The sequence below is a fragment of the Dasypus novemcinctus genome, chromosome 4 (genome assembly GCF_030445035.2).
Source record: "Dasypus novemcinctus isolate mDasNov1 chromosome 4, mDasNov1.1.hap2, whole genome shotgun sequence".
In the NCBI taxonomy this organism is placed as follows: domain Eukaryota; kingdom Metazoa; phylum Chordata; class Mammalia; order Cingulata; family Dasypodidae; genus Dasypus; species Dasypus novemcinctus.
Genome location: NC_080676.1, coordinates 145,583,882 through 145,655,970, shown reverse-complemented (window position 1 = coordinate 145,655,970; position 72,089 = coordinate 145,583,882). Strand labels below are relative to the sequence as shown.

At 37.4% G+C, this 72,089-nt stretch overlaps 1 long non-coding RNA gene across 1 annotated transcript; it reads left to right on the top strand.

Moving 5' to 3' along the window:
• Window positions 1-13,640: 13,640 nt before the first annotated feature.
• LOC111766623 (uncharacterized) lies at window positions 13,641-29,744 on the top strand. Its single transcript, XR_002798613.3, has 2 exons — window positions 13,641-13,738; window positions 27,137-29,744. It is a non-coding gene; the product is annotated as an uncharacterized lncRNA (long non-coding RNA).
• Window positions 29,745-72,089: the final 42,345 nt, after the last annotated feature.

Below are 72,089 nucleotides of genomic sequence, written 5' to 3'. Positions count from 1 at the left end.
TATTTAAAAGTACTTTGTTTTCGAAATTAAATAGAATTTAAGGTCTAACAGATTCAGCATAAAATTAAGAATATGAAAATTTTTTCTTTTTTTTTTTAATAGCTGCTTTGGCTTTTTAACTAAGGGGACTTTTCAATAAGGCCATGAGGACCTGCACACAGAGGCCAACTGATGATGGCTATAATGACACCGTCATTATATAACAAAGCTAACAAAAAAACTAATTTAAGGCATTATTTTCTTCCCTTGAAAATAAGCAAGTGTGATTTTCCTCTGTGTTTAAAACCTGGAGATTAATAAATCTTTCATAAATAGATATGGATATGGAAAGGAAAAGCCCAAGTAGCAAGACCATCAAGACAGTATCATATAGATGAATTCAAGAAAGCTTTGTTTCTAATGTCCATAATATATTTTTTCAACCTATTTTGAGTGTCTCAAAACAGAAATACTAGAAATACCAGAAAAAATGTGAAAGATTTTCTAGTCGAAAGAAGGAATTTCAACCAACCTGTACTAGAATTTTGCAATAGTTGTACAAACTAAATACATGCTCTACTACCAAATCCAAAATTGATGACCCATCCAAAGGCATAAAAGTGCTTTGATGGTGAAAGCAAATACTCAGAACAATTTGACTTCTTTTTTTTCCAAAGTGAGCCTCCACCCTAAATTTCCAACTGTAATACTTAATTTGGCAATGAGGCAGCAGCATAAAAATGCATTTTGTTCATGAATTGTACCTTTTTCCTGTTCTTTATGACATTTATGAATGCCAAATATAAATGACTGCCCATGGATCAAGAAATAAAGGTGTCTTTCCATTCCAGTAGCACACATTTTATTAATAAAGATTTGACCCAATAGACAGTGTGAAGAAAAAAATTTAACTGGTTTCTGGAAACAAATAGCTTAACCCATCTGAGGTGAATTATCTATTTCAAAGTTCCAGTTCCTTTTAGCTTCGCAGGAGGTGACTTGCCAAAAAAGATAAGTCATTTTGTGGAAGAAATAATTTGCGTCAGGTGGAAAAAGAGCAAAGTTGGGGTTTCCAACAGGCTTGGGAACTCAGTTGTTGGATGGGTCCTACTAGTCCAACACTGAAGTCAAATTATAGGTATAGAGCTATTGTCATATACTTACTATTTCAAGGTTCTTCTGATTTTAAAAGGGTTATTTAAAATGTGGCATCATAAAACCCGTGACTTCACAAAACTTATATCGACACAACATGTCACACAACATACATGCTCTGACCTTTCCAGAGATGATTGCATATGGAAGGGAGACAGTCTGTTCAGAATTATTTATTGGTATGGTGAGTAAAAAAAATAATTATCTCATTTGTTCTCATTCTAGGAATAATTTCTTCCCAAGTAGCTACTCTTGTTCCAGGAAAACTGAAGCTCCAATTTCCACATGGAGGTGGGGCGTTTTCCGAATATTGTGTTAATGACTGCTATTATTCTACTGGTATGCAGTGTTCTCCCTATGTGTATTTTTAACTTCAATTTAGATTCTCATCTCTAGATTTAATGTTTGCTCTAAGACCTTCACTTTGGGCATTGTTCTTCAAGCTGTTGAGATTTGCTGTAGGTGGCATTAGGTATAATTATGTTCTTACTTCTACTTCTCTTTCTCATTCCTGATCTCCTGGCTTCAGTTCTACAACACTACCAGATTTTTTTTACCATGCCCAGACATAATTCTATCTGGGACTTCAAATTCAGGTTTTGGAATAGTTAGAGAAACAAAGGTATAGTTTCTCTTTATTGGGATTGTTACCACTTTCCTCCATGAGATCTTCCTGGACTGGAAATTTTAAAAACTATGACAGTCCATCTAAAATGATCCAAAAGTCTCCTTCCCATGCCAACAGGTCTAAACAGATCTAAGACAGCAAACGTGATTTTATGTGTGCTTGAATATACTCTGATCTGCTGTGCTCATAATTTCAAGAGTATGAGCAAGTTTTGACACAATAGCTAGAGAACAGTATGCAAACAAATGTAAGTGAGAATGGAAAGTGGATTGGAATAGTAACATTATTCTCACAACTTGAGATGGCTGTCGATGATGGTTTAAGAAGACAGTTCTACTACACTTAGCATTATTACCTTTTTTCTGGTAATCCTAGCTTGACAGCCTAAACCAAATTTACCCCTTATTTCAGATAAATTAGAGAATGCTGAGGGTCTGTGGGAAATTTGTATGAGGCTAATGAGAGCTTCCAAAGAATAAAAAATCATCTAAAGAGAAAAGTCAAGGCATATGCAACTGATCCAAGAAAAATGTCCCAAGAATCGAAGAGAGGGTAAATGTGAATATGGCAGGCTCTCGGTTACTAGTATGCACCCCCTGGCCAAACCTTACGCAACTTTGCTTGAGCTCCATGGGAGTGGACCAAACTAGGAATGGAAAGAACTGTTTCAAACAAAATTCTGTGGGAAATTGAGAGTACAGTGAAAGATTGCATGACCCATAGTGCTCTGGGGTGGAGGAAAGGTAAACACACTGCTTCTGTGTATGCCTTCAGCATATGGATCCTAGGAAAATAAATTGAGTTACCATTAGCTCATTTTGAGTTTGGGTGCTGTGGGACACCTTCTGCAGAGAGTGGCTCTTCCATGGGACAATCTCGCCAATAGCAGCAGCCCTAGGGGTTGGTAGGAGAGAGTGAAGTTAACAGTGGCCAATGGCACCTTCAGAAAGTTTGGGACACCTTGGGATCTGGTTATTGTGAAGCAAGGGCAAGAAAAGAGAAAAATGGCCACTGCATGGTGTATTTCAGAGCTGAGTTTGTGAGTCCTCACAAGATAACTTCTAGGGACTTCTGGAAATATTTAGGAGGGATGATGAAGACTCCTATAGGCCCTGAAATAGCATGTGGGAGAGGAGTCAGAGAAATATTCGGGGAGACTTATTGTGACTCAGATTTTTGCCCTTAAACCTGTGTGGTCTGAGGAAACACATGTTAGACCCATAAACGACACTGTTCTATTTGTTGGTTAGAAGCATATGTGGCAGGCATTGTGAGTTGGCTCATTCAACCTCTGTTCCAAGAAACATAAGATCCTAAAATTCACGTTCTCACTTGCTGCTAGGAGTTGGCCATGTAAAACAGTTTAGGCAAAGAAGAATCACAGAATTATTCTCAAATTGGAATGGCAAAGCCTTCTGAGAAAAAAGCTTTGGCTCTTTTCACTTGCCCTCTTCTTTCTGACTGGAATGAGGATGTGATGGTTGGATATACCTAGTTATTTTGTGACTATCAAGACAAACACAGTACAAGATAGGTGAAGGAGCCTGGTTCCTTGACAGCATCCTTGACATATATGATAACCCTGGACTCTCAGTTTCTGGACTTTCTGGTATTTGCTTGGTATTTTGTTAATTTGTAACTAGTGGATTCTGAATTAATACATTTGAAACATCTGCTACCACTCCAAATAACCAGCTCCTATGTTCCATACATGCTACAAAACTAACTTTCCCGATTTTCAATTCGTCACAGAACAACATAGAAAAGAGATGGCAACATCTGTTGAATCATCCTGTTGGAATGGAACAAAGATCAAATGCTCACTGGTGTCCCCTGAAGGGAAAGTATGAATTTGAAAGCCACACCAACATGTTTGCATTTATACTTTTTATTTCTTTCCATTTTCATTGCAGGACAGTAAAAATGGGTTTAAAAACATTCTAAAAGATTAACCAAAATGGCACTTGACAAATGTTAGTTTCCATCCCTTATTCAAGTTATAAACAAAAACAAAGGAATCATAGAATGGCTTTTGTGATATTAAGTTAGAATCACAATAAAGGAAATCGTTTAGTACCCTAGTTGTAAGTTCATGTCACCGTTACTTTGTACTTACATGTTTTCTCTACTATATTATTAATCAACACTTTTCATTCAAATGTACGTATAAATATATGTAATTATCTGCATAAAAATCTATGGGAGTCAAGCACAGAGCGTAAGCTAAATTAGGGGCCGCTGATCTGCAATTTGGACTAATAGTCCACATCCAAGCTTCAACTGAAGCTTTTCGTGAGTACATAATTATCTGCAAATGGGAAAGTTTTTGTTTTTAGCTTGGCCCCACTTGCCTCCGCAGACCTAATATGTGTGAATGGGGATGGCAGTTTTCAGATGTGGAGAAAACACAATTTATTGCGATCCTTGTTTTTCAATTTTAGTAAAATCATACAATATCCATTCAGGGAAGATAAAAGAAAGAAAGGGAGAGGTGGAAGGAAAGGGGAGAGAATGTCCAAGAAGAAATGATCCCTAACTCTTCAGCGGAAAGAGTGTCTGCACCTTGTGTGAGCCGAACACTCTGATTAGGATAATAGATTCCAGATGGCCACTCGACCAAGATTCCTTTCATAAGGAAAGTTCTGGGTGGGGTGGCTTATTGTGATCAATGGAATAAACTGCAGCTGGATGAACTTTGGACTACCTTTGAGAATTTCTAGATTAATGATGATTACACAGATTCTGACAAATTTCCCAGGCATTTTTCTAAGATGGCTGGTAAAAAAAATAAAGTGTTTCAGGGGGCTAGACTTTTTTAATAGGAAGCAAGAGCAGCCCCTTAGAGAGATCACTGGGCATCCAGGAGGGTGTGAAATCACAGGGTTCAGTGGCAGTGCTGAATTTTAGTGGGTAGACCCTAATCTAGCTATGAAGGTTGTTTATAGCCAACTCTAAATATGACTATTGAGGCACACTCTGTACCAACTGACAAATATTTTTAATATCACCCCTGCTTGTTGGCTTTTGATTAGCCCAAGTTCTACTAATTAGATTCCCTTGCAGATTAAAGATGAGTTGAATCAATATACCAAAGACACCTAAGATGGCTTGGGAATAGGAAATGAGTGTTGTCCATCAAATACTGACAGAGCACTCACTGTGCATATAGTTCTGTAGTCATGCTTTGGTATACTGCAAATAATAACTCCCATTTGTTTTATTCAAGAGCTCAGGCTCTCTAGTACCAGAACTGCATGCAAAAATTGTTTCCCTGAGTGATTTTGAGTCAGTTCATTTCATTTGGTACTTATCAAGTCCTTCCTATTTATCTGATACTGAATCAGGCAGTAGAGTTGAATGAATTAGCTGGGTCATGACTGAGTTCATTAATTCTTTTAGATTATTACATTTTGGAATACTCAGCAGCAATTTGCTTAACTGAATAGATATCTGATGCCTATTTCCCAGGAGCTTAGCTTCCTACCAAAAGGAAGGAAGCCAAGAGGTTATAAGCACAATTTTCCACCTCTGGGTCTGTGAAGAGACTTTCTAGTACCATCAAAGATCCACAGAGTTACTCTTATTTTGGTCACTCTGGATGAAAGGGAACCAAACCATTAATAGTGTAGTAGATGCCATTGGTGATATTAAAGAAAAACATGTACTTTAAAAATAGGGGGGTGGGGAACCTCAGAAATGATATTTATACATGAAAAAGTATTTGGCTAGAATATACCTCTTCCAAAATCATCATTGCTCTTTGCATTTCTGTGTTGTGTTTTCTTATCAGGGTGTCTTTGCTAGGTTGGGTAAAAAGACTTGTGGGGAAAAAACAAACCAGTAAGATGTGACAAGGCAGAGAAGGAAATGACAGAAAGGTCTCACAGTATTACTAAAAAAACTTCTAAAATACTATTCCAAGGGTACAGAGCTACAGATGAGTAAAGGCAGATGCACGATACTTTCTGTGGCTGCTAGGCTCAACTGCACCCTATCAAATTAAGAAATGTTAAGTGGTTCCAGAAGAAAATAAAATTTCTTCTAATCCACAAAGCAATTTAGGGCAGGTTATGCTCAAACTGGAAGGGGGATGGAAAGAAGTGGGATAAGGAGGGAAGAAGAGAATAAAGGAAGAAGGAGTATGGGAAATGGGGAAGGACTGAGAAAAAAGTTTCTTGATTATGTCACAGTTAACATAACTATTGATTTTTATAAATATTCTAAAACTTCTTGAATTCTACAATTAGAATGGTGCAATGCCAAATACAGAAATGTACAAGATATTCTTCTGTTGAACTTATTCAATGGATTTAAACATGAAAAATCATGTTAATAATATTAAAGATTATAATCCAAATCATAATATCAAAACTCTCATTACATTGCCCATTATATATTTCACAATATTTCATTTTCTACAATGCAGTGATGTCCCCTCAAGAAGAATCTTCACACTTATCATCTGCATACTTACAACCCCTCATCTGGTTTCCTATAAAATTATGCCTTCAATCCATTGGAACCCTTGATGGGATATTCATAGCTCTCAAGATCTGACTCATTGGTAATTAATTCAATTTTTCAGTTTTCAATCTAATGGTTAGTATGGTAAGTATGGCCTATTGGAAAAAATAAAAGAGAGAGAGAGAGAGAGAAATGACTCAAGCCATTAAAAAGCTATGGTATATTTTTACGGAAGGTAAATTCTTTTTATCTCCTATGTAGTTCTGACACTTAATCTGTGTTCTGTATCCTGTGTTAACAGATGAATTCCTATTGGAAATATTGATACTCTAATTTAGAAAATTCTGCTAATTGACAAGCAAATAAAATGAAATAGAAAAACTTGTGATGTGGATTATCTGTAAGAAGTGCAAGGCAAAATGAGACAAAATGCTCTTGAGATCTTGGTGAAATCATCATACAACAAAAGTCTCTATGAATCCACTACACTAAAAGTATGGGTATGAAAAGAACAACAAAACAAAACACTTTTAAATATTTTTATCCAGCAACTTAAAAAGGTGAGCTTGAAGATATCTTAAGCTATCATTTGAAATGCATTCCTTTGTCTCACCCATTTAAATAAGCCCAAACTCCCACTAAAATCTATGAATTTGAATATGTTACGATTTCTGCCCTTTAACTATTAGGGACAATGGACACAAATAATAAAGACCATAGCTGAGGGTAAATTTCTCCATATATATGAGATTTACAGATTAAGAGTTCATGAATTTGCTTGACTTAAGCAAGCCATCATCTACTTCTTGAATTTTGCTAACCAGCATGAAATCGGCAGCATATAACCAGAAAATAAAGACAGATGTGTGGGAAGGAAAAGCCCTTTCATGGTTCTCATAAAATCTTTCAAGTTGCAGGCTGATGGTATTTTCTCCTTAAAAGGTATCAGAATGTACAACTACAAAGATTTGCGTCGTGGGCAGTTGTGTAATTCTATCAAAGCCTTTAAAAAAATCTTAGCCTGTCTCTTTTGATAATCTCTAGTTTGCCAGTGCATTCAGTCTCAATTGAGAATTTTTCCCCTTCTTTCAAATCAGGAGTTGAACAATGTAGGAAAAAAATAATTTAAAATTTGGGACTGTAACATTTTCTTTTCCAATGTTTTGTCACTGGGACTGAACATGTGAATGGTAATGAATCACTCAAGCTTTCCAATATGTCCTGAGGCTGAGGTAAGCCGGACACCAATTTAATCATGTAACTGCTTTTAATTTTAGGTAATTGCAACAGTGTTTCTCAGTAGTTTTCTCCTGAAGTGTCTCTCTCTGGCTTTTGCAGATGTTGTGCTGTTTGAAATTTGCTCAAATACAATCCTTCTTCAGGGATCTGACATTGAGGTCACTGACGAGAAAAAAAAAAAGAATTTGAACAGAGCGTGGGACTCAGACACTGTTTGTCTGGCCATTTCCACACATTTACTTTAAACGGATTATGAAAGTATATGATGTTGAGTAAACTCCTGATGTAGTATTTTGTCTTCCCAGTGTCCTGGAGCCTTTCTGGAAGGATTAAAATGAAAATAATGTCATGCATGATCATGTGATCCTGGGGACAGAGAAGAGTAGTAAGGAAAGATGATCCAGTGGGCATGAAGTTTTGTTTAAAAATGAATTCATCCATTATGGATATTTGATTACTAATAAAAATGCAGAATATAGCCATTCTTTTATTTTCATAACTTCCAAATACTGAACAATCATGGATATTCTACACATGAAAGAGACTATAAATCATGTTCATCCTCTTCCACTAGATCAATTTTAGGTAACCAAGCTCTCTGTGACAATTAATAGTCACTTAACTCTCCATTTTTTCCCCATTATAATTGTTCCTGATACCACCAGCAAAAACAGGTAGACTTTAAGACATGAAAGAACAGACGAAAACATGGTTTGCAAATTACGCCCAGGGAAAGGAGGTAGTTGTGGTTGGTGGTATGGGGTGGAAGGGGAAGAGCAATGAAGTAAAGCTTGAGACTGGGAGGGAGAGGAAAGAGAATTCTTTTAAGCAAGGTAACAAGGAACCAGACCAAAGTCTTAAATGGGCTCAGAGTACAACCTGTGTACAGTACGTATGAGTGCATCATGTACCCCTCTCCATGGAGAACACCACTACCTACCATGCACCTTTAGAATTCCCTAGGGTTAGTTATACAAGAACCCAGGAGAGGCCCTTATAGGGCAGTCAGCACCCTTCTTTGGGTTCTGATAGGGGAAGAGATTCCTGGAATGTGCGGCAGCACCTACCGTACAGGACAACTGAAACATCTAGAAAGGCGACTGCATGTTGGATTCTTGAGTTTTCCCTAGAATCAGAGGGAAGGAGGAAGGAGAAAGGTAAAGCAGCAGATCTGGAGAATCTGGACTGGAGACTCTCCTAAATGCTACTGGCCACTGAGCACAGGACATGCCACCGACATCAGGCATGGATTTGCAGGAACCAAGCATATGCTCAGAAAAATAGATTGCTTTCTTCTAACATGCTTCTTTGAAAAGCAGGCAGCAGAAGAGTGTGACTCTTTTTTTTTTCCCCAATGTAAGCAAAACAACATTTTATTATTATGTGTAAAAAAGATGAGTGTAACTCTTAATTCAATCTATGTCGAAAGATATCATTTTGTTTACTTTTCTTTTCAATTCTTTTTTTTTTTAAGGAGGCGGGGGCAGTTCCTTGCTTTAAATCCTGTCCTCATCACCTCCGTTTTCTGACACCTTCTTTTGTCACATGATTCATAGTATATAACTTGATATAAATAACTGATAGAGTAGGACTATCAAAAGGACAATTTTCCAGAGTCAGAAAAGCAAGGGATTCTCCAGAGCTGATCTTCCAGTCCTGCTATTGTCTCACTCTTTTTTTGTAAAGAGATTTATTTTTTTTCTTCCACTCTCCCTCCCCCTCCCCTTGCCCTACCCTGCTGTTTTTGCTGTCTGTGTCCATTCGCTGTGTGATCTTCTGCATCTATTTCTCTTTTTGTCTTCTCTTCTTGTCTTTCTCCTCTAGATTCATCAGGATTTGATCCTGAGGGCCTCTGATATGGAGAGAGGTCCCCTGTCAATTGTGCCACCTCAGTTCCTGGTCTCTTCTGTACTTCACCTTGGCTATCCCTTTGTCTCTCTTTTGTCATGTCATCATCTTGCTGCGTGACTCACTTGCACGGGCACTGGCTCACTGCACCAGCACTCACCTCACCACGTGGGCACTCAGCTCACCACATAGGCACTCGTGTGGGCACTGCCTCACCATGTGGGCACTCATGTTGGCATTCAATTTGCCACATGGACCTTGTGCAGGCACTCATCTCAATGCATGGGCACTTGGTTCACCAAGCGAGCACCGGGCTCGCCACATGGGCACTGGCTTGCCACACAGGCATGCTCTCTTTTCTTCTTTTTCACCAGGAGGCCCCAGGAATCAAATGTGGATCCTCCCATATGGTAGGCAGAGGCCTTATCACTTGAGACACATCTGCTTCCCCATTGTCTAGCTCTTAATCTTCCTTTGTCACATGGTATGGTGGCTTGAAGCTATATATACCCAAGAAAATCATGTACTTAAATCTACTCCATTCCTTTGGGTATAAATCCATTGTAAGTAGGATATTTTGATGAGGCTGTTCAGTTAAGGTGTGTTTCATCTCATTCAGAATGAATGAGGTCTTAACCCTATTAATGGAGTCCTTATAAACAGAATAAATACAGAGAGAGATAAAGGCACAGGAAGCAAGAAGGTGAAATGGAAACCAGAACAGAAGGGAGACACCAGGAGATGCTGCCATGTGGCAGAGGGACCAAGGATCACTGGCAGCCAGTCTTTGGGAAGAAGGCATCACCTTGATAAAGCCTTGATTTGAATATTTTCATGGCCTCAAAACTGTAAGCTACTAAATTCCCATTGTTTAAGTCAACCCATTTCATGGTATTTGTGTGGAGCAGCCTAGAAACTAAAACACAGAGCTACACTGTTAAGGAGAGGCAGTTGTGCTTCTTAACAGTTTAAGAACTGAGAGGACAGAAGAGTTATCATCTTGACAGTGAAGGAGTGTGACAGCAAGGCAGCAAATTAAGTGAGCCCAAGCAACACACACCATCCTTCACTCAACCCATGGAAAACTAAGAGTGCCAAATGTGAAACTGAGCAGGAAGGTCTTGGCATCCCAAACTGTCACCTGACCTGTTACCCTCATCCTTTGGTAGATAATCAGTCCCTTTGAGAATTGGATAAACAACTCTATGAAGTAGGTATTATTACTGTCCTCATTTTACAGATGAGCAAACTGAGGTTTAGAGAGGTTAAGTAACTTGCCCAGAGTGAGGTAGCTAGTAAAAGGTGAAGCGAGCTCTTGAGATCATGCTTATCTTAAAAGTCTATCTCTTTGCCATTATGCTAGGTTTGTTTGTTTTATAATTTCTACACATGGTCCTTCTCCTCAGCTAGACTGAAGCACTTGGAGGCATGACTTATGTTTTTGTGCCTCACACGGTGCCATTCGCCATTCATCCAATAGGTACTCAATAAATATTTATCTGAATTAAGGACTTTTCTGTTTGCCAAATTTTCTCTTAAATTGACATCTTTTCTCTAAATTTTCACAGTCTGACCTACTCCTTTCTCATCCCAGGTTTGCAATTGTCCAGTGGTCACTTCCGAACTTGAGTTGTTCCCTCTTCATTATTGAAGGGGAGCATGCTAAGTTATGGTGTAGTAACAAATCTCTGAATAAACAAAAATTTATTTCTCACATTAAAGAAAAAGGAACACCTTTCTCACCACCACCCCCTACCAACACACAGACACACAGACTTGCACAATTTTGCATGCAGTTGCCATGGAGTCCCAGACTTGTGGAGGCACCACAAACTCCCTGAGCTTTAGGGAAGCCTTCACAAAGCCTCTTCTGGGATGTTTATAATAGTTGGTTTGTTTGAGAAAGGATGATGTCATAGCTCATAGCTTGGAACACTTGTCAAAAATTGAGCTTTCCTTTCATGGAATGGTTTTTTCATGGTAAGCTCTTGATAAATATTTGTTGAGTGATTGAACAAACAAATAAGTGGATACGCAATACCTACCTCACATACATACTCTATATCAAAGGCAAAGTTTAAAATAATTCATTTCACCTTTTGGATAAAGATGTGGAACAGCCCTACATGGCTGCCAGCTTCATGAGGGCACAGCCTTGCTCACCACAGGACCTGCATTTTGACTACCTCCTCTTCCTCCTGTTGGTGAAGGAGGAATCCTACATCTTAAATAGTACATCTGACAATGAGCCAATGAAGTTGGTAGCGATTAATTAGTCACATTTACTCACAGCTCAGGGTAGGAGAAAGGACATACGACTCAGGGCCACCCAGAGATTGCACCTGGGAAGAGAATGAACCAGGAGAGGCTGTGAGAGGCAGACTTTGTAGTGACGAGAGGGTGGGTGCCCCTGGTACCTGCGGGTGAATGTGATTGACTTGTTGGCATAATTCCGTGGGCTGGCAAGGAATTGAAGCCTGTTACATTGAGGACTTGGTGAAGTGCAACCGGTCCAGCCCATGGGGAAACTTACCAGGTGGGGAGCTTTTTCTGCTGGGTGGGTGGGCATATCTGGGGAGAGCAGGAGGACTCATGGTTCAGTCTTTGGGGCTCTGTCTGGCCCAAATATGACAACAACCATGATGGTAATATTGTACCATAATTTCTGCCCTTATAATAAAGCCTGACCTAATACACTACTATGTTAAATGAAGGAATGCATGGATAGAAATACGTGGGAGAGTTAATGTTTTAAGAATATATTCACATTTTGCATTGGGATTTATCATCAGTAGTACCTCCCCCTGTGGATTGGCTGAATAATGCTCCCTCCATTCCAAAGATGTCCACTCCTTAATCCCTGGAAGCTGAATGTTACCTTACAAAGAAAAAGGGACTGCACAGATGTGGTTAAGGTTCCAGACCCTGAGATGGGCAGTCTATCCTCAATTATCTGGCTATACTCAACCTAATCACATGAGTACTAAAAAAGCAGATAACCTTTCTAACAATGGTCAAAGAGGGACGACAATGGGAGAAAGGTCAGGGGGAAGGAATGTTGCTGGCTTTGACGATGGAAGGAGGAGGCCATGAGCCAAGGAATGCGGGCAGCCTCTAGAAGCTACAAAAGGAAGGAAATGGATTCTCCTTAGATCTCCAGAAGGGAACAAAGCCTTGCCAACCCCATGACCTTAGTCCACTGAGAACTGGGTCAGACTCCAGCCCCACAGAACCGTAAGATAATAAATTGACATTGTTTTAAGTTGCTAAAGTTGTGGTCATTTCTTTTGGCAACAAAAGGAAACTAACACACTTTCCAGGAGTAGTAAGTTGTATTCACAGTAGTCACTTCCCATGAACTAGCTCAGACCTCCAAACACACTCTCAGGCAGGTGCTAATATTAACAACATTTAGCAGGGGAGCAAAGAGAAGATAGTTGCTCAAGGTCATTCAACCCTGACAACCTGATTCGAAAGTCACACACTTTGCCAGGAGACCATGCCACCAGTAGGATGATGGTAAAAACCTTTTAAATTTCCCTCTGGAACGTATGTGTGTGAATTTGTGTATTATCTGTGCAGCTGTGTATGTGTTTGTGGGTAGGTCTGTGTGTATGTGCTTGCCTGAGTCTGGCTCCGCTTACGGTTGGTGCTAAACACAAAAACTGACAACTTATGAAGCTCAAGGAAACGGCTGAAATGGTTTACGGATTCCAAGGCCACTAGGTCTCAAAATAGAATAGCATATTCCTTCTACTATTTCTGGCAGGCAGTGGAGAGAGCATATCTTGGTAGTAACTGGCCTACAAGAAAAAATAATAATAATCAAGAAAATTACCAGGCTTTTCAGGGTTTAAAATTTTTGCTCCCTGTAGGAATTTTTTTTTTTTTTCTGTTCTGTCATTTCCAGCTGAACATACTCCTGCATAATAAACTCGGGGAAAGACCCAAATCATTTATCCATTCTGACTTCCTGTCTTCAGACAAAATTTTTTCAAACCGCACTAAGCAGAATTAAGTCTGCTGTTTTAAAATATTTGAGAGGGGATGTCTTTATGTAACCTCTTTTTCTTCTTGCTGTTGATTTTTTTATATTTTATTTTAAAATTTTATTATTAGAGAAGTTGTGGGTTTACTGAACAATCATGCCTAAAATACAGGATTCTCATATACCATCTTATTTTCATTTATTTTTTATAAGGTATGGGGGCCAGGGATTGAACCTGAGACGTAGTAAGTGGGAAGCCAGTGCCCAACCACTGAGCCACATCAGCTCCCCTCAGTTGATTTTTTCATTTGTTTGCTTGTTATTTTTGTTTTTAGGAGGCACCTGGGAACCGAACCCAGGACCTCCCATATAGGAAAAAGGCACTCAACCACTTGAGCCACAACTGCTCCCACCACCCTATTATTATCACCATGCAGGTGAGGTATATATATAATTGATAGCACATGCTTATAATTGTACTGTTAACTATAGTCTATGGTTTACCCTAGGCTTCTGTGTTGGGAATTTTCATTTTTAACAGTATATCTAAGTGGGATTTCAAACATCAGTTTACAGTTGGAGTAGGTAAAATGCATAGAAACAAGACAGTGTAAAAAGATTCACACGTGAACTCTGGACAATGCCAAGATATGATCACTAGTGTTTGTTGTGCTTCTTTCTTGGAAAAGGACCTTTGCTTCCACTTGTGGAACCCTTTCCTGAACTGCTAGTATAATTTCAAGTTTCTAGTTCTGGCAAAAAGAAGGAAAGTACTGCCACTATCTTCTCCAAACCAGGGTAGCAATCTGCAAGTCTACATCAGGGTATCTTAGTGACTTTTTTCCTTCTTAAAATTTGGTACCTTTGTAAGGAAGGATTTAGGTCAAAGAAAAGAGATCTTTTTTTGTTAGCATGGAGGAAGAAATGCTGTCACTTTTAATTGTTACAACATGAAAGCATTGAATAGCCAATAGAAGAAGCATTTGCAATCATGATCGCATTTATTTGTGCAAACATCAAAATCGCTTTCCAACATAGATTCATGGCAATACTCTGAAACAAATGGAAGTATGTGCCACATTTATTTATATAGCAAAATGGCAAAATGTTCTCCAATCTTTTGCACATACATTACACACACATCAAATATAAACACTATGTCTATATTGAAATATATATATGAATATGTAGCAGATGATTGCATTAAGAAAGCAATTCCCTTTAGCATATCATTTGTGTGTGATTTATTTGCATGAAAAAAGCAACATATGTCTTTGTTCAGAAATTTTTAATCAGAAAAGTCACATATTTCTAAGATTTATAAATGATTTGATAAGTGATCCCTTGAAAAGTTAAATATCAATTTCAGGATATTGCTGACCATCTCACAGTTTCTGCTTGTTCTAAGTGTATTTTTTTCTCTTTAAAGTTTCTCAAAGAATATAAAACTGGCAATCTTAGAAACTGGTTATCTGAGTCCAATACGAGCTCTCTAATAGTTTTTTCTATACTCTTAAAAACAACTGGAGTCATCCTCAGCCTTGCTCTTACGTAAATAAGGCCGACTGGACAAGGTTTATAGCATCACAAAGAATGAATCACTGCTCTTTTTATTTATGTTCCCTTCCTAGCTATCTCTAGAGAAAGAACTTTTTTGGCAGTCTTCCCATTACTTTTTCAGAATCCCTGACCTCCGTGCCCGCCAACTGTGCACCCAGCACACACACACACGCACACACTTCACTACTTCTTTATACAATACACAGCTTTATTTCCTTCGAATACTGTGATAGCGTCTCAGTTATTATGCAACCTCCATGTCTTTTATGTCTCTTCCTGCATAAACAGTCAGCTTTTGGTGCAGTTGTTCTCTGGCCACTTTTTAAATAGTAAAAATGCATGCATGCATACATACATACATGTCAGCTTTAAAGAATCGAAGAAGGCACAACTCTTTTTCTGAGGAGGTAAAGTTTCCTTCACCTCCCAAAATCTTTGCCCAAAATCCCAAGGCCCATTGTGGTGGCTGAAAGAACAGTCAGAAGTCTTAGAACAAATTCTGCCCCTCTAATTTCTTAAATATAAAGAAAAGAAAAAAAATATATATATATATATATTTTTTCTGGCTTTAAATACCATTATCCTGTTGAGGATGCTCAAATTTTTAACTTCATCTTAGAACTCTCTTCTGAACTCCAGACTCATATTCAATTACTAATTAGAAACTTCCACTTGGATGTCTAAAAGCATTTCAAAATTAGCATTTCCGAGATTGAACTCATCTTCTTTTCCCATATACCACCACCTTTGAAAAATAAAAGAAAATTTAAGAAAGATTGCCTCTCTGGCAGTCTTCCCCATCTTAGGAAATGGCTCTTCATTTTTGCAAGTCCCAGTTCAACCTCTAAGAAGTCATCTTTCCTAGGTATTTTTTTTTTGTGCTCCACATCTGGTCATCAGCAAATACTATTGTCTCTACCTTCAAAATACTTCCAGTCCCCAGCACTTAATACCACTTCTACCGCTACCATCCTACTCTAAGCCACAACCATCTCTCACCAGGGTTATTAAAATCATCAGAAAACATGTCTCCCTTTGTCATGATGATGAATAAAGAAAACCAAAAATTCTGAGGGTTGGGCCTTGTATCACACCTACTCTGAGGGAATGGGAGAAAGAAGCAGTGGCAACAGAGGAGATAAAGAGGTAGTAGCTGAAAGGCAGGAGGAGACCATGAAAATGTGGTGTCCTAAAAAACAAGAAAGGGATTTCGACCTGGAAGTTTGAGTCTATATCACTGAGGTCAAGGGTAGTCAGAATATGAGGGAAAAGAAAAAATACCAGGAGAAAAGTCATATTTTCTTCCTAGACTTGTACCTGACTCTGATTCCTTAATACAGTTTTTACATTGATTGTTGAAACTTTCTCATGCTTTCCCTTTGACCCTAATCACTCCCCTTTCATTTGAGCCTCCAATCTTGGCAAGAATCATTAATCTATCTAGTGAAAATGTTCTTTCCCTTATATAATCACCAAATCTGCTCTGAATTAAAAAGTCACTGACAACCATATAGAACTAAATTTCAAAATACTGATTTTCCAAAACAGATTTCAATGTTATAGACTTAGCAGGCTTGCAAGAAATAATAGGGAAACAGAACTATAACTAGAGAGGAAATTTTGTTTCTTTCACTCTGGACAAAAGTGCCATGGGATCAGTGCCATAACAAGCCATATTGATAGGGCTGATGCAAAAGGAAAAATCAGTAATACTGATCTTTATTTAAATGTTTGATATTTTTATTCATCGTGGATTTCTTGCAATAATTTAGATTTTTAAAATATGCATTAAATATGATTTGTCTTTATTACTGAGTTTTTGATTCCCTTTAAATTTAACTTGGTGAGTGAGGCACTAATTGGAATTGCGCACATTTTATGGCAGAGGAGAAAATGACAAACATACACTCAAAACAGAGCTGGCAATACCCACAGTTCCACCTAAGTGAGATTATTCAATTCTCTTAAGCCCTTAGATAGCCATGCTTATTATTAAGTAATCCTGTTCACCCAGCCCATCACTGATTCATACAAGGTTGGACATCAATAGTAAACATTTAACAGGTGAACTATAGTCTTTGAGATGGTCTTAGACAAAATCCTCTGTCCAATCGGGGATAAATTGCATCAGAGAGATTCTTACACTCCAATATCTGAAATAAGAATGTACAGGGAGGGGAAGGAGCAAGACGGTGGCAGAGTAAGGAGCTCCAAGAGTCAACTCATCCTACAGGACCATTAGTAATCATCCAGATCTATCTAAAGCACCTGTTTGGGGGTCCAAGAGTCCAAAAGAGCATCCTGCAACATCATTTAAAGAATGGAAAGAGGAAACTACCCATTTTCAGAGAAGATTTGTGAGCAGAGCACTCCACACTGCAGAGGCTGGTGCCCATACTCCACTGGCAGCACAAGCTGCCTCAGGAGCTATTCTGTGGAAGGAGCTGGAACCTCCATTTCCCACAAAGTGGGAGGAAGAGATGGCACAATGCTGGTAGGGACTGGCTTCTTTCCACCCAGATCAGATTGCAGTCTTAGCCTAGACCCCAGTCCCATCTCCAGCAGGGAAGAAGCTGGGGAGACCTGCACCAGCCTCTCTGGGTAATTGCAGGCAATTTTACCTGGCACAGACTGAATAGTTGGACACCTGGGCCTCCATCCCTGTACCCCAATAAGATAGGGGAGGAGCTGTGTTTCCTCAGCCTCTCTGGGCAATGGCAGGCATTTTTAGCCCACACGAACTGGTTAGGAGGGGGCTGGTGTTTCTTCAGCTTCTTTGGAAAACTGCAGGTGCTTTCAGTCCACACAGACTGGATATATGGGCACCTGTAGCTCCATCCTGCCTCCCAATAGGATAAGAGGGGAGCAGTGTTTCCTCAGCCCATCGGAGCAACTGCAGGTACTTTAACCTGCACGAACTGGACTACTGGGTGTTTGTAACTACTCCCCCAACCCTAACAGCACAAGAGAGGAACGGTGTTTCCCTAGCTTCTCTGGGTAACTTCAGATCCTTTCAGCCCATACAGGCTGAATAGTTGGACATCTGTAGCTCTGTTCCTGTCCCCAAGTAGGATAGGAGGGAAGTTGTATTTCCTCCGCTTTTTTGGGCAATGGTGTGGACTTTTGGCCTGCACGGCCTGGACTGTTCAGTGTCTGTGGATCCACCCCCATACCTAGTAAGACTGGAGGGGGCTGGTGTTTGTCAAGTCTCTCTGGGCAATAGCAGGAAATTTTGGCCTACATGGACTGAACTGTTGGGTGCTAGTGCTTCCATTCCCACCTCGTAAAGGACAGAAGAGACAGTATTCCCTCAGTCCCTCAGGGCAACTGGAGGCACATTCAGCCAACACAGATTAGATTGTTGAGTACTCCAGAGGGTCCCTCCCCACCCCTGGTATAGAGGGCACAGTGCTACATCAGTCTACCTGGGCAACTGCAGTCATTTTAGATGCACACAGCATAGATTATTGCCCATACCTGCAGCTCCATCCCCACCCCAGGCAGGGAAGGAAGGGATGTGAAGCTTCATCAGTCTCTCCAGGCAACTACAGATGGTCTTGGCTTCCCAGATTTGGATTATTACACATGGCTGTGGCTTTGTCCCTACCCCTGGCAGAAGAGAAAGGTTGGAGAAGCTTCATCAGTTCCTGGAGTAACACAGGCATCTTCAGTCTCCACAGCTTACAGCCCAACTACATCCTCAGCTCTTGCTACACAACCAGCAATTGAGAAAGAGTAAGAAAGACCTAAACTAAAGAGAGAAACTGCACCCAAATAAATACATCTAGTAAGCCAGATGCCAAGGCACCAACAAAAATTACAATCCATACCCAGAAACAGTAAGTAATGACCTAGTTAAAAGAATAAGATAAACCTCCAGATGATATAAAGGAGTTTAGACAACTAATCATAGATGTTTCAGCAAATATCTTTAATAAATTCAATGAGATATCTGAAGAGATTAAGGATATTAAGAAGACACTGGGTGAGCACAAAGAAGAATGTGAAAGAATACATAGAAAAATAGATCTTATGGGAATGAAAGGTACAATAGGTAAAATAAAAATACACTGGAGGCATACAGCAGATTTGAGGAGGCAGAAAGAAGGATTGCTAAGCTTGAAGACATGACCTCTGAAAACAAACATACAGAAGAACAGATGAAGAAGAGAATGGAAAAAATTGAACAGGATCTCAGGGAACTAAATGACTGTAAGAGATGTGCAAATGTATGTGGCAGGGGAGTCCCAGAAGGAGAAGAGAAGAAAGAAGAGACTAAAGAAATATTTCAATAAATAACATTAGAAAATTTCTCAACTCTACTGAAGGACACAAATATCCATGTCCAAGAAGCACAGCATACTACCATCCAAATAAATCTGAACAGACCAATTCTGAGACACATACTACTTGGAACGTAGAATACCAAATACAGAGAGAATTTTGAGAGCAGCAATAGAAAAGTGATATATAACACATAAGGGATACCTAATAAAATTAATTGCGATTTCTTATCAAAAACCATGGAGGCAAGAAGGCAGTGGTATGATATATTTAAGAATCTGCAAGAGAAAACCTATCAGTCAAGAATCTTATGTCCAGCAAGACTGTCTTTCAAAAATGAGGGCAAGTTTAAAGTACTCACAGATAAACAAAAACTGAGAGAGTTTAAAACAAAGAGATTGGCTTTGCAGAAAATATTAAAGGGAGTGCTACATCATGAAAAGAAAAGACAGGAGAGAGAGGTCTGGAAGAGAATCTAGAAATAAAGGTTATATCAGTAAAAGTAATTAGAAGTGTAAAAAAAGTGGTGAAAATAAAATATGAATGCTGAAACGAAAAGGTCAAAATGGGTGAAATAACTGCCTTAATAGTAATAACATAGAATATTCATTGATTAAACTCCCTACTCCAAAAGAAAAAAACCAAACAAACAAAAAAACAGGCTGGTGGAATGGATAAGAAAATATGAGCCATCTAAATGCTTTCTATATGAGACTCACCTTATTCCCAAGGATACCAAAAGACTGAAAGCCAAAGGCTGGAAAAAGATATTCCACACATTCAGTAACTAAAACAAACAAATAAAAACACACACACACAAATTGTTGGAGTAGCGATGCTTATATTAGATGAAATAGACTTTGTAAGCAAAACTGCCCTTAGAAGCAAAGAAGGACATTATATGCTAATAAAAAGGGCACTTCACCAGGAAGAAATAACAATCATAAATGTATATGCATGTAACCAGCATGCTCCAAGATACATTAGGCAAATACTGGTAAAACTGAAGGGGAAATAGATATCTCTGCAATAATATTTGGAGACTTCAATACACCACTCTCAGCATTAGATAGAACATCTGGGCAGAGGGTCAATAAAGTAACAAAGTGCTTGAATAATATGATAAGTGAACTAAACCTAATAGACATATACTGAATACTGCACCCCAAAGCAGCAGGATATACATTCTTCTCAAGTGCTTATGGATCTTTCTCTAGGATAGACAATATGTTGGGTCACAAAGGATATCTCAATACATTCAACAAGATCAAAATTATACACAGCATTTTCTCTGATCACAATGGGATAAAGCTGGAAATCAACAAGAAGCAGAAAAAGGGAAAATTCACAAATATATAGAGATCAAACAATATACTCTTAAATAGTCAGTGTGTCAGAGAAGAAATTTTGTGATAAATCAATAATTATTTTGAGATGACTTAAAATGAGAGCACAACATATCAGAACCTAAGGGACGCAGTGAAGGGGGTGTTGAAAGGGAAATTTATAGTCATCAAGCTTACGTTAAAAAAAAAAAAAGAGCTAAAGTCAATGACCTAACTACACAGCTGGGGGGACTAGAAAAGAACAGGAAACTAATTCCAAAACAAGAAGAAGGAATGAGATAACAAATATCAGAACAGAAATAAATGGAATTGAGAACAAAAAAATAGACTTAAAACCAAAAGTTGGTTCTTCTGGAAGATTAATAAAATCAACAAACCCTTAGCTAGACTGACAAAAAGAAAAGAGAGCAAATGCAAATAGATACAAAATGAAGGCAGGGATATTACTACTGACTCCACAGAAATAAAAAAAGATCATAAAGGATACGACAAACAACTGCCAAAAAACTAAATAATGTAGATGAAATGGAAAAATTCCCAGGAATGTACCAACAACCTACACTGACCCTAGAAGAAACAGAAAACCTCAACAAACCAATCACAAATAAAGAAATTTAAATGGTTATCAAACAACTTCCCAAACTGAAAAACCTAGAACCAGATAGCTTGACAGGTGAGTTCTACCATGCATTCAAAGAAGATTTAATACCAATCTTACCCAAGCTCTTCCAAAAAACTGAGTAAGAAGGAAGACTGCCAAACTCATCCTATGGAGCCAATATCACCCTAATACCAAAGCCAGAAAAAATATTAAGAAAATTACAGACCTATTTCCCTAATGAATATGGATACAAAAATCAACAAAATACTTACTGAATCCAACAACGCATTAAAGGAATTATTTATCATGATCAAGTGGGTTTTATACCAGACATGTGAAGGTGGTTCAGTCCAAGAAAATCAGCATAATACATCACATTAATAAATCATATGATCCTATCAATTGATCAGAAAAGGCATTGAACAAAATACTGCATAGTTTCTTGATAAAAGTACTACAAAAGATAGGAATTAAAGGAAACTTTCTCAACATGATAAAGACCATGTATGAAAAATGCCCAGCTAATACTGTATTCAGTGGGGAAAGATGGAAAGTTTTCCCATTGATATCAGGAATAAGACAAGGATTGTTCAATGTAGTGCTAGCAGTTCTAGCTAGAGCAATCAGGCAAGAAAAATAAATAAAAGGAATCTAAATTGTAAAGAAAGAAGTAAAACTTTTGCTATTACAGATTATATGATCCTATGTCTAGAAAGTCCTGAAAAATCTACAGCAAAGCTGCTGCAGCTAAGAAACGATTTCAGTAAAGTGTCAGGATACAAGATCGACACGCAAAACTCAGCAGTATTTCTATATATTAGTATTGCAATCCCAATAAAAATTCCATCAGCATTTTCTAAATAAATGGAAAACACAATTATCAAATTTATTTGGAAGGGTAAGGGCCCCAAATAGCCAGAAACATCTTTAGAAGGAAAAGCAAAGTTGGAAGACCATAACTTCTAGACTTTAAATCATATTACCAAACTAGAGTGGTAAAAACAGCATGGTACTGGCATAAAGATAGACACATAGACCAATTGATGGTTCAGAAAAAAAGCCTCACATCTGTGGTCAAGTGATGTGTGTGTGTGTATGTGTGTGTGGAGTAAAAAGGCTATTTGCTGTTTATAAATTTGTAAGTTTATTTCTGATTTGCAAAGATTATTTCCCCTTCCCCATGTTTTTAGAATTTCCTGTATTCCCTGTATTTCCCCATTCAATCTTGGCTTCCACAACCAGAGATTCATGAAGACCTTCTTTTTCTTGCATCTGTAGTTGAATACTTAGCAGCAGACATTAACTCCCCCTGGCCTGTCAAAGACGCATTTTTTAGCATTTCGATGACAGATACAGGTCATTAAATATCCTGCCATAACCTACAGAATTAAGTGGAAGAGAGTGTAATGCTCTCTCTCATCCTTAGTGGCAATATTATTCCAAATGCGTTTATCATTTGCAATGAATATAACACTAATGAAAGAAGTGTTAATGTGGGGAAGGGTGGGAAGGAATTGTGGGGAGTGGGAACTATGGGAAACTCATATTCTTTTGTGTAACATTTTGCATAATCTAAGTATTTTTTTTTAATAAAAAATATATTTTAAAAAAAAGATGCATTGTCAAGTGATTTTTGACAAGCCTGCCAAACCCACCCAGGCTGGGGAAGTTCAGTCTATTCAATAAATGGTTTTGGGAGAACTGGATTTCCATATCGAAAAGAAAGAAAGAGGACCCTTATTCACAACTTATACAAAACTTAACTCAAAATGGATCAAAGACCTAAATATAAAAGCTAGAAGCATAAAACTCCTAGAAGAAAACATAGGAAAACATCTTTAAGACCTGGTGGTAGGTGCTGCGTTCTTAAACCTTACACCTAAAGCACCAGCAACAAAAGCAAACCTGGATAAAAGGGACCGCCTCAAACGTAATCACTTTTGTAATTCAAAGGACTTTGTCAAGAATGTGAAAAGGTAGCCCACTAACTCGGAGAAAATATTTGGAAGTCACATATCCGATAAGAGCAATTTCCATTCTATATAAAGGAATCAAACAACTCAACAATAAAAGTGCAAGCAATCCAATTAAAAATGCACAAAATATTTAAATAAACATTTGTCCAAAGAAGAAATACAATTGACCAAAAAGCACACGAAAAATGTTCCGTATCACTAGCTATTACGAAAATGCAAATCAAACTGACACCACATAGAATGGCCATTATTTTAAAAAAACAAAACAGAAAACAGTAAGCACTGGAGAGGATGTGGAGAAATAGGAACACTCTTTCACTGTTGCTGGGATTGTAAAATGGAGCAGCCTCTGTGGAAAATAGTTTGGAGCTTCCTCATGAAGCTAAATATAAAACAGCCATATGGTACAGTAATTCCTCTACTAAGAGTATATCCAAAAGAACTGAAAACTGTGACATGAACAGATATCTGCACACCGATGTTCATAGTGGCATTATTCACAATTGCTAAAAGATGGAAACAACCCAAGTGCCCATCAACCCATGAATGAATAAACAAAGTGTGATATATACATATGATGGAATACTATGCTATAGTAAGAAGAAATTAAATTGGGACACATGATAATGTGGATGAATCTTGAAGACCTTATGCTTAGTGAAATAAGCTGAACACAAAAGGACAAACAGTGCATGGTCTCACTAATATGAACAAAATACGAAGAACATAAGCATGGAATTAAAATGTAGAGTATAGGTTATTAGGAGATAAGAGTAAGGCTGAGAAGAACTACTGATGCTTAATGTATATAGAAGTTTTAATTAACTTGACTGTAAAAAATGTGGAAATGGACAGAGTTGATGTTAATCCATTATACTGTATAGCAGCTTGTTTATAAATGGGATGGTGGCTGAAAAGAGTAGTCTAGGGATGTAAATGTCAATTGAAAGAAAGCTAAGGAACAGTCTAGGGACTGAATAACACAGTGACTCCAGAGGTGGAAGAGAATTGTGGTTGATAGTACAATTGCAAGATGTCCTTCTGTGAACTAGAATGAATGTATGTCACTATTGCAGGGTGGAGGGACTGTTAAGAGGCATGGGAAAAATATAATTAATGTCACCTATGGACTATAGTTAACAGCAATACTGTAATATTCTTGCATCAATGCCAAAGATGTACTGTGCTAATAATAGGGAGATATGGAAAAAACATACCAATGTGCGGTAGGGGACCATAGTTAGTGATAATAGTCTGATGATATTATCTCATAATCTGTAAGAAATATTCCACCATGGTGTGGTGTGTTCGTGAAGGGATGTTGCATGGGAATTCTACACATGTGCAAGATTCTTTTGTAAGCTCATAATTTCTGTAATAAAAATAAATTTTAAAAAATAATGGATGGGTTGGGTATAAAATACACCAAATGTCTTTCATAATTTGTTACAAATGTTTTACAACAATGCGAGGTATCAATGATGAGGTAAGGTATGACAGCCCTGTAGATTGTTATGCATATTTGTTTTGTAAGTTCACAACTTCTACTATACACTTATTGTTTATGTATACTCATGTATGAATGATACACTTCAATAAAGTTTTTAAATGGATAAAAAAGAATGTACAGAGAATCATGCAATTAGCAGTGAGTTAGAGAGTATATGAATCCAAACAGTGGTCATTGCAAAGGAAACTCTAGTTCGTAGGTACAAATAAGCAGAAGCTTTGAGAAGAGCATAAAGTAGTTGGAGGAAAGAAGAGAAACAAAAAGACAAAAGAAGTGGACAAATCAAGCTGGTAGTGAAACAACAAAATGAAGATCCATGACCTCTGCTTCTGAGAACAATGGTATATCCCAATTTCGTAACTCATTCCAGTCTTTCAGGCTCATGTTATTATGGACTGCGTTACATTATCTTGAACCATCCATCATGAGTCTGTTTCAATATTCCTAATTAAAACTCCAAAAGCAGAGCAGTAGGGAAAATGAAGAAGAAGAAGGAAAAAAAGCAATGACCTGAGAGACCTTATATTAGAAGAGTCAGAAAAGAAAAAGATCAAGAGAGCCAATGAATGGTGAGTCTTGTTTATAAAGAAAGACACTTTCTCATCCACATTAGCAAGGAATATAAATCAAAATATAAGCCAAGGGCCATTTTGAGAGCAAGAAAGAAGGGCAGGAGAGAACTACAACGGATGAAATCAGGGTCATTTGCTGACATTAACGTTGGGGAGGAGGGAGAGTGAGAGGACCTTGGATAGACTTGAGCATATGCTGGACATATGTAAGAAATGAATACAATTATCACTTAGTTGCCCTACCTGTGTTTTATTGGTGGGTTTTCATTTTAAGGAATTAAATTTATCATGTCGATTTTCTGTGTTTTCAATATCATAAAATATCCTAAACTTCTTTAGTACCTTCATTTTTATGTATCCAAGTCTTCAACCTTTTCATCCTGCCAGACAACCCAAAACATAGGCATACTTTTCCTCTCTTTATTTTCTCTCCACCTCCCCTTTCCCATAGTCCAAACTGAGCATAGTACATTTAAACAAATCCTAAGCCAAGTTCTGCTGTCAGTGACTTACATGCCAAGTCCTCCCAGAGACACTCACGCTCAGTTCCAGTTGCATCAATGTTGATTTCAGTGGCAGTTGTGCGTAAGAATACGATGCAGGAACTGACCCTGAAAGTCGTGTGTAGCAGTAACTGACGGCCAAATTTGGCCCAAACTTAGAACATCTACTTTTAGCAGAGTGATTTGTTGATAATATCCTTCGCCAACTTGACTCCTAGAGCCAAGGCAACTCAGGTTAGGAACAATTATGTAAATCACGGCCGAATACAAATGTGAAAACAAAACATAAACATACGTAACTGCTCAGACCACAAGCGTTAGCAGTCAACATTCTGGGACGTGAGAAAATCAAGCTAATGAGCTACAAAAATGGATACGTGGTAGAAAAGAAAAGGATTTTCAGAGAAAATAAAAAGAAGGCAAAATAGAAGCTTTGGGGTTGATGGTTCAAAGCTGGAGATAAATTCAGATAGCCTGTATATTATCAAGCTTGCTATAAGGTAAATGAATATATTAGTAACTTAAGTTAGCACAATAGGAGACCAATAACTTTGAGGGTCAGCAAAGAACTTTTGTTTTGCTCATGCTGTTATTTCATTCTAAGGAAATAATCTAAGGACTCACCCTTTAAAAATAAAAGGTACAAAAATTACATTTGTAGGATATTGCCTGTCAAGAGATACCTTTATGTGAAATTATCTGTTAAATAGAATAATCCTTAAGGAAGTGGAGGCAAAATCTAAACAAACTGTGATATTAGAGTCTTTCAAATATAGAGACAAATCTAAATTCATAACCTTCAAGAAAGTCATACTTCCCTATAAAGATATCATTTCATTAATGCTATATTTTGTTCAGTGGTAGCAAGTATATCCTAAGGAATTTATTGTTCCACTCATTGTAGAAAAGTCAGTAGAACAGGCTATTATATTTTTTAAGATTGATTTTGCTATTTTTAGAGTAAACTAAGCAAGCACATACATCTCAAAAAGAAATCGTTTTCAGAAAACAATAGCACAACTCTGGATGTCTCATGTTTAATACAATAAAGACAAAAATAATATGATAGATATCCTCTAGTGACTGAAGTCTTTTATGGAATTTTAAAGCAGAAATACTAAAAACAATTTATATTATATTAATTTTACAATGCAGGCCTTTAAATGATCAAAACACTGGATATAGATAGGCGATATACTTAAAATATTTCATTGGGAAATTTGCCCTTTAAAAAATATGTATTTTGTTTTCTACTAACGTTTTATCCTGGTCCTGACCTTTAGTTTTATTTTTCTTTTCGAAATGTGAAATATTTTAATAACATGCTATGTCTAAATAAATCATAAGTATTTAGCTTCTCTTCAGTTTTTATTTATTAGGACTTCTGTAAACATACTGTAAATGATAATTTTATACATAATAAAATAGCTATCACTAAATATTTCAGCAAAAATTACTAAATTTATTTTGTGTTGGTCCACAGGGAAAGATTTGGACCAAAGAGGAACTTCAGTGCTCAGTCTAAGGAAAAGCCTTACCAATAAGTGCTGTTGCTTCATGAAGAAGTGAGGTTCCAGGAATGTTCCAGAAGAGATCTTGTGGCCATTGGCCAAAGATGCTGAAGAGGAGATTTCTGCAATAATTTGACTTCCAAAAGTTTCTTCCAACACTAAGATTCTTTTAATTTATAACCTCTGTATTCATTTTATTAGAATATTCTATAATGTGGAAAATATTAATGTGCATTTTAGCAATTGACAGGTCAGTTTGTTAGGACAGATAAATTACTACCAAAACCTCAATTATAATTATTTGGTTATGTATTTCATATCTATGAAATCAGCATAGAATGAATTGTGCTTATAAGAGGAAAATTATGTAAAATTAAGCTGAAAAATGAAGAAAATTTTGCAGAAATTTCAGATAGGACCAATAGTGGAAAACTTTTTTTTTTTTAGTTACCGGAGGGTGGGGGGATGGATTGAGCTCCAGCACTCAATTGCTAAAGCCATATCTACTCCCCAGAAAACACTTTTAAATTTTAAGTAAAGAGCACATTTGTGTTGGCAAATAAAGGAGACTGAGATGTGAAATGGATAAAGTCTGCAAAGAACTTCACATTCTTATAAAAGGAACTTGAAGACGTTGAGCCTATCCATTTTAAGCTTCCTACATATTGATGAAACTCTAAATTCAAATATTTATTGTTTTTAATATAAAGCAGAATCCTTTAGCTTTGTCTTCACAAGAAAAATTTCATGGTGTTATAAAAAATTAATTCACTCAGGTGTCTGAGCTATTGAATGGTTGTATTTGTACACATGAAATCATCCAAGTGGATAAATTTTTCTTTCTTTATGTGGACATTTTTTAAAAAATCTTATCTCAATGTATTCATTCTAATATCTCATAAGCCTTGCACCTGACCACACTGGTAAACTAGATTGACTGGGTTTAAGCTGCTCATTTTACAAATTAGGAAACTGGCATTTCCAAGGCTGAGGAATTTTTCCAAATACAGTTTTTTAACATAACAATCAAATATTCTGGTTGGTTGTAGAAAAATATCTTTGTGCAGACAAGGACAAAAGTTTAGGAAAGACATCTGAATCAATACTGTGAGTTAGAGCAGTCTGAGAAATACGGATACAACTCATAGTTTGCCAGGAAGTCTTGCCGAAGATTCCGTCCACCAACAGTTTGTCATCTGAAAGAATCATTGTTTCAAAGTATACCTCAAATGTGTCCCCACATGGTTGGGATTAAACAAGGGGAAGCAAGTATATTTCATAGCTGAGACATCTGGGTTCTGCAGTGGACTCTCCTAATGTAAGGCTATGTCTATAAAGTTGAGTTTATTTATGCTTGATTTCTGGTTGTTGAATTTCCTACCTGAGTGTTGGCAGATAAATTACTTTACAGAATCCTCTCAGGCAAAAATTCCTACTCCTAAATTACGATATTCTGAATGAAGAATGAGGGTAGGAAGAAAAGGACTGGCACAGGAAGAAGTCATGGAAAGCATAAGGTTGAAAATAGTCATCCTACGTGCAAAGGAAAATACCAGATGAAAAAAGAGACAAGTTAAGGACTCTTTCTCCTGATTTGTATCCCTCACAGTTCCAGTGCAGAAATGCACATTTATTAACTCATTGGAAATAGGTCCAAGGAGAGAGGGCCTTTGAAACAAGTAGAATTGGCAGGACACAATCTACCCCAAGGTAAGGATAAAGAAGAATAGAGGGAAAAAAAACCATTAGAGACAAATGCAGTAGGAAGATGATGTGATCTGGAGATCCCTAACCCAACCTCAATGTCCCTTTCTGGTTTCTTGCTGGTAACAGAGAAGTTTGGGCAAGATTTGGGAAAGGTTTTGGGAGCCAGAGTTCATTTCTTGAGGCACACACAATTCATTCTGCACTAATTAGTTCATACTCCATGGACTGTCAGTGTACTAAACTTTTCTTTGGTGGGAATGTACAGTTCTTCTTTGCTCTCACCTCCAAAGGGCCACTTTAACTTACAAAAAACTTTCTAAGACCAGAGCTTGTTGAGTAGACATTCAGATTACGGCCAACTCACCCAGAATTATCCTGGCTAAATCAAAATGTTTTCCCCCTACTCAGGTCTCCCACTACCAAACTCCTAGGACAAGACATGACAGCAGTAGTTAAGTAAAAATTTTTATCTCTTGATAAAATTCCATATTGAATAAATTTAAATTCATCTCTAAGTGAGGGTTTCTGTTCTTAAGTCTCCATGTCTCCATGATTCATTTTGGGATTTTTCTTAGGCATTTTTTTCTGACAGGGCCAATCTTACAGACTGCCTTGAAAAGGAAGTTTCCTGAGTGATGTTTTCTATAAATTCTCTTCAAAATTTTCCTACCAAGAAATTTCCCTAAGACAATGTTCCTATGAATAAAATCATACTCTGTCTGCCAAAAATCATCATTTTGGAAAAAAAAATAACATCTTAGCAACAATCTTTTGAGTCTTAGACTCTGAGAGAACATTCCAGAATATAGTCAATGTAACACAGTTAAGTGGTTTCCTTCTAGCTATGGAACATGATTAAAGTATTATATAATATTGTTTTGAGGATTATTTAAAAAGTCATTTGGGGAGGAATGGTTTTTTCTTTGAGTTTAAAATTGTTCAAAGGCAATCTAAATGTGTGTGTGTGCATATGTGGATCCTTTGGTATTTGGAATCTATCTAAGTATACTGGTTATTTTAAATTAAGCTTGAGTTTTTGAGTCAGACAGAACAGAATTCCAGTGCTGACCCTGCTACTCATTATCAGTATGTTTTTGATTAAGCTACTAAGCCTTTGTAAGTCTTAGCTTTTTCATCTGCAAAATGGTACCACTGAACAAGGTTATTTGATATATTTAAATTAATATGATAAATATATGAAGTTCTGTGTGTAGGAGTACTCAAACCTAAGCTAACTTTTTATTTATTTTAAAATGATTTACTTCAAACACAATCATTATAATACTTTTCTTAGGGCAATTTTAACAAATAATATTATGGGGAAAATGTGGTTAAGTTGAGATAAGGTTTTATTTCACCTTTTAACTTTATTGAGGTCTTAATTGAAAATAGACCAGTTTTGATTAAATATCATCTTTGTAATTGTGTGCCTTACTTTGGACATTAAATTATATAGTTATGATGTTTGTTAAAACAAAAATGAAAACCTTTATTTCAAAAAATATACCCCAAAATTTCAATCTAAAATGTTATACGTATATATTCATTTAAAGGAATGATGCTCCATTTTAAAGTCATACCATTAGGGAAGAAATTGTTGAATTAGCTTTAAACATCAGCCCAAATGAATGTGGGAAGAAGGTAATTAGAAAGAGCAGTTCTTTAGCTTATGAGAAAGAACAGTTAATGTTGTCGTGCTTGGGCTGAGACAAAGTTGGTCAGATTGTCCTGCCAAGGAAATGTCGTGGGGAGGAATTATATTGTCCGGGAAAGAGTCCTACAAGGAATGTTCCTTTAAAGTCCATGCTAAAATCTGCTATTTTTGGTATCAGGACTGCTCCACTAGAAAGATCTGTTACAACTGTGCCATTGTACCAATAAAAGTCATTAAGGTGTCCAACTGGTGACATGCTCTGGTTTGAGCATAGCTATCCTGAAAAATGTCAAGGAGAATGAATGAATTATTTCTAATTTGCATGTAATTAGTCTTCCCCAAACCCAGAATTTTGGATCTGTATTGGATGGTCTTGGAATTTTCCCTGAAGTAGTCTCCATCAGTCACCCAAGAAGCTCTGGATGAGCTCTTGGAAAGTTATGATCCTGGACTCCTAGAGATGGGATCAGTCCTGGAGTTGGCTGCTTTACAGTATACTGAGTCCAGTTGCATTTTATCCTATTGAGTGTGACAATGACTGCTGTTCATTAGTGGAATATAGACACTTTGAGTTTGGAGTTGATGAAGAGCCCTTTTGGATTGCCTAAACAGTAATATCTCAAATCCCTGAGAAGCAGCAGCTGTTTTATTTCTACACAAATGAAGAGTGTAGCAAATAAAGAGCCCAAACAGTGGGCCCAATGCATTAGCTTTGTGAGAGACACCATAGTGAACTGAGTTTGAGAGTTAACCTTTGGAAATGCCCAGAACCTTATCCACAGGTGGTTGGAAAAGAACTGTGATAGAAGTTCATTACAGAGGTGAGCAGCATGGATGGAGACAGGGCAAGTCATAAGCATCTCAAAACTTTCTAAGGCAAGGAAGAGAAGTTTGAGAAGTGTGGTAGATGGATTACATTCATGGCCCCAATTAATTACTACCTATGTCCTCTACAATGTTACTTTACAAACAACATCTCCCGCCCCCCATAACGAGATGGAGTTGTCCTCTCCTTTTGAATCTGGATGGTCTTGGGGCCCACTTCGGTCAGTAGGCTATGTCAAAAGTGACTTTGTGTCAGTTACTAGCCTAAACCTCAAGGTCCTTGTTAGCTTCTATTTGCCTTAGTTCTGGAACTTTGCCTTGGCAGATAAAAAGCCTGGGACAATATCCAAAATAGAATTTATATAGCAGGACTTTACATTGTAGTCTTATCTTTGGGAAGACCAGCTTTCATGGTGGACCTTTAATTGGCATCTGGAAACTTGGATTTTAGCAATGTTCCTACCACCCTAACTCATAAGAGTGGCTTATAAGGCCTAAACTGTTTATGCAGACAATATGGTTTATGTTGAACATCAATTTTGCTTCTGAGAATCTGGTATTTTGGTACATACCAGGTACAGAGTATTATATTATTATTATTGTTTTTTAAAGATTTATTTTATTTATTTCTCTACCCTTCCCCGCACCCACCCCAGTTGTCTGTTCTCTGTGTCTATTTGCTGCGTGTTCTTCTTTTTGTCCACTTCTGTTGTTGTCAGCGGCACGGAAATCTGTGTTTCTTTTTGTTGCATCATCTTGCTGTGTCAACCCTCTGTGTGTGGGGGGCCATTCTTGGGCATGCTGCACTTTCTTTCACGTTGGGCAGCTCTCCTTATGGGGCACAGTCTTTGCACGTGGGGCTCCCCTACATGGGGGGGCACCCTGCTTGGCAGGTCACTCCTTGCATGTATCGGCCCTGCACGTGGGCCAGATCCACACGGGTCAAGGAGGTCTGGGGTTTGAACTGTGGACCTCCCATGTGGTAGACAGATGCCCTAACCACTGGGCCAAGTCTGCTTCCCAGGGTATTATATTATGAGCAGCCCAATCAAAACTTGAGCACTGAGTTTCTGATGAACTCACCTTGATAGGTGACATTTAAGAGGTGTTATCACAATTTATTGGAGAAATTGTGTAAGTGTCTGACTCCACTGAGAGCAGTCTTAGAAGTTTGTGCCTTGTTTCCTTGAGAGTTAACTCTGTACAAATTTGGCTTTTACTGATTTTGCCCTGTATATTTTTACTATAATGAATAATAACCATGAGTACAACTATATGCTGAGTCCTATGGATCCTACTAGCAAACCAATGAACTTGGATAGTATTCTTTGGGAATCCCAACACTGATAGCCTGCTGAGGAACAAAAGATCACATGGAGCAGAGAAGATTTTCCCACCTGAGGTTATCCTAGACCAGCTCTATAAGTGAATCCTGGATGAATTCCCAGAGATGGGAATAATTCTGGTTAGTAGTCACAATTCTAGTATTAGTCAGTGAAGCCCAGCCAAGATCAGAAGACTGACCCTGTAAATTTGAGAGAAATAATAAATGGTGGTTGTTTTAAAACACTAAGTTTGGGGGTAAGTTGTTACTCAGCCACAGCTACATGATATAAGAAGCCAATGAATTTTTCAAAATGTAACTCAAAGCCCTCAGAACAAAGGTTAAAATGTGATTGGTAAGGGAAACAAAAGAGTTCTAGGTTTGACAAAAATCTAAATTTTTTTTGCACATTAGTCAGTAGGTTAACTGAACCAGACATGTAAAGCCAAAGAAATAGAATTGGTTTTCAATGAAGTGAAAATGTGCTCCATAACTTGGCATTGGTATATGTGAATTCACTTTCAATTGGGGCATGGGTATGAGTAAGACATTCCTTTGACCAAAGTTTTAAATTTCTAATTGCCTCCTTCAGCATAAATCCTGACTTACAGAATTATTCTTCCTAAAGCCTAGGCAGTGTTTTTTGGATGACTTTAATCAGCACTAATATTTTTTAAATATCTTTGCTTCCGTTTTGTTGAGATATTATCAAATTAAAAGAAATCCAAACTACAGTTCTTTCATTTTGTACCAATTGATTTGTACAGCAGGAATCAACTGCTGGCCTTTCTACAATTTCTAACATCACTTTGAAGATAGAATGTTTGCGTCTTTATGGAATCATCTTGCCAAACTTTACACTTAATAAAAATAATAGTAACACTCTCTCATTCATTACTTTGAAGTGAAACAAAAACATGTATTATGTAAATATGTCACTTTCAAGTTATTTTAAAACAGGAAGAAAGTAGCTAATCACTATCAATAAAGATCAGTCATGGAAACAAAATATGCTGCAGAACTGCAAAACAGAGCCTAATGAATATCACTACCAGAAGTCAAAATGAGAAAAAATATTGCAATTTTTCATGGAAATGCATTTGCTTTATATTTTTGAAAACTGGGAAAAGCAGTGAAGATCATAAATTAGTAAGAAGCACTCTAAATTAAATTAATGAAAGAAAATGAAGAGTAGGCTTTCTGGATTTACACAAATATGCCTTCTCTTAATTGAATTATTTCATAAAAATTCATTATATTTAATTTCATTTAATTCATTTCATTTAATTCATAAACTTGATAGTTCATTTTGATGCAGCACATTGAATGTATTTTTCCCCAAAATACATGAGGAGAATTGGCAAACAATGAAAATCATGTTGGTTAGTGTATCAGGGAGTACATTTAAAATTAATGGAGCAGCTAAGGCATATGAACATATTCAAGTGTTCACTGGGCATTGTCTCGGTGAGTGGAGATCCACACAATAACTGAAAGAATATTGAATTCCCATCCTGGGGAGTTCTGCTACATTCTTTAATAGGACAGCAAGAATCCCCCAAGTGCAAGGGCAAGTGCATAGAGAAGGACAGATTATTATGTCAGGCCCTTCATATTGATGATTGTACTCATGAACATTTTCTAGTGAAACTGAAACTTAGCCTAGTATTATATATTGCCTAAGAGTTACCTTCTGAAAGCCTCCTTGTTGCTCAAATGTGGCCTCTGTCTAAGTGAAACTCACCATATAAACACACTACTACCTCCCCCCTGGCATGGGACATGACTCCGGGGAATGAGCCTCCCTGGCACCAAGGCATTACTAGTAATGCATCTGGAAAAAGACTTTGACCAAAAGGTGGAAAAGGTAAACATAAATGAGTTTTATGGCTAAGCAATTTCAAAGTGAGTCAGGAGATCATTCCAGAGGTTACACTTATGCATGTCTCAGCAGGATCTCAATGACTGCCATGGTAAACAGTACCTCAAATAGTGGGCTAATGAGGGCTCTAGAGACATCCAGAAACTATAATCAGGGCAGAGAGCTCAGGAATTCTGCACCCTGTCAATAAGTCTTACTTTGAATTTTATGTACCCCAGTGTAACAGAGTTAAACTCATTCATAGGTTCTCTACACATGGCTCTTCTGCCCCTTTTACTTTGACCTATAATTAGTACTATACTTGATAAATATATGTCCCAGAGACTTACATCTTTGGTCTGTCCGTGTGCCAACTGAGCCATGAATTTCAGCAAAGTTGCAACACCTTGTCTCCAGTTCACTGGACTCACCCAGGACAACTAACAAGGATATGATGGACAATGCCTATCCCAAGGAATAGAGAGTGTCTGCAACTGTAAGCAAGATAGTTCCATCTATCTGCCCCATGGCATCTAAGCTCCCTCTCAATTAAAAGCAGAGTGGACATCACCATCCCAAAATCCTCAAGCTTGGGGAATGAACAATGGAGGAAAGTAGACTTATTATTATTCTACTGTAGAGTTATTATTATTCTAGCAATGAAAGAACTCTCATCATTGATATAAAGGCAGTGGCAGCCAGAGGTTCTGAGAGATGGGAGAGGGAATGATAGGTGTAATATGGGGGCATTTTCAGGACATTGGAATTGTCCTGCATGACTTTGCAGTAACAGATACAGGCCTTTATATATTTTGTTGTAATCTACAAAATTGTGTGGGACAGAGTGTAAACTATAATGTAAACTGTAATCCATGGTTAGTAGCAATGCCTCAATGTGTTTTCATCAACTATAAAAAACGTACCACATTAATGAGGGATGTTATTGATGTGGGGAAGTGTGGCAGAGGCAAGGAGGGGATCATATGGGAATTCCTTCTATTTTTTATATAGAATTTATATAATCTAAATATCCTTTAAAAATAAAAAAATTTAATTTAAAAAAAGAAGCAGTGAAAAAAATGTATAGAGCAGAAATCTTGCATTATGATGACCTCCAAATATATACTGTTTTCTACATTTTATTAGATAACTCCCTCCCACCCCCCACCTGGATCTATGTCATGTGAACTGGATAAAATTAAACAATTTGTTTATTCTACTTAGTGGTTTTCTAATAAATTATTGTATTTATTAGACCTGACTCCCCACCCCACCAAAACCAAATTGAATGTTTTGACATCAGACCATCAGACACATGGGATTAGCTCAGCTAGTTAGTGAAGCATGCTAATGATTTATTGCAAATGACTACAATTTCTTACTCTTCCTACAAAATCAATTAAACAGTGAGAGTGTCTTTACAGAGGCAGCTGGTGAACCACCACAACAAAACTAGAATACATGTCTAGAGACATATATAAGCTGAACTAATGTTGTCAAGGCAGAAAGAATAGGCACTGTTGGGTGGGCAGGTAGTACTTAGTAAGAAATAGTTCAAACTGAACCTAAAACTACTGTTACCATAGTTCCCTGTTCCATCAACTCACACTGATTTAGGCAACCATACATCTAGGAAATTAATGGAGATAATAGGGATGAAGATGATGAGAATTTAATAAATTGTTCCAGAGTATTGTTATTTGAATCAGTCCCTTCCTCCTTGCTCTCAGAGTGATTCTCCACTTTATTATCAAGGATAACAGAATTAAGGAAGAAGAACATATAATTTTATATCATTTTGGAGACTCTTAAAAAAAAGATTAAAATTTTCACAGAAATCAATGCACGTATACAAAATAAGAAAACTGAAGAAATTTAAGAAAAGAAGTACACGGTTGTGTAGCTCCTTTATAAGACAGAGAAAATGAGATCTGGAGCATATTTAAGATATAATAGCACTGTTGTATATTAATTTCAGTTTATTCTCCAAGAAACAAAAATCTATAATTACCATTAAGTGAATTTGGAATCAATGTTGTATCACAAAGCCTTTGTACATTAGCCCAGAATAAATACATAATTATAATGAATTAAAGAAGAACTGTAGGAAGGTTGGTAGTCTGAGAACCATTCTTGGTTCACGCTTTACTAGTTCCCTACCTAATTAGCTCCACTATAAATGCAAGACAAGTCCCTCTTTCCCTGAGAATCATGCTGTTTTCATTATGTTTCATTATTTAAATTAATTTTCCAGTTAGGTATTGAAGAGGGGTTACCCTGTCTAAAAATTTACTCAGGCATAAGGTAAAGAAAAATGGAATTTTGAAAGTTCTAGCCAGATTTTTGTGCAACTAGCTGAAAGATCAAAATATGCAAGGCCTGTGGTGTAAGTTTTATGTTCAGTATGTAATATATGTTGCAGAGTAGGTGCTAGGCTTCAACTGAAAGCATGCATAGATTAGCTGCTACTGTTTTGCAAAACAAGAAGTTTAACCTTAAAAGGATTGCAGATTTTAGTCCTTTATTCTTAGTTCTTGGTCATTAAGAGGCACTGATTTCTCCCCTGCAGAAACATGCAGATGCTTGACCTACTTTGCTGCTTCTTGATATCTTTCTGAAACTAATGAAAAAGTTAGGGTATCACACCACAGTTCAGCTGTTGCACTCCAAAATGTCTGAAATAGGCTTAGAAGGCAAACCATGCCAATTATATGCACTCTCTATTTTATTTCTCATCTTAAATTACCCCAGCTCATCTGTCCATTCTTACTAAGAATACCCCAAATAGTTCGAATAATAAAGGTAGAATGATACTAAAATTCCCCTTATTTAAAGCCAAACTAGTTTCCATGATTACATTTGTGCAAAAAAAAAATTGAAGTCCCATTAATAAATTATTACTTTCCCTTGAAAAAAATTAAAGGTCCATGATTCTAGGAAGATAGCTCCATTGGTAGTGGCATAGTTTGGGGTCTTCATGAATCCACATTTAAAAACAGACAGAGCAACGAGATAGCAAATCTACCGTCCCCTGAACAACTCTTTCAATAAAACTAAGTGACAAGGTAAGCCCAAACAATAAACAGGTGAAGACAAGTCTTCAACAGCCACACCCTGCAATATTTCAGCTTGTGTATAGGATGAAGAAGGAATAATCAGTGTTTAACATACTTTAGAAAAGAACTTGAAAATAGCCTGCAGGTATTTATAGGAAAGCAGGGAGGGCCAATTTGAGAACAGTCACAGAAACTAGGAAGGGTTTGCTCCCACTCTGATAGCTGTGAATGCGAAGGATCCACCATAACAAGAAGGAGCTGGAGCTGCCTGGCCTCAAAGAACTGTTAAAATGGACCAATCCAGGGTGCCTTTCAAGAGCAACACCCTACAGTGAGGAAAACATGATAGGGGTGGAATCCCTACTGAGAGTGGAGAAGGATTAAAAAGTCCAGATGAAAGAGGGGGCTACAAAACAAGTGCTCACAGAAATAACTGGCATATTTTCGAGCACCATAAGGAAACAACAGATGAGAGAGCTTATGAAGTTAGCTCTATTAAACCCCACCTTCTTTTAAAAGTTCAGAAGTATTAATTTCACATAAAAATGAGCAACAGAAAGCTGTCAAGGTCATATCCCATCCAAAGATATTCTGAAGAAAAAAAAGGAAACAAAGGCACAGAATAGCATCTTTACACATAATAAAAGCATACTTGAAAGACACATCCATAAAACTGATCAAAATCATAACATACTCATTCAAAATGAGTTGGAAAAATTAAAAGAAAATTAAACAAGTATCAGAACAACATAAATCAGACAGGGAGCTACGGAAATGAGGCAACAGAACTCAGAAAAAATATAAATAGAAGAAAAAATTATTTAGAATTGAAGACAAAGTTTGAGAAATATAAGTATTAACAAACAAAACTCGTTACCTTAAGAGAGAGAGAAAAGTTTAGGAAGAAGAAAATGTAAAACCCAGAGATAAGTGAAGGAAAATGACAATTACTGAACATGAAGAAAATCTGACATATGGATCACAGAAGAAAATTAACAAGGGACTAAAGTATATACTAACAGATTCCTATCTAAAGATAGACATACATTTGTAGACATTGTTATAGATATATATATGATGGAAATGGTAGCTTTTTATCTTTGTATTTTCATTCCCTAATTGTTAATAATAGCATTAATTTTTCATTGGTCCCATCTCAAGTATATTGTTAAATTCTTTCACTAATTTGCTAATATTTGGCAGTCCATTTGGATTTTCTACATCAACAACCATGACAAGTGCTAATACTAACAACTTTATCCCTTCCTTATCAATCCATGAGGCCTTTATTACACATTTTTCTAGATGTATTTACTAGCTAAATCCTTTATTGCATTTAAATCAATGAGACTGTAGTGGAATCCTTGTTTTGTTCCAGATTTAAAGGGAAACTTTTAATATTTCATGATTAATGGTGTGATTTTTTTAGATACCCTTTAAAAGCTTGAAAAAATTCCCTTCTACCCCACATTTATTTTGTACTTTTATCACAAATGCATGTTACATTTAATGACTATTTTCCTGCATCTATGGAGTTGATCACATTCCTTTGCCTCCTCAATCTTTAATTTGGATAGATACACAGTTTGATTCTCTAACATTAAGCCAATCTTGTGTTGCTTGCATAAACCCAACATTGTTATGTTGCATTTCCTTGTTTACTTTGCTATCTTGGTATGCTAGTATTCTGTTAAAGATTTTTGCATTTATGGTCATGTGTAAATTGACCTACAATTATCTCACACTGTCCTTTCTGGTTTTGTTATTGAGGTCATACCAGCTTCATAAAATGACTTGGTCTGTCATACTGGAGATTTTGTAGGAGACTAGCATAGTTTATTCCTTAATATTCCTTAAATATTTTGTAAAATTAGCCTAAAAACAGTCTGGATTACTTATTTTATCCATGGGGTAGATTGCAAATCAAACACAGATTAAATTTCATTATTGATTTTAGAAATATATAAGTCTTCTATTTCTTCCTGAGACTCTTTAGGATAAACACACACACATATCATTCTGATATTGTGTATGTATATTTGTCTATTTCATTTATCTTTTCAAATTTATTGGCATAAAATTATTCACAATATTGTTTTGTTACTTCTTTAACATCTACTGGATCTGTATTTGCACACCCTACTTTGATTTCTTACTTTTTTGCATCTATTATTTTCTTGATAAAACTTGCCTAACTTTATTAGTATTTTTTATCCTCTTTATTTTATAATTTTTGTACATTAATTTTTGCTATTATCTTGCCCTTATTTTTGTTCTGATCTCATCCTTCTACTCTTTTTGGTTTTATTCTTTCATTCTTTGTCTAAACTCAATAGTTCTCCACTGAAAGTGATACCACATTCACGGAGGCATTTAGAAATGTATAGAGGCATTTTCTCTTTCCACAATAACTCTAGTTAGAGCCATTGGCATTTAGTGGGTGAGGACCAGGTGAGTATTTATTCTGCAGTGCATGGGAAGTCCTGCTCAATAGAAATTTTTCTTCCCCAAAGTCATTAACACAGCTGTTGAGAATCTCTAACTTTGTAATTTGATACTTGTTTATTTTCACAAGTATTAAAGCTATACATAGCCTCTTATAAACAGCTTTGACTGTACTCCCCTAGTTTTGCTGTTTGTAGCATCCATAGTATTTTTATCACCATTCCATTTTAAGGATTTTTAAATTTATTTTATAATTTCTTCCTTGACACAAAAGAGTTGATTTTTAAACTTTAACTATACACTTTGACTTAATCTTTTTGTTATTAGTATCTAACTTAATTGGTTTTTTGGGAAGAAAATACAGAGTGGGCAAAAACTGATTCTTTGCAATGTATTGAAAATGTCTTTGTGTTCTGGTATGAGCTCTATTTTCATAAATGTATTTGTGAGAATAAACAAGTATTGCCAATTGTTGGGTATAGTGCTCAATATTTATGTCAATTAGCTCACGATTGTTAATTGTTTGTAAGTATCTTCCATACTCTTACTTAATTTTTGTCAAAAAATCTCTCAATATAATAATGGATTTGTCAAATTCTTTATAAAGTGTTATTAATATTTTCCTTATCTATTTGGAAGCTGTATGATTAGTTCCATAATGGTTTAAAATTATTATGCCTTTGTGGTAAATAGAATCTTCATTATTTTGTAGTTGTCTTCTTTCTCTCCAGACAGATATTAACCTTAAAGTATATTTTGCCTGATTATAATATAGCAACACCAGCTTTCTTTTAATTAGCATTATTTTGTCACACGGAGTCTCATTCTTACACTTTTGTTGATTCTAATGTCCTTGTTTTAAATATTTACTTCCTAAAATTACAGAGCTGGATTTTTAAAAATCTATCATTTTCTGCCAAAGTAAATATTGTCTCAAATAGTGGGGCTCCTGAGGGCTCTGGAGACTTCCAGACACTATAGACAGGGCAGACAGCTCAGGAGTTTGGAATTTATGCTCTGAAGTGTGACAGAGTTAGACTCAGTTGTGGTTTCCCTACACATGGCTCTTCTAGCCCTTCTATTTGAACCTATAGTTGGTACTAGAGTTGATAGGCGTATGTCCAAGAGACTTAAATCCTTCGCCTGTCCATATACCAGTTAAGCCCTGAATCTCGACGGATTTGCAACACCTACTCTCCAGTTTATTGGACTTACCCAGGAAAACTAACAAGGAGATGATGATAGACAACCACCACCCCAAGGAACAGAGAGAGTCTACAACTGCAAGCAAGATAGTCCCATCCATATGCCCCATGGGATCTAAATGCCCTCTCAATTAGAGGTGGAGTGGGCATCACCATCCCAGAATCCTCAGGATTGGGGAATGAATGATGGACTAGAGTAGACTTACTGTTATTCTACTATAAACTTATTGTGATTCTAGCAATGAAAGAACTTTTATCATTGATGTGAAGGCAGTGGCCACTAGATGTTCTGAGTGGAGGGAGAGGGAAAAGTAGGTATAATTTGGAGGCATTTTGGTGAGTTGCCCTGAACGGTATTGCAAAGACAGATACAGGCCATTATATAACTTGTCATAACTTAACAAAAATATGCGGAAGAGAGATTAAACTACAATGTAGAATATAATCCACACTTAGTGGCAATTCTCCAAAATGTGTTCATCAATTGTGACAAATGTACCACACTAATGAACGATGGTTGTTAATGTGGGAAAATGTGGGAGGGCTACAAAGTGGGCCATAAGGGAATCCCCTATATTTTTTTATGTAACATTTATGTAATCTAAGCATCTTTTTTAAAAAAATTAAAAGGTATGTTTTTAAAAATCTATCATTTTCTGTCTTTGAAGGAAAGTATAGTGTATTTACTGCCCTTTTTATATATTTGGCTTTATTTTTATTCATTTATCTTTCTTTTCCTTAACCCATTCTTTACTGTTTTTGGATTGAATGAAGTATTTTCCCCCCTGATTCTGGTTTTTTTTTTTTCCTTTCTACTTCAGATATTTATAGTCTTTGTAATTTTTGTCTTTACTCTAAAAATTATGACATGCATACTTCTTAAGTTAACAAATTCTAAAGTTAATCAATTCTCTACCCATCTCCTGAGTAAGTTAAAATCTTTGGATACTTTAATGAGTTGGTTAAGAGCTATAGGGAAGCAAAATGGAGCATACAAACTCTATTTTCAGACTATTTTCAGAACTTAACTTCCAGCTCTTTGTCTGCATATCAACTTCCATTTAAAAAGGAATACTTATAGTACCTAGCTTACAGAGTAATTGCAAGAGTTAAAAGAATAAAGCAAACATTTAGAACTATGCCTATTATATCATAAATACTCTACATTTGTTAAAATCATCAGCATCCTCCACCACTGTCCAGAATTATGCTGCAAATTATGCTTTTTTTGCTTTTGAAACATTTCTTTGTTACCCATATGACTTCCACTGTCAGACTTCTGTTCATAGATTAGATTTTTCATCTTGATTCACCTTCCTTATTATCCACAATACTGTTTACACATTCCTTTTCAAAGGTAAAATTTCTTTTGTTTTTCTGGAAATGTCTTTATGGTGCCCTCACTCTGGAAAGATTTTAGCCGAACCTATTGTTCTAGTTAAGATAGTTATTTCTCTCAAATCCTTTTTGATTTCTATCATGGCTATTAAGAAAAGAGCTATCAGCTAAGTGTCAATCTTTTTTGGATAGTTGTTTCTTTGCTATGACTTTTTTAAAATGTCCCTTTCTCTGTTGCTCTTCTGTTTCACTAAAATGTGTTTAGATAAGAATTGCATTTACTAATGCTGCTGGGTTATTCTTAGAATCAATTATGAAAACTTTCAATTCAGAATTGAGATTCCTCATGATCAATTTTGGAGAATTTTCACTATTATCTAGTGATAATGCCTCTCTTCTATTCTTTTAATTATCTCCTTCTGGAATTCCATTCACACATGTAATAGATCATAATCTGATTTCCACATCTCTAACTCCTTCTTTAAATTTTCTATCTCTTTATCTACCTGTTCTAAATTTGGGGCAATATCTTCTGATCTGTAATCCATTTCACTCATGCTCGTCTTAGCTACATCTTATTTGCTCTTTATTCCATTGACTAAATTTGAATTTTGAAGATTATATTTTTATTTATGGAAGTTCTAGTTCATTCTTTTTCAAACATATTTAGTCTTTTTATAGAAATTTATCATAGTTTCAATTTCTTAATTTCCTTAAATATAAATTGTATAGTTGTTTCATGATCCGTAACTAATAATTCTAATATCTGAAGTCTTTGTGAGCCAGATTCTTCTGTTTGTCCTTTTTCCTGGCTCTTGCTCTTGTTAACTTGTTTTCTCATATTGTTTTTGATTTTTTTTAAAATTCAGAGCTCTTGTTGACTTGCTCTTTATCTCTGGAGATAATTTGAGATCTGGATTGAAGGTATGTTCCTCCAATGGGGATTTTACTTGCTATTGCTGAGTGACTGAGGCAGTGTCACAATCTTGGCTTGGGGTATTTCTGACAACACAAGTAGTATGAATTCAATACTCAAACTTAATTCAGGACTGGATTTTCATACAGAGGATAAGAAGAAAAAATTTCCCCTGCCACATAGTGTCAAGGTCAGTGTAGACAAATTGTTCTACCATTTAACTTTTGGGGGTGCATTTTTTCTAGTTGAATGTTTTACTAAGGAAATAGAACTTGGAAGTCTGGTTTCAAGTGGAGAAAGCTTGGACCAGAAGACCAGCTCCTCCTTGTACATATCCTAGTCTTTTGCTTTGGTTTCCTACAAGATTGTTAAAGTCAAAGGCCTAAAATACTACTGCCTTCAGCCCTTACTTACCTTTCTGATTTCCTGCTTCATAAAATTGTTGGCTCTCAAGAAAACCCTTACTTTTTTCTTAGCTAAAACACAAATTTTAAAAGATGATTTTTATATTTTATCACCATTTTAGCTCATTCTTATCGGGAAGATTTTTCAGGATATTAGTCTATTATATTCATGGAAAAGAACACTTAACACTCTTGAATCCTAGTGGATTTTTGCACACCACAACTTCCAAACTGTACCTAGAAAAGCTCACCAGTGATCTCAACATTGTAAGACTTCATATTACTTGGCCAATCCAACACATTTGTTACCATTGATCACTCTCTCCTCCTTGAACTCCTTTTGTTGCTTGGACTCTGGGTTATTGCTCTTTCTTTTGGTTCTCCTACTGTATTGATCAATAATTCTTAGTTTCCTCTGCTGTATCTTCCTCATTTTCCTGGCCTAACAATATTACATATGACTGATGCCCATTTTTTCTGCCTTGGCATCTTAAATGATTTTATACAATCCAATTACTTTAAATTAAATCCTTATACAACTGACTCCTTATATAAATCTCTAGACTTGCATTATCTCCAAAATACAGACTCACACATTCAGTTGTTTACTTACTATCTCCACTTAGATGCCTAAAAAACATTAAAAAAAACCCACCTAATTCCTGATCTTCCCTTTCTAACCGTTGTCTCCCATATTCTTCCACATTTCAGTAAATGGCAACTCCATTTTTTCAGTTGTTCAGGTCTAATACAGCAGAGTCTTTCTTGACTCCTCTATTTATTTCACTTTCTACATCCAAAGTATCAACACCTCTTTTTACTCTATCTAGAATTCAACCACATCTTATCACCTCCTCTACTACCAACCTAGTTAAGTTACTATTATTTCTCACCTGCAACATGGTGTAGTCACTAAATGGGTGTTTTTCATCTACCTAGCATCAATTCACTGGACAGAATCTAAAGTAATCTTTGGAAAGCAGACTTGGCCCAATGGATAGGGCACCTGCCTACCACATGGGAGGTCCGTGGTTCAAACCCCGGGCCTCCTTGACCCATGTGGAGCTGGCCCATGCGCAGTGCTGATGCCCTGCCACGCAGTGTCCCCTGCGTAGGGGAACCCCATGCACAAGGAGTGCGCCCCGTAAGGAGAGCCGCCCAGCGCGAAAGAAAGCGCAGCCTGCCCAGGAATGGTGCTGCACACACAGAGAGCTGACACAACAAGATGACACAACAAAAAGAAACACAGATTCCCAGTGCCACTGATAAGGATAGAAGCAGTCACAGAAGAACACACAGCGAATGGACACAGAGAGCAGACAACTGGGAGGTGGCAGGCGGGGGGGGGGGGGGTGGCGCTGGAAGGGGAGAGAAATAAAAAAAGAATAATCTTCAAAAAAAAGAGAGAGATTAATCCACTCATCTCCACAAAATCCTCTGATTTTTTTTTTTTCCTTTATGCAGTATAAAGGCCAAGTCCTTATGAGGACCCACAAGGTCCTGTATGATCTGCTTCTGTCTTACTTCAGCGTAGCAGTTTGATATTGATGAATTCCAAAAAGAAATATTGGATTATGTCTGTAAACTGCTATTTTCCTCTGGGCATATTAGAGTGTATTGGATTCGGAGGTTTTACTTTTACTTGATTAAATAATGATTAAGGCTTTGATTAGGTCCTGTCAGTAGGACGTTGTGGGGACTCACAGAGAAATGGCACTGCAGAGAAAGGAGGTTGGAGTCTTGAGCTGGAGCTCCGGGAACTGCTTGGCCTATAGTGACTGTTCGACTACTATTAGATATTATGATTTCTCACTGCATCCATTTTCAATTCTCTGGCCACTTTCAACTCTGATCCTTGATGCCTCCGTAATCTGATTGTATTTACATATTCATCTTTAATTGTCAAATTAAGTCTTACAATGCCATAAACCAACTAGCTTTATTTATCCTTTATTTTCATCTGCCTTTCTTTGTTCATCATAATTTCCTTGCTAAGAATGCCTTCATTCTTTACATTTCCTGAAGTAGAATAATATTTAGAGATTTTTTATCTAATTTTTCTTGCCTCAATTAGGCCTTCCCGCTCTGGGATTCTCCATCAGCTAGATGAATGACACTCAGGGAGCTCTAGGATACAATCTAGAAGAAATGTCAGTTGGAGTACTACACAGCTTTTTTTTCAAAAAAAAAAAAAGTGACAGGCACAGTAATTGGAAATTAAGGATTTTTAATTTGCAAGAGTAAGGCAGTTGAGAAAGGATTTTTGAATTTCAAGAGAGCTTGGCTCAAAAGACCTAGCAGTCTAGAGAACTTGAATCCAAATTTCTAAAAATGTAATGAATGAGTCGTAAAGGACATAAAATGTGAAATAAAGGCTTTTTTTTTCCCACTGTATTTAAAGGGGAGAGAAAGACATTCTTGGGCTGTAGAAACAAATCTGGACAGGCATAGAGGCAACATAGTTTGAGAAAAGAATCTGCCTAGGTCGCTGAGGAAAGGATCTACAATCCCTTTCCAGGGTGTACGTGAGGAGCAAGTTAGTAGAAACCAGACTTAGATTGAGTAAGAATATAAAACTACAGGAGGTTTATCCTCTGCCTCCTCTCTAGAACTTTGGAATATATATGAATGTAACTTTATTAGGGTAAGATAAACTTTGTGTGTGTGTGGTGTCAGTGGCGGAAAATGCTAAGAAATGAAGAAGGTAACTGAAGGTTTTAAGCTATGAAATTACTATTACCTGGGCATAATCAGTGGAAGTGAAACCTAATGTGTTTTAGAGGAGAGGGATACTATTGGTTAATAATCTATGGAAATGGCACAAAAGATGTTTTTAATATCTAGTAGTACAATGTATGATTTGTTCATCAAGCTACTGCACGTAACTCACTGTATTACTTTTTTTTTTCCCAGATGTCTATCCCCACTCAAAGCCACCCTGGATTTAAGAACCTCCAGATTTTATTTATGGGAGAGGGAAGAGGTGAGAAGGGAAGAGTAGTTGAAAGGGAATTTAGCATAAATTGCATTAGTAATAAACCCCATTTTGGGAATAGATGAGAAATTTCTGTCAGTCAATGTCCCTCAATATTATAAAAAGTGTGTATAAGGAGATTAATTTGATAGAGATAGACAGAATTAATTGGAGGAAGGGAAGGCTAAAAGCCAAAGAGGTCTCCTGAAAAGCTATTGCCTTTGTGCAAGTCTGAGAAACTGAGAATTGGGGTTTGAGTAACAGCTCAGCAAAGTGGGGGAAGGGAAAGGGTAAAAAAGAGAGACATGTGAAAGCTTTTGAAAAAATCCATCTTTAAAAGTTTTGACCTTTAGAGGATTTACCTACTGTTCAGTACATTTTATTCTTTTTTGTTTGTTCTCCTTAAATTTACATCACAAAACACCGATGAAACTTTTTTAAAAAACAGAAATGGAGTTAGAGACTTACTGGGGAGAGTTTCTGGGTAGAATATAAAGATTATAATATGTCAACACTATAATATTTGGGACTAATGAATTTTAGGACCTGTTCTCTGTTGCATGCACACAAGGAGCTATTTGATGGAATGAAAAGCCCATACTCTGTATATGGAATCCATTGGAGAATCTTCTAAAACTCATGTAGGAGACGCCCTCTTGTGTTTGATTTTACATGGTAAAATATGACTTAGGAACTCGTTTCATTTCTTAGCCTAATTTTCAGATGTGCTATTATTTTTTGAAAATTTTAAAACTGCCTAAATTGTATTGTGTCCACAAGTTATCCCTCTATGTTTAAAACACTATCACTGTTTTCTGAGAAATTATTTTCCTGTGATTATGACTACCCTTTACTTTTTTCCTTCTATTTTATATTCACATTAACATCATGAAAAGCAAATATTAAATTCCATTGAAAAATTTATGTTTGAATCAAACCACTTTTTTCCCCAAAATGATAAATATGGCTGTGAACAAAAAAAGCCTGCTCTTATGAAATGTTTTATAGATTCCAAAGTGCTTTCACATAAAACATTTCACTGGTTTCTTAAAATCCTCTTGTGATGTGTGTAAGTTTAGAAGTGAACTTCCTTTGTGTTTGAAATGTGAAATCTAATACCCTAAATTTCATCACCTACCAGAAATCATACAGAAAGTGCATTAGAGAACTGCAACCTGAAGCTGGCTCCAGGCCCTCGGACACAAAGGGCTAAGGAACTTGACATTGAACTTGTTTTCTGAACTGATTTTTGTGGCCCACAATCTGAGCCCTGATTTTTATCACTAGAACAGAATACTTGAAAGTAAAACCAACCTAGAAAATAGTGCATATATTACAATCTGTGTGTGTGTGTGTGGCTTCATGAATGTAAGTGTATGTGTACAAGGAAACGTACTCTGTAAGTTGTCAACTATTCAAATTTCAACAGTAAGGTTTTCACAAGAACACATTTTAATAAAGAGAAAATTTCAAAATATTTATAGCTTAAACATCACTAAATACTAGATATACTTTGCTATTTCAGCATTTATTAGTTAGGAAATATCTAAAATCCAAATATCAACAACTTTTGATATCCCAATAACCTAGTAAGTGCTAGGAAGAGTAACGAAACAGGAGGATTTCCATGAAGACATATTGCTAATTGCTGCATTACTAAAATCTGGTTTGGACCTAGAAATCAAAGAAATTCTGGAATTTCACTAGAATATTTTCCAAAATATCTTCATGCAAAGGGCTGCTTTAAACTAATATCACTTGTGAATAATCTGAGATATTTTGTTACTGTGTTGGTGGACTTGTGGTTAGCAGATCATTCAGACTGAGTTTAAGACCAAACTCATTAGCAGTGACAGAAAAACATGTAAAGGAACATATAAATAGAGAGGGAAGAATGACATGCTGCTTGCTGAGGTGAGATGACACTTGAGATCTCACATGAAAAGCCAGTTTATGGGCATGGAAGGATGTATCTGTTTTTTAGTGGAAGAACTGAGCACATCTTTCACCTCATAGGAAACATTCTTACAAGACTCTTTTGGGCAAGAAACGGCTTAAAAATCTTATCTGGGCCAACGATAGCTATTTGCTGCCTGGCATCTCTCAGTACCATCTGCACTGTGCAGGTTCTCCCAGCCTCCTACTGGCTGCGGAGGGATCATTCTCCCAAAAGATGGGGGACTATGGAGAGTATCGACACCTTCTCTAGAGGGTTCAATGCACTAACTTTGTATGTTTCTAGCTGAAATAACCTCTGTGTGTTTTCTTGTAGATCTGGTTGGGGCATGTTGTTTTTGTTTTGTGTTGGTGGTTGTGACAGGCATATTTCTCTTTTTGAAAAAATCTAGCCTGAGTCAAACCCTTTGTCTCTTTTCTAGTAGATGGTGTAATATTTACTTGTTTATTTAAAATATATATATATATATATATATTTAGATGAGGTAATGAGTCTCATTAGGTATGTGCTTATCAAAGCATGAAAATATGACCACAAAAGTAATCCACCCTTCCTCTGTCCCTGGAGGCAATTCAGGTCACTGCAGTGGGTGGGCTCTGCAGTGTGAGCACAGTGACAAGTTACATCCCAAACAACCCACCTCCACCCCTCCCTGATGGCCAAAAAGCATCACCTAGGGAATTTGTTATTAACTGCACAGCAGGAAAGTCTATCATTTCCTGGCCGCAAATGGAAAAGGTAAACTGGTCTTTATGGGTTCTTGCTGAAGACTCACTTTTTACTATGATTTTTCCATTGTTCAGGCTGGTAAACGATGGCACTATAGGGGAAGAGAGCTGAACTGTAAATGTATGTATGTGAAGTTATGAAGTATGTGTGTGTGTGTATATGTGTGGGTGACAGAGAAAAAGGGAGCTTAAAAGATAACTCTTGTCAAAACATCAATGTTAACATTATTTACAACTTTTCTAGATAAGTTGCATACAACTGTGATTGCCATTTGAAACTGTCTGTATAGGCAATGAATAAGTAAATAGGAAATCTCTGCTTATTTCATTAGTTTATATTTCTGCCACCTGGATATTGTTTTTCACTGTCTTTTGCAGCAACTTTCGGTTTCACAAAATGCAGAGCAACATGTTACATATTAATGAGCCTCAACTCAATGTATTACATTGAAAGTCACAATTCTGTTTTTAATGTATTGACAGGGTGTGTGCGCGCACGCGTGCATTTAAAACTGATTCTCCCTTTAAGATGCTCCCATTTCTTCCCTTTAATTTATTCATTCTAGAAGCCTGATGAGAAGACTAACAGGCAGAGACACAAATGATTATTAGGTCAAAGAAGTGGCATCAGTGAAAAACGCTTTAGTGAACTATGTAGTAGTAACCAAAAAAGTTGGGGTATGTATATATTTTTTGACTCTGAAAACTTTCCAGTTGGAGCCTGCAGTCTGTTTTGAATACTTACCCTTTTTGGCAGTTCATTCAAGATTAATTGTCACATTGACTTATTACCATCTGACTCAGTCCTTTATTCCAGCTGCCTTGAGGCCATCCTGCTAGGAGACTCTGATTTCTCACCTGTACTAAAGGTGGGAAACCTGGATGTAGAATTCACCAGCTACAAAATTTGTGGAGGCAAAGTCCAAACTGAGAATGAGCTGCTCCTTGTTTAGACATTAAGAATGTCAAGACTGCAACAGCAGAGGTTAAAATACAAGGGCAGAACCCTTCTTTGCGGGGGGCTCTGGTGAGTGCACAGGTTGCCCACCCAGGAAGCCAGCCCTGCCTGGATGCTATTGCTGACTACCACCTATTTGTGTTCTTTTTAGCTCCAGACTCTTCTCAGTCATCAGGTATAACACATACTTCCTATTCGTTGGTATCCCTTAACGACTACTCTGCCTTACCCTTAATAAGTTTTAGTCTTTGAATTATACTTGATTATGGGTAGCTCTAGATCAATGTCGATAGCAATTCTATTTGGCTTCCCAATATCCTACATTAGTTCAGGTTCTAACGGATCAACAAGTCAGCACTTAAGAGCCTTCTCTAGCCTATTCACACCAACAGGAAGAGACAAAAAAAATACACCTTTGTACACATTATTTTTCCATAACTGTCCATCAATTTCTAGTCACATGCCAAGAAGGAAGGAAACAGAGGAATGTTTGATTAGAGTCCAAAAAAATGCTCAAACTGTTTTGACTGTCTGCATTTGCCTGGATCCTAATTTAAGTGAAAAGATTTTAGTCAATTCTCAAATCTCATCTTCAAAAAATTCTTAGGATTATCAAGTAGATTCCAGTCCACAAATTGGAAATGGAAATGCTATTTACTAAGTACTTAATATACGGCAGACACTTTACCACGGAGTTGTTGTATCTTCATAACAATCATGGAAGACAAATTTTCATATTTTTCATCAGCCTGGATAATTCTGCAGTTGGCAACAAAACCAAGCTTCTGGAGAGCCCCTACTGGAAATGGTTGGCTGAATGGCCAGAGTCTCCTCCACTCCCCTCACTGCTACCAAGTTTAATGCTTCATATAGTCAGTGTCAACACATTTTGTTATGCTATCTTGAACCCCACACCCCAGCTGAGGCACCCTGAGATGGCAATTTCTCCCCACAACCTAAGTCTTTCCTGTATCTGCAATGCTGGAATTAGAACCAATTTTCATAATCCTTATTGGCTTGGGGGGATCTGGTAGGATTCACCTTCCTCCCTTTCTGGTTAGTCAAACTTCTTTTCTTCTTTTCTTCTTAGCAGCTCTGTATTTTGACTGCTGAAGGTACTAATGGCCCTTTCCTTTCCCGTAGAAAAGGGGTTCCTCTTACTGCCTTGCCCCCCACCACCACCTTTCTTGAGAGTGAAATTTCACTGCCTCCTCCCACTGTATTGTCCTTGACTTCATCTGTAAATCCCTTCGGGTATTCACCATACCACCCTTGTCAGGGCAGCAGACTTGGCTCCTTTCTTTTGGAGGTCTACTTGCCTTGCCAGAAAATGCCAGTCATCATATACATATTAGGCTGAGGGCCCAGTACTTAAACTCATGGCTGTGTCCAATGTCTAGGCTCTTTCAGTTGCTCCACACTGTTTTAGCTTAGTAGTTTAAAGAATGTGGAGGATGGAATTTAAGGGGACCCCTGTGAAACCATGCCCATCTATAGGCTCCTCTCTATACCTATAGGTCCGACCTTTGTCCAGCTTAATAATCAATATAATGTGGCAAAGATGATGGGGTATCACTCCCTTGATTACAATATATTATAAAAGACTCTGTTTTGTGAGCAGACTGCTTCTAGAGTTTCTCCTTTGCTGGCTTCAAAGAAGCAAGCTGCTCTGAGTGCTAAAGACACAAGAAAATGATTCCGCCAAAACGGGAGTAAGCTTAGCAGTGAATCCTTGCCCAGTTGAGCCTCCAGATGAGAACCCAACTCTGACCAATAATCTTGATTGCAGCCTTGTAGAGTATCCAGATAAGCCATGTCCAAATTCTTCACCCACAGAGATTGTGAGAAAAATGTGTATTATTTTAAGCAACAAAATGTGCGATAAATTGTTACACAGCATTGAAATCTAATGCAGAGTATACTTTATTAGAAATTGTCTCTACAGAGTCACCATCTTAATTCTAGAAACTATCTTAATATTCTTTCAATCAAAATTGTATGCTGTTTGTCTCACCTGTCCTGTGGTACACTGTTGCTACCAGTATGACCACTGCATTTCTTTTGTCAGGTTTACTGATCTTAAAAGATAACAGTAATCATATGGTTCATAATATAACATTAATTAAAAAAACCACATATCAGTGTTTGGTTGTGAATTTTGCTTTTCTAGACTACTACACTTGTAGCAAAACTGAGGAACATATACATAAGGAGGTACAAGAGTCAACCTGGAGCTTAGGAAATGCTCTCTCACCCTGCATGTATAATCAGAAGGCTGAACCAGATGATCCTTGTACACCATTCTCCGAGATTCTGTGACTCCCTGGAAAAACGCTTGACTTTTACACCATCTTTCTCTTAAGAATGTAAATTAATTCTGAGAGTCAATGCCAGACAAGTACTTACAATATCCTCTCTGTGTTCAAACTCAATGGTGTTGTAGGAACTAGTGACTATCATACAGAAGTCCTCCACCACCCTTGGAAAATTCTCTTTTACAAGCCCTGGCTCAACAGAATTCCTTCTGGTATTTTAAAGCCTCAGGTCATTGTACTTCACGCCAAGCATGTCACTGATAACATCAGATTACCCTGCTGATTATAGATGTGGCATTTCCTAAGTTGCTATGCTTCTAAAACTCTGGGCACATATCTGCATATTAATTTGCCAACTTTCACAATCTTAGATGAGTCCAATCTAGGAGCTTATTTATGCATTCAACCTATGGGCTGGTTCTGTTGCTTTTGAAATAGACTTTGTCTATGAGTCCTCCTTTCTTTAAATTTTTCTGGAATTCAGGGGTTAAGAGTAGACTGAGCTCCTCTACGCTTTACCTCTCACGATCCTGGCGAATTCAGTGCCATGAAGCAAGTAAAAATGGGCTACAATCACTCAAATTCTTTTGAAGCAATCACTGAGGAGTCTCTCCACTTTGTCCAATCACAGACATCATTGTTCTTCAAGATTAGGAGCCAGTGAGGATATGAGTGTAGCACTAGCAACATTTACCTCATAGGGGATGTTGTCATTGAACTGGGCTCCATCTTTTCAGTGGAGATGGGTCTAGGAGAGAGAGAGACCAAGTGGCAATGCAGAAAAGGTAGATGTAGTTATTGAAAATGACAGTAAGGCCGTGATGGCAATCACAATGCTTTAGCCACAGGGATCTGTAGTAGTGGTTCAATTAAGTATGGGTCCTTAAAGCTGAATTAGAGGAGTAGCATCCTAAGGTCCTACTTTATCTAAGTAACTGAAAACATAAAACCTCTAGATTCAGTGAATGGAGATTTGATTTGATTCATAATAGAGGCTCAGATCTTCACCCAATTTCCAGACTTAAAATACTAGAGATGATTGAAAAAAGAAAATTCTGGATACCTTCAAGGACCCAGTGATACCACCATAGGTATTTCTTGTTGATCTTCCTTTGGACCTTTCCCAAAGAGACCTGCCATTATGTGTTAGGGAGAGTACACAATGCAAATAGAAATACCCATACTTCTTGCTGATTGCTAGACACTACCTCTGGGCCAACACCAATCTCTATAGATCCACACACCAGCAAGAGCTACCAAGTGGAGTTAAAGTGTATGGGCATGCTGACCCAAGTCTATTGGGGGCCAGGAGATCCATTAATTTCATTCATTGCATCCCATAGGATGAAGAGCCCAGCACCTGAATGCAGAGTTGACTTCACTGACTCCTAAAACATGGAGTGAGAGCTGTCATTACTGTGGGAATGGCTTACAAAATTCTGCACCTTCTTACAAGATGAATAAACTAAAACCAACACTTCATTCTTCAAAGGCTGAAGAGATGATGCTATGGTGATCCCTATAACATCCTCGTTCAACTTGTAGGGTTGGCATGTACACTTGGAAGACGGGATATAGAGAATGAAAGCACAATAAGATGTATTAAGAGGATGTAAATATCATAATATAGTGACTCCAAACTGCAATTGGCTTCCAGATTTTATTCTTTTAATGTAAAAAGCCAACACAGCTGTCCATTTCTTTGATATAGTTTCTTTAGCTATTAATAAGGATTACCAGAAGCCATTTATTTTCATCTGTCAGTGACAACAATGCATCTTCACTACCTTAGTCAGGTCTACATGGACACTCTGACTCTCTGTTATTAGTAACATACCAAGGACCTTGACTGCCTCATAATCAAGTACCTGTAGATATCTAGTATCTAGTATGGTGCCTTCCATTAGTGAAAGTGGACCAACAGAACCTGGCAAGCAAGAAGTAGCAGGCAACCTTGGCTCTTTGATAAGACAATTATGAACCAGAGGAGATCCTTAAAAAAAATTAGAAGTCTACGACTTCAGGGGAGTCTGGGAAGGTCCAGAGGGGAGGGGAAATAAAGACATCCCAAACAATGTGAAGTAGAATTTATTCTATCTTACCTTGTCCTGTAGAATTAAAAAAGATAATTATCTTTAGGTCTTTTTAGAGTTAGAAGACAAATAATTTTGGGTGAGTTGTTTTGATCCATTTACCATGAGGGAGGGTCAAAGAAAGGCTCTCCAGCTGATCCAGTTTACAGTGCAAGCTGTTCTGCTATTTGGACTCTATGACTGATCAGATAAAAGAGTGTTCAAAGTGTCTGTGGCAGTTTTAGATTCTGAATGGATTCTGTGGCAAACCTGGATATAAGAATCATAGGGCAGAACCCAGGGGATTTTAGAGAAGCCAGGCTGTCTTTAGTTAATAAATATTGTCTCTCTCTCTTTCTCTCTCCCTCCTTCTCTCAGCTTTTCTTAAATAGCTTATGGCTTGTTATTGTGTCCTAAGCTGCCCATCATAAACTGGCTCACATCTGATCTTCCAAGCCCTAAAGTTGAGTGTGAACATAGCATCACTGCATCATCAAGGAGAAAAGTTATAAACAAGAGCAGGATAAATCCAGTTTTGAAGGTATAAGTTAATTTTTACTAGCAGTTGGCTCATAATTTCAGGTTCCTTGCATCTACCGCTATACCATCTCTCACCCATTCCTCATTGTGAGTTCTCCATGACCAGTTGATAGAGGAAGAAAAAAATGGAATCTGGTCGATAAATAGTCTGAAACTAAGGAATAAATGGATTACTGCAGCATTGTAGATCTCCTTGGGGAGGGGTAAAGGACAGCATATAATTTTCAGAGGTACATCTGGCTCTATACTTTGCATGAAAGGAAAGATGGTCAGAACAATGTATATCTACTGATTCATGGGTAGTGGCTCATGATTTGACTGGATAGGTAGGAATATGAAAGGGGGAGAAAAAGGTTGTATTTATTACAAAGACATCTGAGGCATAGACTAATGTCGACTTTGGAGAATATGCCCAAAGGAAGAGTAATTGCATCTCATGTAAATGAACGCCCACAGGAAAGACTACATAGGACATTCTCAACACAGTCTTATCTGAGATGATCTGCTCTGTTAATGGAAATTAGTCCCTTTCCCAAGCCTGTTTGACGGGCTCATGAACAAAATGGCAATAATGCCAGAAGTATAGGTCATGTGCAGGCACAACAATATAGATTTCCCATTCAAAAAAACAGATCTGACTATCACCAGTACTGATTGTCCCAATGACCAATAGCAGAAAGCAATAATGATTTTCAAAATTGGCATCATAAGGAAAGAGGAACAGCCAGTTAACTGGTGAAAGCTTGATTGTGTTCGATCACTTCCATAATAGAGGGGGTTTCAATTTGTTCTCACATTAACAGGGAATCATTATAGATATGTATTTGCCTTCCCCACTCACTATGCTTCTTTCATTGCCAGCATCCACAAACTTAGTTAATGCCTGGTTCATCATCACCCTAGTTTAACTAATTATGCTTCAGACCAAGATTTTTTTTAGAGCAAAAGGACCAAGTCAATGAACTTATGCCTGTGGGATTTATGTACCCATCACCCAGAAGCAAGTGACTGGAATAAGAGTGAATGGCATGCAATATTCAATACTAAAATGCATAGTCATTCTAATGAAAATTCCAGCATTATAAAGATACTGAGCAAATTTGCTATTTTCAAATTCCCAAAGAGAAATTTCAAAGTTTAAATCCCCTTGCAAATTAAAGCATGAAGATATTAAAATCAAAAGGCGTTAAATCCCAAATTAAATATTCTTGGTCTCCCAGGTTCAGAGTATAAAATTTCCAATTTAAAAGTCAACAATCATCTGTCCCAATGTTTTATATTCCTCCTTTTGAAGCAAAGTAGTTCTATTAGCCTGAGTGGTGATGGAGTGCCTCCAGCAGCCTGAGCTCTCTCTCTTTCTCTCTTATTGGAATGTACACATTTTTTTTTCAGAGCCTCAGAGCTTGGATTAATTTAATGACAAAGAGCCTGCAAGCCTTCTTTATTAAGGATTTAAAGCTCTAACAAGAGATACCAGATTATCTCTGCACTAAATCCATACCAACAGTCCTTAGAAAACAAACCATCCCTAGCCTGTAAGTCATTATTCTAGCCAAAATTACCTCCCTGGAATCCAGTATACTTTGTGGTGCCAAAAAAGCCATAGCAGACACATAAAATGTCAGAGGAAAGAGAAAAACCATCTTGGCTTCAGCCTCTACAGAATGCCATTTGGTCAATTCCGGTAGTCAAGAATCCAGATCTTGTGTACATTTACCACATCTTGGGGGAAAAACATCTATTTCTCCATCCTTTTCCACCCTCAGAACTACATTTGAGTCATTGCTCTCCTTTGGCAAAGTTTAGAAAGTGGTAGGATGGCCACCTGTGTCACCAGAGCCATACTTCCTTTTGAACACAAATTTTCAGTCATGGGTCCTGTGTCTGATTCTGCTGCCTCTTTGTAAATTGCTCAGGTCTAAAAGACCCATCTCCAAAGGAAGGTTCTACCTCATATGCATTAGTCAATCCTAAATGCACTCAGCACCACATGGTGAGTGACGCAAGCCTATGGACAAGCCACTTGAATCCAATGCCAGGCCCTCCAGGGTTTCCTCCTTGGTCCTTAACACAAACCCAGAATTTGAGGCAACAAATCTATCACTGCCCACTTGGGCCTGGTCTAACAATATGAAAGTAGCATACTGCCAGAAAACTGTAGCTCACTGAAATCATGTACATTGCAATTTTGAAGCACCAAATATTATTATGCCTAATAATGTCTAAAAAGCTAGTAGAGATTCTCTTATCTATAATCAAATTAATGCCACAGCTATGCCTGTGGAAGGAGCTAAGCAACCTGCAGCAGCACTTTGAAACAGAGCATACCTGCTAAAGACCCTCCTTATTTTCCCACTGTAATAAGGAGCGGTGTCCAGAAGCCTCATGTTCATTTGCCAGACCCTCTTTGCTGAATACGAATCTTTGCATAAGTTTCAGCCTCTATAGAAACAGTAATTTCATTAATGTTTTTTTGGCACACACATAACAATTTTAAAAACCCATCATGAACAACTCTAAGAATTCAAAGCAGGATAACTACTTTCTATATGGCTAAAGAATATAATCATGAACAAAAGAGTTTACATGGTAAAAAGCAAAGTGAAACTCACTGTAATTGTTTTGGTAATAAGTTTGGGTTGTGCATTATTTGCCCATTAAAAGGCATAAATGTTGAGACTGAGTCTTTTTTCAATCTGATAAAATGCTAAGTAATATTCATTAAATATTGCAAATATATTTTAGAAAAAAATAAACAGCAAAATCTCTATCAGAAAAACACTAACAAAGGAAAATAGAGGTGAAAATAATATCAGATAGAATATATTTAAAGTCAGAAATAATTAAAGGAAATAAAGTCAGTTATTTATATTGTCAAACAGTAAAAACTGTCTTAGTTTGTCAGGGCTGTTTTATCAAATACCACACACTGCTTGCCTTAAACAATAAGAATATACACAGTTTGGGAGGCTGGTAGTTCAAAATCAAGGTTTCAGCAAGGCCATTCTGGTGTGGCTTTCAGGGAATCTTCTGTCACATGGCAATTTGTCTCTTCCTGCCTCCTCCTCTGGTTCCTACTGCTTTCTTCTCACTCACTGTGTCAAATGCCCTCTCTTTAAGGGACTTCAGCCATAGTGAATTGTGTCTCTCACACAATTTGGCCTCATCCAAATGGAGTCTTTGAAGAGCCTATTAACAACGAGTCCACACCCACAGGACTAAGGGTTAGGACTTGAACATGCCTTTGTAAAGATGTGATTCAACCCCCCACGGTCCATAATGAAAACACTGTAGTAAAGAGAAGGTGAGACCCCTAATACTTGCAATTAGATTGTCAAAACAAGAAATACACACAAGCAGATAATGATGTGATCTCTCCATAACTTTGATAGAAAATTACTATAAATCCAGAACTCTGTACTCATCTGGGTTTTGAATGAAGAACGAAATATAAATAACAGTTTTATATATGCAAACGGAAGAGAATTTACCAACCAAAAGATCTTCACTAAAGCAAATCTTAAAGGATTTACTTCAAAATTAAAAAAAGGAAGTCAAAGGAAAGCAGCTGGATAGTGAACAAAGAAACAGTTGAAATATGTTGTAGGAAGACTTTAATCTTATTAACCTCTGACTACTTAAGAAAGTCAAGTTTTTCTTGTCAGAAAAAAATGGAACAAAAAGTGTAGATAATTAAAAGAAGTATATTGGCAAAAGATTGAAGTGAAAGTAAACAAATTTCTTTTCTAATTCAGATGTAAAGTATGCATAATAAATAAATTTATATTATTTTAGAAAGTATACAATTAAGTATGCATTTTTAAAGTAATGGTAACAACCAATCTCATAAAAATGAAATTTTAATATTATCCAAAGAGTACAAAAAGAGGGATCAAAAAAACTTTGATTTTTAAAAGTAGAAAGAAAAGAGAAGGATAACATTTTAAAAAGTAACAAAGACAAAAGACGGTAGACATATGACCAAAAACATCAGAAAAAATAATAAGTCCCAATATACAGTTATCACAATAAATATTAATGGTCTTCTTGAAGGAAGCAAATAGGGTATCTAGCCAAAGATGATAGGGTATGATTAAAATAGGAGAATTTGACAAAGTCTTCATTAAAGGCAGTTAGACTTTTGAATCCAAATTCTATTTCCCAATTTTGTACAGCCAACCAAAGACCATTTTTTACTCCAAGAGGAGAAAGAATGTTTACCTTTTGGAGATATTTAACCAGAGATTTTCCTGATTTGGGAATATCCAACACAGAGGGTTAGAGATGATTAAAAAAAAAAAAAAAAAAAAAAGAATCCATGGAAGCCTGGTTCCAAAAGGTGAGAACTCCAAACCCCTTACCCACTTGGAATCACAGAATCCTTGTAGCCAGTTGTATAAACCGCAGCTGAATATTCAATGATTGTTCTCTGAGAGCATAGACCAGCACAAAGGAAAAGACCACAGACTCTGATGGCTGCTGACATGATAAAACAGGAGAGTCACCAATGGACAATCCTGCATGGAAACCCACTCACTGAGCTTCCAGTTTCTGAGTCACTTATTCTGAACTATTACTATAAAGCTAGAAGTGGTCCACACTAACACTCTTCAACCTGAAGGCTAGTGGTTGAGTGGGCGTGGTTAGAGTGCTGTCTCTTCCCTCTTTTAATATTCTACATGCCCCTGAAATTGATTGATCAGTAGAAAAAGATACACTTTCCAGATAGATAAGTAGTAGCATCGTATCAGGAAAGACACAGGAAGTTATATTTCTATGCAAAAACCTTTCCACAAACTCATCAGGCTTGTTCAATTAAAACAAGCTCAACTGACCCATGCGCAATGCTGATGTGCGCAAGGAGTGCTGTGCCATGCAGGGGTGTCCCCCACGTAGGGGAGCCCCATGTGCAAGGAGTATGCCCCAGAAGGAGAGCCGCCCAGCACGAAAGAAAGAGCAGCCTGCCCAGGAATGGTGCCGCACACATGGAGAACTGACACAACAAGATGACGCAACAAAAAGAAACACAGATTCCCGTGCCACTGACAACAACAGAAGCGGACAAAGAAGACGCAGCAAATAGACACAGAAAACAGACAACCGGGTAGGGGGTGGGGAAGAGGAGAGAATAAATAAAACGGAGAACTGACACAACAAGATAACGCAACAAAAAGAAACACAGATTCCTGTGCTACTGACAACAACAGAAGTGGACAAAGAAGACGCAGCAAATAGACACAGAGAACAGACAACCGGGTAGGGGGTAGGGAAGAGGAGAGAATAAATAAATAAATAAATAAATAAATAAATAAATAAATAAATAAAACAAGCTCTAGATCAAAAAGAGCTCAGAGCTCATACCCTTTAGTTGCCTCTTTTCAGGATAACATATTGCAAAAGAATAGTACAATATCACAGTGACAATACTGACATTGATACAAGCAAGATACAGAACATTTCACAGGCAAGGATCCCTCATACTGTCTTTTTAGAGCCACACCCACTTCCTCCCCTAAATCCACTTTGTCTCTGATCATCACTAATCTGTTCTCCATTACTGTCTTTAAAAAAATTCATTATAAACTGTAATTTGGGAGAAGTTTTAGACTATGGAAAAGTTACATCAAAGAGTATAGTGGGGGAAGCAGATGTGGCTCAAGTGATAAAGCTTCCGCCTACCATATGGGAGGACCTGGGTTCGATCCCTGGGGCCTCCTAGTGTAAAAGAAGAAGAGAAAGCATGCCCATGCAGCAAGCCAGTGCCCGCAGGAGTGCCTGCGTGGTGAGCCAGTGCCCCGCGCAAGTGAGTCATGCAGCAAGATGATGATGCATCAAAAGAGAGATAATGGAAGAGTCAAGGTGAAGTGCAGCAGAAACCAAGAACTGAGGTGGTGCAATTGACAGGGAACCGCTCTCCCCCTCAGAGATCTCCAGGATCAAATCCCAGTGAATCCTAGAGGAGAGAAAATGAGAAGAGAAGACAACACGGACAGCAAAAACAGGAGGGCGGAGGAGGGGAAGGGGGAAAAATAAATAAACCTTAAAAAAAAAAAGATTATAGTAGATTCCCATGTAACCCCCACCTACCCACATACACATTTTCTGTTGTTATTCACATCTTACATTAGTGAGATACATTTATTACAATTGATGAACGGCTACTAATCAAGGCCCATAGTTTATGCTGTATTATTGAGAATGCAACCTAGTTGCCATAAAAAATAGTTAAACATTGGGAAACGGACTTTGGCCCAGTGGTTAGGGCGTCCGTCTACCACATGGGAGGCCCGCGGTTCAAGCCCCGGGCCTCCTTGACCCCTGTGGAGCTGGCCCATATGCAGTGCTGATGCGCGCAAGGAGTGCCCTGCCATGCAGGGTGTCCCCCGCGTAGGGGAGCCCCACGCGCAAGGAGTGCACCCATAAGGAGAGCCGCCCAGCGCGAAGGAGGGAGCAGCCTGCCCAGGAATGGCGCCACCCACACTTCACGTGCCGCTGCCGACAACAGAAGCGGACAAAGAAACAAGAAACAAGACGCAGCAAAAAGACACAGAAAACAGACAACCGGGGGAGGGGAGGGGAAATAAATAAATAAAAAAATAAATCTTTAAAAAAAAAAAAAAATAGTTAAACAAACAAAATTCCCATGTGGTTCAAAGTTCAGTGCCATGTATCTAAATTAAATCCACAATAATTGAAAGCCAGAAATGGCACATTAATTTTTCTAAATAAAATTTAATGTGACCTTGAGCCCTCTGCACTAAAGTTCATAAAAATTCTAAACACCTCACAATTATGTGAGGTTATTTGGAAACTTTCCTCGTAAACCTACCTTAATGCCATATATAGTTGGGATTGGTTAATCAATTCTGAAAACAAACTCTCCAATGTCTAACTTTCTATTTTAGAAACCTCACCACCTAGCAGCAAGCTCATCTGTTGAGAAGGACTAGAAAATCCTCTATGAGTACAGGATTTGTCACAGAGAATAAGCATTCAGAGATAATATAAAAAAAAGGCAAAATAGAAATGTCAAGCAGAGACATGAAAAGGAAAGCAGAGGGCTCAGTTCTTGGTTACATCAATCTGAGGCTTTCTAAATAATTTCAGTTCCTTTGCTTTACATTGGGTGTTCCATAAATCTCAATCCTAATGAAAATGTCAATACAGGAAGCCTCACATTTAAATGATCTGAATTCTGGAAAGATGATTCTGAGTATTCATGTAATCTTTCATTTCCTTCCACAGTTTGGACATCAGGGGAAAATGTCAAATGAGTGGATAAAGATAACAAGTCATAAAAACGTCTTTATTAGACCAACTCTCCTGAATGAAACAGATCATTGTGAAGTGGTCTAAAGAAATGGAACCTGCCTATACCTACAAATCAATCTTAGCCCAGTTCCCCACTTTTTGTGGAGCTAAAGTTTTCTTTCTATAATTCTTCTATGAGAAATTAAGTATATAAAATATATTGAAATATTAACAATATTGAAAAGAACATGTGAACCTTGTAATTTTGTACAACTTCACATGTCTTTGTGTTTGCAGTTATTTAACTTCTGAAACTGCTTTTAGATTCTGTGAAATCCTACATGGTATTGAGAAGAGGAAGGAGGCCATAGTCATTTTTTTGTCTCTCACAAGTAAGATATTTCAGTCTTTGGTTATGTCTGATCTGCCACATAGCGAAAGAGGGCAGGGGTCATCCACCACTAACTGTGAGGGCAGATGGGTTCTGATTGCTCTCTTACCCGAGAGGGACCTGAGGATTTGAACATGTAGTTAATAAATCAATTTAACTTTGTTGTACACGTTTTTATGTAAATTTTTTAATCATCATATATCTAATACATGTTTTTTAATTAAACTTTTAATTTTGAGTAAGTGTAGAATCACATGCAGTTGTAAGAAATAATACAGAGAAATCACATGTTCCCTTTTCCCAGTTTCCCCCAAGGATAACATCTTGCAAAAGAATAGTACAATATCATAATGGCAGTATTGATATTGATACAATCAAGATACAGAACTTTCCACAGACAAGAATCTCACATGCTGTCTTTTTAGAGCTACACCCACTTTATACCACAACCCTACCTTGACCTTTATCCCCAGGTAGTCACTAACCTGTTCTCAAATGCTAAATGTTTTTCTTTCCTTTTTTAAAAAAATCATTATGAACCTTACTTTCAGAGAAGTTTTAGACTAGAGAAAAGTTACATCAAAAAGTATAGGGGCAGAAGCAGACTTCGTCCAATTGATAGGGCATCCGCCTACCACATGGGAGGTCCGCGGTTCAAACCCCGGGCCTCCTTGACCCGTGTGGAGCTGACCCATGCGCAGTGCTGATGCGCACAAGGAGAGCTGTGCCACGCAGGGGTGTCCCCCACATAGGGGAGCTCCACATGCAAGGAGTGTGCCCCGTAAGGAGAGCCGCCCAGCACGAAAGAAAGTGCAGCCTGCCCAAGAATGGCGCCACAGACACGGAGAGTTGACACAAGAAGATGACGCAACAAAAGGAAACACAGATTCCCGGTGCCGGTGATAAGGATAGAAGTGGTCACAGAAGAACACACAGCGAATGGACACAGAGAGCAGACAACTGGGGGGGAGAATAAAAAAAAAGTATAGAGGATTCCTATATAACCCCCACCCACCTGCATACACATTTTCCCTGATTATTGACATCTTACATTAGTTAGGTACATTTGTTACAATTGATGAACCAAATTGAAGCATGGCTACTAATCAAGGTCTATAGTTCATGGTTATGCTTTGCACTGTTTTATAGGCTTTGACAAACGTAAAAGGCCATGTAGCTGTCATTGCAGTATCATTTAGAAGAATTCCAATGCCCTAAAAATGCCTTGTAGTCCACCTATTCATCCCTCTCTCTGAACCTCTGGTAACCACTATCTTTATATCAATGTTACAACTTCTGTTACCACAGGATAATACCTACAATAATAATAAATCTTCATTGACCCATGGTTACCCTTCACTCCCTTATGTTTGTTCTTTCCTCAATCTTGAGGAATTTGGGATCGCTTGCAGTTATAAGAAATAATATAGAGAAATCACATGTTCTCTTTTCCCAGTTTCCCTGAAGGGAATCAGCTTTGATTGCTTTGGATTGAGAGGGGGTTTAGCTATTACGGGGCAAATGAAAGTAACTGTTTTGCATTCTCCCTATATTTTTGGGATGGGACTTATCCATCATCATCATTTTGTTAGTTGTCCTGGGCAAGTCAGAAGAACTGTAGAATTGGTGTTGGCCATAACTCTGCTGTGATTCAGGAATCCTCCAGCATAAGAACAGTTCCAAGATTTAAGCCTCTGAGACATGTATTTAATGGGTATAGTGGTAATTACTGGTTCAAATAAAAGGAGTAGAAGAATCATGAGTAGGGAATTTTTAAATATGTCTATCTCTGTTATTGGGGAAATAGATTATTATATGTTCTGTTCCCAAATAGGGTCCACCAAAGGGGTATTAGTTTCTGCAGCTGTCTGCCTTGCTTATCTTGTCCAGATGTCCCTAGAGACCTTGGAAGCAATTTTGTTTGAGGCTTTGTTTACTGTGGCAGTTATCAAAATCTGCCTGAGACCTGCATAAGCACAATCTCTGGAATGACCTCCTGACTACTTTGAAATCTCTTAGTCATAAAAACTCTTTATTATTTAATGCTTCCCCCTTTTGGTCAAGATCTATTTCCACATACATTGATGGTTGGTACTTAGTAATAATCCCTTGATGTCAGGGAGGCTTATGCCAAGGCGTCATGCCTCATATTGGGGGGATGATAGTGAGTTTTTTTTCCCTGAGTTTGGCTCAAAGAGAGGCCACATTTGAGTAATCAGAAGATTTTCAGGTAGTACCTCTTAGGTATTAATTATAATTAGGCTAAGTTTCATTTTTACAAGAATAAGATTCCTAACTACAGGCATCAAGATTAAGGACTTGACATACTGGTCTGTTCTCTTTCATTGTGCACTGCCTATATATTCCAGAGATTTCTGCCATTTTATTTGAGAAAGTATCTATTGTGTGGGCCTCTACCTATTGAGAAAACATACCTCTGACACCACGAACACATTCACATACCATAGAAGTGTGCTTAAGGTGCATTTTCCCCAGTATATAAAAAGAAATTTGAAGGGAACTATTGGGGAAAAAGTAACACAATAAAAATAACAACACAGGAAAAGAAGAAAACAGAATTAAAAGGAGAAAAGCAAATACATTTCCAATGAAGCTAGCTTTGATACAATTTCTAATTCTGCACATCCTAGACTCCAAAATGCAGAGGAAAATGTTGCATCTCAAATCTCTCGTTACTTGAGAAAAGGAAAACTTTCCTCAACCCATACAAAGGCATCATACATTCCAAATTCTTATATACACTTTCTCCTGGGACATGAAGTTGAGGCTAAAGAGTGATGCAATGCACAATGTTCACAAAAATTGTGCAACAAATTCAGTTCCCTGATTTGTATAGCTTGATAGAAAGGCCAAGGCAGAACATTAGAATACAATCCAGAAAAGGCAAATCTTTTATGCATTCAGATGCTCTGACTGAAATATGCAGGCTTAGTGTGATATTTTGAGCCAAGGATCGAATTTAAATGATCTAGAACAGTAGCCATATGGAATTTCTCCTAAATTATCTTTGGGAAATGTCTTTTCTCTCTACCAGACTTTTGACAGAAGCTTTGTGCCATTCAGAGCAGCAGGATAATTTTATCCAGAACTGCTCTACTTTTGGTTAGATACAGCAGCTTAGGCTCGTTAGCTTTGGAAACCAAGTAAGTGTGTGAAATGGCAAGACAAGTGAACTGTGGGAGTGTCCACAGGCCCAAGTCTCTTAGGAAGTTATATTTCCTTTGCTCCAATACTTATGCTTGGATGAGAGTGAAAAGTTCCTTACCATGGAGCATCACAAACATAATTTTACTCTGATAAGGGTCCGTTGCATCTGTTGCCAGCTACACACAAGGACAGTTGTAAAAACTTAGTAACGTGACAAAAAAAATCAGATTACAAGAACACGATCTTCCTATGTTACTTGCCAAGTTCATTTACTGAAAATGGAAGCCCTATGAAGCTGATCAAATAAATCTTCTAGAAGGAATGATTTGATATTGATGATTTAAATGAGTACAATTAAATATGAAAAAAAATTTCCCAAGACAAGCTTTCGAAAAGTAATGTTAATTAATGTTTTAAAAACAAAAATAGCAAAGCCATTGTTTCTTTAGGTCATTCGCTTTTAATCATGGTGAAAACAAACATGGCATACAGGAAAATACTTTTCCTCATCTCTATTTTAAGAGAATCAAATATTCCATTAATGTAAAACTGGTGTCAAACAATTCAGACATAAAATGGAAAATTAAAAAGGAGTTACCAGGATACACCCTTGCTCTCAACTATGGAATTTTTATGAAACTTTCAAGAGCACTAACAATTACCAACACTGTTTTTCAGAATTAAATAAGGAAAGCATTTACCATTTGATTTTCTCAGTATTTTCCCTATTGCTTCCAATACTTAAAATGCCTAAAAAATGTTCCTTTCAGCTGTAATGGGGAAAGTCTACCTACACTGAGATTCTAGGCTCCAGTAAAAGCAGGATCAAAACCAAGTAATGGCCAGCAAGTAAATAGAAGCAGAAGTAAAGAAACAGGGAGATATGGTTAAGGATGCTTGAGACAGAGCTGATGAATTAGGGCCAGTGGGTCAGTTTAGACCATTCTTGGGGTGGGGTGGAGTGAAATACACCTACAGGTCCCAAGGTAGCTTTGTGTCTGTGCTCCAGAGTCTCCTCCTAAGCCTTCTGTTTGCAGGAGTTATTTTCAAAGCTGCTCTCCGCCTCTTTCGCTGTGTGTTCTCAGTATTTATTCCTATTCATGATATGAATTTGCTGTTGACTGCATATTGTTCCACAAGTTTCCTCATATAATTTTGAACCTATCTTTGTTTCGCTTCCTCAACTATCATGAAGTCTCTTGAAAACAAATACTGTGCTATTTATTTTTTGTGTCCATAACTAAAGGACTCCATCATTTAATATAATGGTAGAATTTTATTATTTGCTAAAATCCTTGCTCTTCTCTCATATCCTTTGTCATACTCAATCTCACATTTTTGTTCAGTTTCACTCTATAAATTAATCTTTCTTTTCTTCCAAACATGTCATTGTGCCACTGAAACTTTCAATATTTTCTTTGCAAAAGTTATAAATATTTTACAGTTAGAGTTTTCATATATCACTTGTCATTTTCTTCAACTCATTATTAAAAGAAGATTTTGGATTTGATTAAGATCAGGGAGCTATTTTTATTTCTGGGAAATCATAAGTAAAGGCAAACATTTTATGGTGCCTCCTTCAATGGCACATTATTCTCAAGATGAGTTAAGATTCTGCTTGTGACTATGCTGGTAATTTTACTCAAATGCCACTGCTAAATGCCATCAAAAAGTTTTACTCCTTGAAAGGCTTATCTTTTAAGAAGGCAATCATTATATGTCACACAAAAAAAGAAACCCTCTTCATAGTCATATATTTCTTGTGTTCTCTGTGAGGCTTGGTTGCCTTGAAAGAAACCAAATCTTGCTTTCTATTTCACAAAAGAACTGGGTCAAGACAAAATTATAGGAACATGGCCAAAAATATTTAGGTAATATTTTTCAGAGCATAAGTAATATCTATTCATTATGAAATATTTGGAAAATATGAAAACTATTGTATTAGGCAGTCAAAGGGGTGCTGATGCAAAATACCAGAAATTGGTTGGTTTTTGTAAAAGGTACTCATTTGGAGTGGGAGCTTACAGATACCAAGCCATAAGGCATAAGTTACTTCCCTCACCAAAGTTTATTTTCACATGTTGGAGCAAGATGGCTGCTGACAGCCACAAGGGTTCAGGCTTCCTGGGTTCCTCCCTTCCAGGGTCTTGCTTCTCTCTGGATTCAGAGTTTCTCTCTACCCAGGGCTTGCTTCTTCCTGTGCTCAGGGTTCCACTCTTCCTGGAGTTTGCCTCTGTTTTCTCTGTGATCTTACTTCCTCGGGCTCCAGCTTAAGGCTTCAGCATCAAACTCCAACATCAAAAACCCTCAACTCTGTCCTTTGCCATGGCTTCTATCTGCGAGTCCCCACCCACCAAGGGGTGGGGACTCAATGCCCTAGTGACATGGCCCAATCAAAGTCCTAATCATAATTCAATCATGCCCAGGTACAGACCAGATTACAAACATAATCCAATATCTATTTTTGGAATTCATAACCATACCAAACTGCTACAACTATACAATGGAAAATAAATATCACTTGAAACACAGATATAAATGCATTAATATTTTAGAATATTTTCTTTCAGTTCTTTTTCTCTGTATAAATGCACAAGTTTACATCATTTTGTCTATTCATTCCTGTCTTGCTGTTTTGCATAGCTTTATATTAATAGTGTATTTCCATGTCAGTAAGAACATCAAAAGTACCATCTTTAATGGATGTAAAACACTGTGTCTGTGGTTATGGATTTTTTTGCAACAGCTTTATTGAGACATAAGTCATATACCATATAATTAAATCAGTCAAATTGTATGACACAATGGTTTTTAGTATATTCACAGAGTTGTACAACCATCAACACAATTAATTTTAGAATATTTTCATCATTTCAAGGAAACTCCACACTCTTTAGCTATCAGCCCCAATCTCTGACCCTTCGGCAACCAGTAATTTACTTTCAGTATAAATTTGCCTATTCTGGATGGACACTTCATACAAATAAAAATATATTATGTGATCTTTTAAAACTTGTTTCTTTCACTTTGTGTAATGTTTTCAAGGTTCCTCTGTGTTATAACATGTATCAGTACTTTATTCCTTTCTATGGTCAAATAATATTCCAATTGCAATGGTTATGGTTTTAAGGTAAGTTTTTATAAAGTAAATATATTCGAGGCTTGTTGTCTTTGATACAATTTGTTTAGGTAGTTTTACAAGGTAGAAAGGATACTCTTTAAAAACTTTTATGCCATCAGATACATCGATTTCTTCCATTCTCAGATTCCTATTCTTTCCTATTCATTGAATAATTATTAATTAATAGACTGCAATACCATGCTTTATGCAAGTTTTAGGAATAAAATGTGAACAAAAGCAACAGAATTCCTATGCTTAAAGTTCTATGAGGAGCCCAATGTTAACAAATAATCATACAAATGAAAATATAAGCAAAATTAAAAACTGAGATAAGAACAAGCAATGCCCTCCAGCCAAAGTTCATAAGGAACACTCTGTAGCTGAAGGTGGGGTCAGTGGTTCCTTGCCATGAGGAACAACTCACACCATGGTAAATCTTGGGGCATCTCAGTGAAAGGGTATGGAGGAGGGATCATGTTGTAGAATTAGGAGTTTTTCAAAAAGGTTTTGGAAAGAGTTCAAGGAAACATGTTTTTTCTCTTCATTGAGTGTTGTCAGAAAGCAAGGACAATTCTATGATTGGGGAATATTAATAATTTGTATCTAAAGGCAGGAGGAGAAATGAGTTAGGGAAAGCTATAATTGCTAAGGCAGCACCAGGCCCTCATATTAGCTAAAGGAAGGGGGATGCCTGCTAACTCTCTTGACTGTGCTCTTGATATTGACTATGCTCTGTCAGACATTATTATGGAGTCATTTTGTTTTTGTCTTGTTCCATCAAGTCACATAACAATCTTGTCTGGTGCGGTGTTCTGTGAAACTCTTCCACAGGAGAGCACCATTGTCTAGCTTTCAGAGTCAGGCCAGTTCAGCTGAAACCATCTGGGAGTTCTTTCTCAGTACTCCCTTCTGTCCAAGCGTAGACAGAGCCTGTTTTCAGGACATGAATATATAATACACAGGTCTTTACCATCACCACGGTTTTGCTGATCAGTAGTTTCTCTACAGAATATTGCCTATAGTTGGATTTGGGTTAATCCCTCTTGCTCCTTTTGTTAGAGGATGCATTGTTGAATCATCTGATGTGATAACACATAAGCAATAACATTTAAGACTCTGGACAAAGTTCGCTGGCCAGCTATAACTAAGGTAGTCCCAGGGGAAAAAGTATCATTAGTCCTTGTAAGAGAACCTGAAGACAAGAGCCTAAATTACCAAAGCAGGCAATGAAAATATGTCCCAATGTTCATCTGGGTCTTTTCTAAAGATCTAGTTGGCTTTCTTTTTTCCTAGTCATGGACTGTTTTACTTAATCCGTAATTTTTAGGTAGGTATAGTCAGAAGTGTTTATCAAAAACATAAACTCCCCCTAAGCTAACTAAGAGGAAATCAAATGTTACCTGATTGACCACGACAACACTGGCTAATGAATTTAAAGTGCTTAGCTGAGCTTCCAGGGCAGATGTGTTCTCATAAACAGTTGTGATTTAGAGGGGCACAGGATACATTGGGAATATATGTACTGAACATCTGTTGTTCCCTTAACGTGGAAAACTTTTCAGAGTGGAATAAAGCAATTAATACAAAGCAGGATTGAGTGTGTCTAACTGTGATTATTGCAAGGACAGTCCAAGTGTTTGTCTCATCCCTACTGGGCTAGGTTTTGCTGATAAGATTGGCAGAAGCAGCTGCATAATTTGTGAGATCCGGTGTAAAATGTCAAAGTGGAGCCCTTTGTTAAAGAAATTATTAAAAGTTTCAAGACAGTAACAGTGGAGCATTAAGCCAAACACTGGGCCCTTCTGAGCACAGGGTCATGTGAGACTGCTTGGGTCACACAACATGAATGGTTGTAATGACTTCAGTGGAAATAATTTGTTGATACTGGGTCAATGTTTGACTTTTACAAGATTAATTTTAGATTAACATTATGAGGGAATCTTAAGTACGAGAAGAACCTGTAGAAGGCAATTTTGGCAGTCATGAGAAGGTGGCTTGCAGAATTCCAACTACAGAGAGTATAATTGTCCAGAGGCCCCAGCAACCGCTCTCGGAAATCCATTGCTGTCGTTGAGCCAACATATCCCATAGGCTGCTGTCAGCAGGGATTACACTGAAACAGGCCTGATCCATGATGGGCAAGTTTACCCCAAAGGCCTCCTGAACTTGGTTACACTGCACATTGGTCTAAGATGCTTCCATTCAACCTTCCTTTCCCCTCTCCTTCACTTGTGGACAGACTGGCATGAAAAATGACATCTCTCCCAGCCTTTCCTTGCTCACTCCACTTTCTCTCACAGTTATTTCCCCTAGTAAAAGTCTGGTCCATTTAGACTTATCTTGGAATCTGCTTCTGGGAAGACTTGGAATAACATACAAATGGCACCAGAAATGATCTGATAAAACAGGTGGTAAGAGGAGGATTTGGCACTGGCTTGTCCATTGCCCAGTAGATAAGAGGACATGTCCCAGTCAGTGGATGGAACACAGATAATCCCTGGTACCTGGTGGTGGTTCAAATGCAGATTTCATTGATGGTGACCCAGAACAATGGCCTGGGAAAGCAGAATGGTGTGGCAGGAGCAATAACACAGACACTTGAAAAATATGGGGAGAACAATGCCTACAAAGACAGCCAGGGAGTAGAGTTTAATTAACTAATTACTGCTAAGGTGGATTGGTAGCCTGTAAAAGGATAACCAGTAGTTTTTGGCT